Source organism: Notolepis coatsorum, assembly GCF_963971535.1.
Source record: "Notolepis coatsorum genome assembly, chromosome: 1".
NCBI lineage: Eukaryota > Metazoa > Chordata > Actinopteri > Aulopiformes > Paralepididae > Notolepis > Notolepis coatsorum.
Genome location: NC_140165.1, coordinates 315278622 through 315350710, shown reverse-complemented (window position 1 = coordinate 315350710; position 72089 = coordinate 315278622). Strand labels below are relative to the sequence as shown.

Here is a 72089-nt window from a genome sequence, read left to right as displayed (position 1 = left end):
GCGTGTTCTTTTAAGACGTCTGGTCTCTCCAGGACGGTCTCTCTGGTGGCCTTTCAGCCCAGACTGCTCCACTGTCTCACTGAAGACGACACAACACTGATCAGGAGACAGGTTTCTGGCAGAGCCTCTCCTGTCCTGACCCCCACCGTCCAGCAGACATTCAGAACCAAACTCCGCCACCGCAGAAGCGTATATTATACTGTATAGGGCCGGGGGGGTGATTCTTGCTCTTAATGTGAATCACGATTTTTCTCTCTCTTAGACGACTCTGATATCGCCGGCGCGATAGAATGACGTCGTTGTTTGACGTGATCTGCCTGGGAAATGTAGTCTATTTCCGTTTTTTTTTCGACGTAGCATTATGACGTGGCCTTGAAACTACACGCTACTTTTTATTTGGTGTTGATAAAACAATAAATAACTGAACCAGGATCATTTCAATTCGATGCTTCAATTCGATGCTAAATAAACCTTTACGCATGCGTAAAATGTGCCAGATTTAATTTGACAGGCGTTACATTTTTATCAATATCTTGGCCATTTGTTGTGCTAGAATCAAGCCGAAAAAAGTGAGAGGAAGTGCTGAAGGAGGCGGAAGTTGACTGCCAGAAAAGAACAGTAGAAGAAGAATGTAAGTGAGCGATCCGTTGTTTACAAGATCATTTCTGCAGAACACACGTTTTTCCAGCCAGCAAAACTTTAGCTTTAGTAGTTCGACTTATAACAGTAGTAGTAGTAGTAGTAGTAGTAGTAGTAGTAGTAGTAGTAGTAGTAGTAGTAGTAGTAGTAGTAGTAGTAGTAGTAGTAGAAGAATCTTCATCTTTTGTAGATGACAACAACACAAGGTAAAGGCACTTTGGAGATTTATTGCTTATGTTTAGTCAGTCACACTCTTACTGTACTTGTTGGGTTTGCAAAGAACACTCTTTGGATTGTAAATATGTGTATATGTGCTGTGCTGTGCTGTATAAGATAAGAGATTCCTTGTTGAATGTTGAAAATAATGTGCTTTTTATTTTCTACAGTGAGGAGCAAGGAGCAGATGACCTGCCTTCAACCAGTTCAGTGCAGGCGAGACATGGAAGGAGGGCTAACCAAGACAGGTGAGAGACTTATTATTAATATTAGTGCTTTTGTTTAGTTATAACTCTGTTCATAGACAGAAACTGTTTTACTGCGTGGCACAATTGAGCAGTGTCTCTCTCACACACACACACACACACACACACACACACACACACACGTACACATGAGTGTAGTGTATATATTTCTTTTGGATACACCTCAGGCATCCTGCACTCTATATGACTGCACTCTAGTCATATGTGTACTGTATATATGTATATTGAATATCCCACTTTACTGATTCTTTACTTTTTTACTGTAAAACTAATTTTTTTTAACTTTTTTTTGTAAAAAACTTACTTTTACTGACTTTTTGTAAAAAAAAAAGAAGCATGCTGGTGATTGAGAATCAAATTTTCGTCTGTGTTTATTACCTGTGTATGGAGAAAATAATTATTTGTAAATTGAATTCTGTTCTGTTCTCTTTTGTTTATGTAAATATGCTACCTAGGGTGCATTTCCACTGTTTTATATCCTTGATTTGATATGTTTGCATTGGTTCATAGTAAAAATAACACATTTTCTCAATCCGATTTTGTGTTTTGTGTTGTACATTATGCAGTATACAGTATATACAGTATTATACAATATGAAAACTAACTGTCAGGTCATATATGTGAGGCTGTGCTGAAAAAAAGGATACCAAACATACCATGGTAAAACATTTTAAAATGGGAATTATACAATTTAAATCAAAATTAGCTAAAACATTGAAAATATCCACCAACTCCGAAGAGATAACGATTCTCTGACACACGATTCTTATTTTTTCAATAAAATCATTTATTGCACTCTTTCTTAAACGGACAACATAACATATCAAGGTGCTTGACTTAAACTTAAAAGTCTCTTGTAACATAGAAAATAACTCAAGTCAGAATCGTCATCATTTAAAAAAGTTAAGTAAAGAGTAAAAAAAAAGGAAAGAAATCATCATAATTTAGAAATGAGATTGCATAGGTCTATGAATCGAGATCGCGATTTTATTTCGATTAATCGCCCAGCCCTAATAACTATATATATATATATATATATATATATATATATATGAATCTTATTTTTTCATCGGCTAAAAAGATAGCGACATTCCCTCTCCAGGCCAATATAAACCACCCCCCGCGTCGGCCACCAACTATATCTATATTCTATGTTATAGCTATGGAGACAATAATATAGTTATTTGACAGTGACTTTCTTCCGTGCAAGCTGCAAAAAAAGAGACATTTTTTTCATGCATACGTTCACGCGTTATCCCGTGGTGAATATAAGTATAATTTCAGTAGTGATCCGGGATAATTCCTGGGAAGCGAGTAATAGGGCGCAACGTGAATTCTACTATAAGCGTTGGCGGTTTCTTGCCTGGACACGCTACTATTTCCAAATCAAATGTATATAATAGGTATTATGTTTCATCATGAATGCATGAAAGGGGGGGGGGGTTAAGTGTCTTGCGCAAGGACACCTCCGACACGGGAGGAGCGGGAATCGAACCGGGAACCTCCGGATTACCAGACGACCGCTCTACCTATTCCAGCCAAATTAAGTCTGTGGATCCACAGCGATCCTCTGCTCTGTCCTCTTTACACGTTCACTCCATCTCTCCTCCCTCTGTCCTCTTTACACGTTCACTCCATCTCTCCTCCCTCTGTCCTCTTTACACGTTCACTCCATCTCTCCTCCCTCTGTCCTCTTTACACGTTCACTCCATCTCTCCTCCCTCTGTCCTCTTTACACGTTCACTCCATCTCTCCTCCCTCTGTCCTCTTTACACGTTCACTCCATCTCTCCTCCCTCTGTCCTCTTTACACGTTCACTCCATCTCTCCTCCCTCTGTCCTCTTTACACGTTCACTCCATCTCTCCTCCCTCTGTCCTCTTCACACGTTCACTCCATCTCTCCTCCCTCTGTCAGCTTTACACGTTCACTCCATCTCTCTGCGCTAAGTGGTGCTGGAGCCATTCGCTTGTTTCACACTCCATTTCTCCTCCGTGTGTGTGTGTGCGTGCATGCCTGTATGTGTGTGTGTGTGTGTGCGTGCATGCCTGTATGTGTGTGTGTGTGTGTGTGTGCGTGCATGCCTGTATGTGTGTGTGTGTGTGCGTGCATGCCTGTATGTGTGTGTGTGTGTGTGTGTGTGTGTGTGTGTGTGTGCGTGCGTGCCTGTATGTGTGTGTGTGTGCGTGCGTGCCTGTATGTGTGTGTGCACATAAAAGTGGAGCAGTCTAAAAGCGCCGTCTCACAGGCAGCAGTGAGTCTGACATGAGAGGGAAGTCAGTCAGCCTGCAGGAGAAACTCACTGCATCGTGTATTGATTGATTGGTTGGTTGATTGGATTGTGGATTAGAGACATCATCCAAGGGATAAAAACATGATAAAATGCAAGCACTTATGTCCATCATGGTCGCTCCCTGGTATTAAAAAACAGGACATACATGGGCGGCTAGGTGGTGTAGTGGGCAAGGCACTCGCCACCAGTGTGGAGACGCTAGGATTCGCGTGTTCGAATCCAGCTCTCCACATTGTTTTCAGTTTAGCTGGTCGTCCGCAGTAATACACATTGGCCGTATTACGGGGAGGGAAAACTGAAGGGTGGGGATCGAACGTTGTGAACAAGCGACTCCTACAAGTCGGTTGGTGCGCCTGCGCAGTAGAATCAGGAAGTGTCGGGGGCAGCGTGAGCCTCCCACGCGTTACTCCTCGACACTGAGAGATCGAGCTGCGCAGGTGAAAAGATGCGACTGCTGTTACCTCAAGTACCGGAGGGGACTTGTGCTATGTATGACTTAGTCCACATTGCAGCCGGCTTGTGGGAGGCAAGAAACAGCGTTCGTGACAGGGGAGGGTTGAATTGGATGATACGAAATTGGGATGGGAGAAAAATATAGAAAAATGGGAGAAAAAGTGGATAAAAAAAAAAAAAAAAAACAGGACATACATCAACATAAAACATTAAGATACAATATGGATATACAGTTGAAGATAAAAGAATAATAAATAAATATGCTTTCCTATGCCGATATAGCCATGATCGTACATACTTTTTGAAGCCAGTTAACCTGGGGGCCTGTTTAAGCTGCCTGCAGGAGAAACTCACTGCATCATGTAAGCTGCCTGCCGGGCGACATGAGAGGGGAGTCACTCAGCCTGCAGGAGAAACTCACTGCATCATGTAAGCTGCCTGCCGGGCGACATGAGAGGGAAGTCACTCAGCCTGCAGGAGGAACTCACTGCATCATGTGAGCTGCCTGCCGGCCGGGCGACATGAGAGGGGAGTCACTCAGCCTGCAGGAGGAACTCACTGCATCATGTAAGCTGCCTGCCGGCCGGGCGACATGAGAGGGGAGTCACTCAGCCTGCAGGAGGAACTCACTGCATCATGTAAAGCTGCCGGCCGGGCGACATGAGAGGGGAGTCACTCAGCCTGCAGGAGGAACTCACTGCATCATGTAAACTGCCTGCAGGAGGAACTCACTGCATCATGTAAGCTGCCTGCCGGGCGACATGAGAGGGGAGTCACTCAGCCTGCAGGAGGAACTCACTGCATCATGTAAGCTGCCGGCCCGGCGACATGAGAGGGAAGTCACTCAGCCTGCAGGAGGAACTCACTGCATCATGTAAGCTGCCTGCAGGAGGAACTCACTGCATCATGTAAGCTGCCTGCAGGAGGAACTCACTGCATCATGTAAGCTGCCTGCAGGAGGAACTCACTGCATCATGTAAGCTGCCGGCCCGGCGACATGAGAGGGGAGTCACTCAGCCTGCAGGAGGAACTCACTGCATCATGTAAGCTGCTGCCTGCAGGAGAAACTCACTGCAGTCATGTAAGCTGCCTGCCCGGCCGAGCGACCGACCGACCGACGCGCCGCCAAATCAGCTTAGCTAACCTCGCCGAGAGACCTCCCTCCTGCTGGGGGAGTAATCCCCATTAATGCACGGCGGTTCTGCTAATCTGAGCAGCTCTTTTTTGAGATCCTGATCCAGAACTGGCGCGCGGTTGACGTGGTGGCGCACTCGGTCCTGAGAGCTCTGTGGAGAGGAAGAGAGCTCTGAGGAGAGGAATGGTGCTCTGTGGAGAGGAATAGAGCTCTGAGGAGAGGAATAGAGCTCTGAGGAGCCCAAACTTTCGATCGTTACGTTGGCATTCGAATTCTAAATCAACATTAGATTTTTTTATTATTATTAAAAAAAAGATTTAATTATAATTTTTTATTTTATTTCTGATAATTCTATTTAAACCAATGGGGTTTTTTCACAGTTGCAGATAAAGATTAGGCTACACTAATATTATAGTATTAAAAGAAACTGATGAGTTATATTCATTAAAGAAAGTTGATTTAGGCGGTTAGGTGGCCGAGCGGAGATTGCGTTCGTCACCAACCCCGGAGCTGTGAGCTGGATGAATCCAGCTCACAGCTCCGGGGTTGTCACCAGCTTGGCTGGCCGTCTGCACTAATACAATTGGCTGTATTAGAGGGTGGGAGAAGCTGGCGGGGTGGGTCCGGGTCGTTGTAAACAGCGACTCCTACAGTTCGGTCGGGGCGCCTGCTAAGCACGGATAGGACCTGAGGGGGATAGTGTGGTCCTCCCACACGCTACGCCCTCTCGATGAGAATCCGCGCTGCCAGGTGAAAAGAAGCGGTGATTGGCTGGACGTGTGTCGGAGGAAGCACGTGGTAGCCTCCACTCTCCCAGATGATCTGACTGTGGGGGGTAAGTGCGCAGCGACCAGGAAGGGACTGGGAATTGGCATACGACTAACATTGGGATGGGAGAAAATTGGAGGAAAATGGAGGGGGAAAAAGATCAATAAAAAAAAAAAAAAAAAAAAAAGTGATTTAGTTGGGCTATTGGGATATAATAAAAGAAAAATACAAATTTAATCAGATTAATCACTTTATTCAAATTGAGGATTTAGGATTTAATTTTATAGGTTTGAACGTTCGTTCGAAAAACCCTGACGAAGTTCGAATCCCAAAAACAGGGTTCGGGGACAGCCTTAACAGCGATACAGGTGTAAAGATAGTATGGTAGTAGTCATACTGGCCAGCAGTGTAACTAGTAAGAGTAGGATATGTACAGATATAGATATAGTATCTACAGATATGTATTATTCTAACCAGCTTAGTTCTGTTGCATTTCCAATTTATTTATTTAAATTATAAATGTATCAGGGATCGATAAGGGAATCGATAAAAGAATCGGATCGATAAGCAGAATCGATAATGCAATCGTATCGATCAAATCTTATCAATTCCCATCCCTAGCTACGACGGTCATTTCATGTATGCACGAGGAGACATAATAATGATAATCTAGCGTTGATTTCAGGATGATTAGATAATCAGCCGAAAAATTACAACGTGATGACTGGATTTACAGTAAAATGCCTTTTTCTCATCTTTTTCCTGGAATTACTGAAAAGCACCCAAACTACACTCTATTCAAAACGGTATAAAACGGAAATGTACAGATGAAAAAACAATCTGTCTCGGGCATGTTGACTGGAAGCAACTCACTGAGACTTGACGGCGTTATTAGACCCATAGATAATATAATATAAGATATATTTTAAGCACTCGCAAATTTCGCAGTCTAAAACTATATCCATTGAATAAAGACCTGGCGATGAAGGGGAATCAGCGCCCCCTGCTGCTGGCGATCAATGTGTTAAAGGAACACGCCAACATTTTGGGAAATTTGCTTATCGCCATCTCCAGAGAGAAACAAGAAGATAAGATAGCTTTCTACTGAACGCACAGAGAGGAAACTGGTATCTATCTTCTTGTCTCTCTCTGGAGAAGACGGTAAGCTAAGATATTAGAACTACGTCAGAGGCTACGCTCTCGTTTTTCCTGGAGTGTTGATGTGAAGGACACAAGATGAAAGACGGTCCAAAGTGACCTTGTTTGAAGAAAGTAATTTTCTCCCGTCGTCCATGTTTGTTACCTCTCAGAGCACAGTCACGGTGCAGCTTTAAAAGGTTGAGTCTAAACGGTCCTGGCTTTGAAAGGCCGGCAAAGAGAACCATTTAGACTCAATCATTACATTATGTATTTATTTCACATTGAGTCTAAATGGCAAATGGTGCATTTATATAGCAGCTTTTATCCAAAGCACTTTACAATCTGTTCCTCACATTTTACCCGCTCACTCGCACGTTCACACACCGACGGCGGGGGCGGCCGTGCGAGGTGCCGACCTGCTCATCGGGAGCAGTTAGGGGGTTAAGTGTCTCTTGCTCAAGGACGCTTCGACACGCTGCCACAATGTCTGTGATAGCTGGACACTGTGCATCATTGTGGCTTAAGATTCGTCACTGGTTGTAAGCATCTTTTTTCTTTTCTTTTTTTAATTCACTTTTTCTCCCATCCCAATTTTCGTGTATCCAATTCTCCCCTCCCCTGTCTTGAACGTTGCTCGACTATGCCCCTCACTGGTCGGTTGTAGAGAGGATAGAAGCCTTGCATCACGTGTTCCCTCCGGCACACGAGGAGGCAGCCCGTCACATCTTTTCACCTGCCAGCGCGGACTCTCATTGGCGAGGTGTAACGCGTGGGAGGCTCACACTACCCTCGCCACTTCCTGTCTCTGCTGTGCAGGCGTCTCCCAACCGACCTGTAGGGGTCGCTGTCCACAACGTCCAATCCCCACCCATCGACTTCCACGGTCCGCTGACTCTGCCAAATGAGCCAGTACGACGGCCGGCCCAAGCCGAAGGCAATGCTGAGACTGGGATTCGATACCGGAGTCTCTTGCATTGGTGACGAGCGCAATCTCCGCTACGCCACCCAGCCGCCACTGGTTGTAAGCATCTTGCCCACGCAGGCCTATGTACTGGTCGAGTTTGGTCCCTTCTCACCTCCTTGGAAGCTATTCTGGCCTGCGCTCTCAAGCTACTCTGCACTTTACTGTTCCATGTGTTTACACTGGGGCTGACCTTCGATTATTTTTTTGGAATTCGAAGCTTCGGGGCAGAGATTCGATTTTAATTCGAAGCTTCGAGAGAGAAAAAAAATATATATTACTTTTGTTTTATTATTATTTAAAAATTAAAAATTATGTTGTGGGACTTGTACGGCACTTTGTTCAACTTTGTCAGTGCTGTAAAGTTTAAACCTTTTAAAATCTTAGACAAACTAAACACTTTGCTTCCATGAAATATTGTAAGCCGTCATTTGAGGCTTTATAAAAGCAGCACGATGAACACAAATCTGTCAGTGCCGAGTCCGACCTCATCTTAAATAACAAACAGCATTGCTTGTTGTAGTTAACAAAGAGAGGCAGAGTTGATTTTGCAAAAAAAGAAGAAAAATAATTCATATTTTTTTAATATTATTTTTTACATAATCAAATTTTATTTTCATATTCGAATCCCATGCCCATCGTACGAAGCTTCGAAGTATTTAAGACATCCCTAGTTTATACTGGGGGAAAGAGCTTTTTTTTTTTTTTTTACTTTTTTTTTTAGCGTTTATCGCTTTTCTGGTCAAGCATGACCGGCAGAAAAACAGGTTGAAATGGGATGTAGAGCAGGGGAAGACATTCTGAGAAATGACGGCGGGTCCGGGAATCGAACTCGTGTCCCCCAGATCCGTGACGAGCACGGTTTTCCCCGACGCAGAAATAGCGCCGAGATATGCGGTGAGCTACGGGAGCTCCCTGGGGGGAAAGAGCTTTAAAGGAACACGACAACATTTTGGGAAATTAGCTTACCGTCTTCTTCAGAGAGAGACAAGAAGATAGATACCAGTTTCCTCTCTGTGTGCGTTCAGTAGAAAGCTATCTGGCTGCATGTTAGCCTAGCTTAGCACAATGAATGGAAGCGGACATGACCGGGTAGCCTTCGGGAGAGGTGTTAGTTGGACAATGCCTAAGCTAACCGGTCATGTCCGCTTCCATTCATTGTGCTAAGCTAGGCTAACATGCAGCCAGATAGCTTTCTACTGAACGCACAGAGAGGAAAACTGGTATCTATCTTCTTGTCTCTCTCTGGAGAAGACTGTAAGCTAATTTCCCCAAATGTTGGCGTGTTCCTTTAAAATGTGCTCCCCACTCTACTGTTCCATGTGTTTACACTGGGGGAAAGAGCTTTAAAATGTGCTCCCCACTCTACTGTTCCATGCGTTTACACTGGGGGAAAGAGCTTTAAAATGTGCTGCCCCCCCCCCCCCATTGCTCGGAACACCCTCCAGAAAGATTTACATTTAGTCATTTAGCTGCAGACGCTTTTATCCAAAGCGACTTACAAGTTCTGTACGACAAATCATCAGGAAGGGCACAACAAGTGCATGACAGTAAGGTTAGTTAGGGTTAAACATTTTATTTAAAAATTTTTGTATAATTATTATTTCAGATAATGGTTGAAGAAGTGCGTCTTTACTCGACGGCGAAAGATTGGACGGGTTTCGGCTGTCCTAACTGGGGTGGGTAGTTCATTCCACCATTGTGGGGCAAGGACTGAGAATAGGCGGCTTCTCTTTGATGACCCTCCCGGAGCTTGGATAGGAGTGGGTCTGAGGCGGCCAGAAGATGCAGAGCGTAGGGGTCTTGAGGGTGTGTAGTTAGAGACCATTTAAAACCGCCTGATCTAATTTCTTATGGAGGACTTTGGTTGGACCATGAAGGATCTAGAACGTGAAACTATTGGACAGTGTTTATGTGTTTTGATTTGTTGTCTGTGTTTTCCCAATGTGTTCTTTATATGATGTGATATTTATCATGATTTTTTTAGGGATGTCCCGATCACATTTTTTTGCTCCCGATCCGATCCCGATCATGTGATTTTGAGTATCTACCGATACCGATCTTTCCCGATCCAATAATAAAAAAAAAAAAAAAATATTTTTTTTATCCCAATTTCTCACATTACATTCACCCTGAATGTTGACGTTATCCAGGTGAAAAGTTAACTTCATTCAAGCGAGGCATTGCAATCCTTGACATAAATCATTTGATGTATAATTAAATCAAAGGAAATGCGTTTGGGTCTGAGAGTGTGGCTGGTCTGCCGTTCTGCAGCTGGATACTATTGGTTTGTTTTGGCAAAATTCTTCTGCTCTGTGTGACAATAAATAAATTAATGATGATATGCAATTTAAAACCAAAACGAAGGCCTCAGTATGAGTTTAAGACGTGAACATGGTCATGTTTGTTGAATAAAAAAAAAAAAAAGGTTTAAAAAAAAATCACGTGATCGGATCGGGACATCCCTATCTTCTTTATATGATGTGATATTTATAATGTTCTCTTTATACAATGTGATATTTATCATGTTCTCTTTATACGATGTGATATTTATATGATGTGATATTTATCATGTGTTCTTTATACGATGTGATATTTATCATGTGTTCTTTATACAATGTGATATTTATCACGTGTTCTTTATACGATGTGATATTTATCACGCGTTCTTTATACGATGTGATATATTGTGTTCTTCTTGTCGCTGCTTTGTTCTTCTACACGTTGTTTTGTTTACTGGTTTGGTTTGTAATCCTGTGATTTAAATTGTGACGTTGTGAGCTGCTGGCTGCTTAGGCCTAACAAAAATAATGGTTGGTTTCAGGTTGCCGACCGACCCTGCCGATTTAGGTGCGACCCAATATATTTTATGAGTTTTTAAAAAAAAGTATATATTAAAAAAAAAAAAAAAAAAAAAACGATTTTTTTTTTTTTTTAGAATAAAGTTTCATATAAATCTTAGTCAAACCTTTAGTATTATGGATATTAAACATGCTGGCAGAGTACATGCATCCATGTTGTTGTGAACATTTTAATTAAATAAAGAAATTCCCTATCCATAGTCGCCGTGGGAAAGAATAAAATAAAAAAATAAAATAAAATAAATTCCCTACCTACCCATGGCCAAACTGACAACCAACCTGAAACCAACTATTATTTTTGTTAGGCCTTAGCCAGGTCACTCTTGTGAAAGAGATCCTTGATCTCAATGAGCTAAATACCCGGTTAAATTAAGGTTAAATCTAAATGTAAAGACCAGGATTAACACACATAAGGCACATGAAGTCGCTTCAGGCTGAACCGAGGCCTTACAGTAGGGCAGGTAGAGTACAGTAGGGCAGGTAGAGTACAGTAGGGCAGGTAGAGTACAGTAGGGGCAGGTAGAGTACAGTAGGGCAGGTAGAGAGCACTGGCTTCAGGTTAGCGTTCAAAGAGAGAAGGAGGGCGGAGCCGGAATTCCACCTGGTTTGTTTGTCGTGAAAAGGGGGCGGGGCATACGGCTCTCTCTCTCTGCTCCCAGCCTGACATGAGGGCGAGCTACGACCTGCTCTCCTCCCCCCCCCCCCCCCTAAGACACACACACACACAACCAGATAACCACCTCATGTGCCCGTGTGTGTCATGCTGTTCTCCCCCCGAGAGACAAGTTCCCACTGGCCCCCCCCTCCCCTGCCTGTGTCGGTGCCCAATAGCCTCACAGACAGCAACTCCGACATGGCTCTCGCCGTGGGACAAGCGGGCCCAGGAGGACGCATACATAATGAGCGGCGCGCTAGCTAAAGAGAGGGGTGACCTTGCCAGACGCGATAAGGAAGGTAGCCGCCCGGTAGCAGAGAAGAAACGCCTGCGTCAGAGGGATCGCGTTACGGTCCAAACCTTATCCAGTTCCTCCTCCATGGCCACTTTAACCTTTATCCTCTCTTGACACACACAGCAGGAATAACGGGGTCGAATGGGCTGTTCGACTGGACTAATGTGTGCGAGCAGCACACCTAGGCGACATTGGGGGGAGGGTGGAAGAGAAGGAAGCATTGGGAAATATTGGAACTGCAGCACCTCTCTCTGCGGGACTCCTGCCAGCAGGGGCGCCTGAAAGACCTGGCCGATCAATCAGCTAGTCGGGAGACTAATGCTTTGGTTTCAGATGTTTTCTGTTAATACCCTATATATAGCCTACTTTTAGACGGGGCTTTCTTTGGCATCGTGTGAGAAAACAAACTAGTGGAGAAGCCGGCTACAAAGTGACCTCGATCATCACGCCATCCGATCACTATGTGGCGTTTCCTTTGTTCGGAGTGAGGAGGACCACTGAGAGGAGAGATCACAGGCCCTCTCCCTCCTGCCACATCCTCCACCTCTCTCTCCTCCACCTCTCTCTCCTCCTCCACCTCTCTCTCCTGCCACCAGAACATCCTCCACCTCTCTCTCCTGCCACCTCCTCCACCTCTCTCTCCTGCTACCAGAACATCCTCCACCTCTCTCCTCCTACCACATCCTCCACCTCTCTCTCCTGCCTCCTCTCTCTCCTGCTACCAGAACATCCTCCACCTCTCTCTCCTGCTACCAGAACATCCTCCACCTCTCTCTCCTGCTACCAGAACATCCTCCACCTCTCTCTCCTGCTACCAGAACATCCTCCACCTCTCTCTCCTGCTACCAGAACATCCTCCACCTCTCTCTCCTCCACCTCTCTCTCCTCCACCTCTCTCTCCTGCCACCAGAACATCCTCCACCTCTCTCTCCTGCTACCAGAACATCCTCCACCTCTCTCTCCTCCACCTCTCTCTCCTCCACCCCTCTCTCCTGCCACCAGAACATCCTCCACCTCTCTCCTCCACCTCTCTCTCCTGCCACCAGAACATCCTCCACCTCTCTCCTCCACCTCTCTCTCCTGCTACCAGAACATCCTCCACCTCTCTCTCCTCCATCTCTCTCTCCTCCATCTCTCTCTCCTCCACCTCTCTCTCCTGCCACCAGAACATCCTCCACCTCTCTCTCCTGCTACCAGAACATCCTCCACCTCTCTCTCCTCCACCTCTCTCTCCTCCACCCCTCTCTCCTGCCACCAGAACATCCTCCACCTCTCTCCTCCACCTCTCTCTCCTCCACCTCTCTCTCCTGCCACCAGAACATCCTCCACCTCTCTCCTCCACCCCTCTCTCCTGCCACCAGAACATCCTCCACCTCTCTCTCCTCCACCCCTCTCTCCTGCCACCAGAACATCCTCCACCTCTCTCCTCCACCTCTCTCTCCTGCCACCAGAACATCCTCCTCCTCTCTCTCCTCCACCTCTCTCTCCTCCACCTCTCTCTCCTCCACCTCTCTCTCCTCCACCCCTCTCTCCTCCTCCTCTCTCTCCTCCACCCCTCTCTCCTCCTCCTCTCTCTCCTCCACCTCTCTCTCCTCCACCTCTCTCTCCTCCACCCCTCTCTCCTCCACCCCTCTCTCCTCCACCTCTCTCTCCTCCACCTCTCTCTCCTCCACCTCTCTCCTGCCACCTCTCTCTCCTGCCACCTCTCTCTCCTCCTCCTCTCTCTCCTCCACCTCTCTCTCCTCCACCTCTCTCTCCTGCCACATCCTCCACCTCTCTCTCCTCCTCCTCTCTCTCCTGCCTCCTCTCTCTCCTGCCACCTCTCTCTCCTCCTCCTCTCTCTCCTCCACCTCTCTCTCCTCCTCCTCTCTCTCCTGCCTCCTCTCTCTCCTGCCACCTCTCTCTCCTCCTCCTCTCTCTCCTCCACCTCTCTCTCCTCCACCTCTCTCTCCTGCCACCTCTCTCCTCCACCCCTCTCTCCTCCACCTCTCTCCTGCCACCTCTCTCCTGCCACCTCTCTCTCTCCTCCACCTCTCTCTCCTGCCACATCCTCCACCTCTCTCTCCTCCTCCTCCTCTCTCTCCTCCACCTCTCTCTCCTGCCTCATCCTCCTCCTCTCTCTCCTGCCTCCTCTCTCTCCTCCACCTCTCTCTCCTCCTCCTCTCTCTCCTCCTCTCTCTCCTCCTCCTCTCTCTCCTCCACCTCTCTCCTGCCACCTCTCTCTCCTCCACCTCTCTCCTCCACCTCTCTCTCCTCCACCCCTCTCTCCTCCACCCCTCTCTCCTCCACCTCTCTCTCCTCCACCTCTCTCTCCTCCACCTCTCTCTCCTCCACCTCTCTCTCCTCCACCTCTCTCTCCTGCCACCTCTCTCTCTCCTCCACCTCTCTCTCCTCCACCCCTCTCTCCTCCACCTCTCTCTCCTCCACCCCTCTCTCCTCCACCTCTCTCTCCTCCACCTCTCTCTCCTGCCACCTCTCTCTCCTCCACCTCTCTCTCCTCCACCTCTCTCTCCTCCACCTCTCTCTCCTCCAGCTCTCTCTCCTGCCACCCCTCTCTCCTCCACCTCTCTCTCCTCCACCTCTCTCTCCTGCCACCTCTCTCTCCTCCACCTCTCTCTCCTCCACCTCCACCTCTCTCTCCTCCACCTCTCTCTCCTGCCACCTCCTCCACCTCTCTCTCCTCCACCTCTCTCTCCTCCACCTCTCTCTCCTGCCTCCTCTCTCTCCTGCCTCCTCTCTCTCCTCCACCTCTCTCTCCTGCCTCCTCTCTCTCCTCCACCTCTCTCTCCTGCCTCCTCTCTCTCCTCCACCTCGCTCTCCTCCACCTCTCTCTCCTGCTACCAGAACATCCTCCACCTCTCTCTCCTGCCTCCTCTCTCTCCTGCCTCCTCTCTCCTCCACCTCTCTCTCCTGCCTCCTCTCTCTCCTCCACCTCTCTCTCCTGCCTCCTCTCTCTCCTCCACCTCTCTCTCCTCCACCTCTCTCTCCTCCACCTCTCTCTCCTGCTACCAGAACATCCTCCACCTCTCTCTCCTCCACCTCTCTCTCCTCCACCTCTCTCTCCTGCTACCAGAACATCCTCCACCTCTCTCTCCTCCACCTCTCTCTCCTGCCACCTCTCTCTCCTCCACCTCTCTCTCCTCCACCTCTCTCTCCTGCCACCTCTCTCTCCTCCACCTCTCTCTCCTCCACCTCTCTCTCCTGGGCAGCTCTCCTCCACCTCTCTCTCTCATGCCACCAGAACAGGGTCATGGGCAGCTCTCCTCCACCTCTCTCCTGCCCTCCCTCCCTCCCTCCCTCCCTCCCTCCTTCCCTCCCCCCATCCATCCCCAAGAGAGACAATCCATGTGCCAACAACTAGAGCACAGACACTTTCTGGGACAACGTTTTGGAGAGAGACGGGGAGACGGAGAGACAGAGAGAGAGAGAGAGAGAGAGAGAGAAATTGGAACAAGCAGAGAGGGACACGGAGAGAGAGAGACTGTGCTGTATATATGTATGTATGTGTGTGTGACGTGTGTGTGTGACGTGTGTGTGTGTGTCTAGAGAGAGACTATGTGGGTGAGAAGGACATACAGGAGTAGAACAGTACATACATTACGGACATCATATGCGAGTCATGATGACGGAGCACAGAGCCGTTAATTAGAGTGGAGCCCCCAGGGGCGAGCAGGGCCACACTCTACAGGAAGTGATGTCATCTGGGTCACTGGTAGTAATCTACCAACACAACCAATCAACAAGTAGTACCACTGGCTAGAACATGAAAAGAATATGCACAGCACAGGGATTGAGCCGGTCTGTTTTCAATCTTTGTAGACAGTGTTTTTTTTTTATCTACTTTTTCTCCCCATTTTTCTCCCTTCCCCAATTTCATATCGTCCAATTCTACCCTCCCCTGTCTCGAACGCTGTTAGGTCATGCCTCCCACAAGCCGGCTGCAATGTGGATGAAGCCTTGCATCACGTGTCCCCTCCGGTACTCGAGGAGGCAGCCGTCGCATCTTTTCACCGGCACAGCGCGATCTCTCAGCGTCGGGGGTCTGCGTGGGAGGGACACGCCGCCCCCGTCGCTTCCCGATTCTGCTGCGCAGGCGCACCAACCGACCTGTAGGAGTCGCTGTCCACAACGTCCGATCCCCACCCATCAGCTTTCCCACCCCCTAATACTGCCAATTGTATTAGTATGAACGACCAGCCAAGCTGGTAGGAATGCCGAGAGCTGGGCTCGAACCCAGCATCTCCTGCGTTGGTGGCGAGCACCTTGCCCACTGCGCCACCTAGCCGCCCTGTAGACAGAGTGTTGAGGGCTTCTGTATCCACAAGGACACAAGGGGGTCTGATCCAGGATCTGTTTGTCTTACCCTTTCAGACGTATATATATCTTTGTTGGAATACTTTGGACTTTTATGATTATTTTATGTTCCGTTCTCATGAATGGCTGCTGATCTCATACGTGAGATGGTACGTCTGAAAGGGTTAAATCACAAGGACGATGAGAACAAGTCAATAGTCAGTGATCATCACGGAGCTTTTATCCAAATTGCTTTACAATTTTGTTCCACACATTTTACCCGTTCACTCACACATTCACACAAGACGCAAGGGGCCGACCTGCTCATCGCAGCAGTTAGGGGTTAAGTGTCTTGCTCAAGGACGTGCTCAATTTCCCCCAAGGGGATCAATAAAGGAATATCTTATCTCATCTTACTTCGACACGCTGCCCTGGGAGGAGCGCCGGGAATCGAACCGGGAACCTCCGGTTTACCAGACGACTGCTCTACCTCACTGTCGCCCCAGATATATAACCCTATGATTTGATTTGATTTGAAGTCTTTATTTCGAACATGCAATGAATACAACAAACAATAACAAAAAAAGAAAAACAACTCAATCTGCATGTTCGAAAAGGAGTAGGAAGAAGTATACACTTATTTAATCCTACCCCTTTTCCACTACTCAAATGAGTGTACTATTTTAAACATAAAAAAAGAAAAAAAAATATATATATATATATATATGCAAAACAAAAACTATATATGTATAAAATAAAATAAAATAGAAAACAAAATAAAAATGTAAACACCCGTGAATATCAAGTCCCTTCCTCATCCCTGTACCTTGTGAACATAATTTCCTTATACATCAGTTTGAATTGTCTCATGATAGTCAATAGAAATGTTTGAAATGACCACGTTGGGCCTCTCAAGATTTCTAGCAATACGGTCTTCTCACATCGGTCTTGGGGGGTCGCCAGTGATTGGTTCCCGCCGTCTGCGCTGCCATTGAGTCATCACAGAGGCATGAGGAGGAGGGTGAAAGTGTACAAGGAGGAGGTATGTGCCGGTCGTTTGCAGGCGACGTGCGAGGACGTGCACACTCTCCGGCGCTGGGAGCACGTTTGAGCCTTACGAGAGAGAGGGGGAGAGAGAGAGAGAGAGAGAGAGAGAGAGAGAGAGAGAGAGAGAGAGAGAGAGAGAGAGGCATGTGCCTGTGTCTGGGCGACAGGCCCAGGGCCCCTTTGCCACCTGTCCCCTGCCACCTGTCCCCACTCCCCTGTCCCGCTGTCCCCATTGCCCAGCGCGGCCAGCCTCCCACCTGGCCTGGCGGAGAGGGAAAAGGACCTCTGTGACCCCGTGACCCCGGCCCGTCACTGGAGACACGCCGCCACAGGTGCCGTCTTTTAACAATGCGGTTCACACCAAACACATGTGGATGGAGCTCACAGACACTGAGCGGACATTACACACTGTTACACACTCTCATACACACTCTCATGGACACATTACACACTGTTACAACACACTGTTACACACTCTCATGGACACTGTTACTAGGGATGGGTATCGTTAGGATTTTATCGATACTACTACTCTTATCGATACTGCTTAACGGTTCGGTACTTTATCGATACTCTTATCGGTTCTTTTTGGTTCTTTTTTTGCAAGAAAAAAAGACAATTAATTAAGAACAGAATCAACATTGCTTTATTATTTATAAATACAACTTTATAAATAAGTATTATAAATAAATATAATTTCTTCAGCAACAGCAGCAGCAATGTTCTTTTATATAACTTTATAAATAAATATAATAAATGAATATAATTTCTTCAGCAACAGCAGCAACAATGTTTTAAATGTGTCTGACTCTGAATTATAGACTTTTTATAATAAACAACAAATGCAAAAGGCTAACAGAACTGTGACACTCGTTCACCCTATCCTCTGTCATCCTTCCTCTAGCTGCTAGGGAGAAAGGACTTTGGGTGGTGGAGGGAGGTAGAGGGAAGGATGTGTGGTGGCCCTGGGCTCACTGGCCTGGGACACATTGGTGGCTGACGCCTCAGCTTGACGATCTATAAAAAGTTTAGATTGTAGTATTTGTAGCTAAACAATTATTTTGTTTATTAGCCTATTTGTAATAATTCGTTATTAGCCTAGGAAACTCCGTATCTTGGCTTACCGGCGGCAGTGGACGTGGATGCAGATGGAACACTGCGCGCAAGGCAGTCGAATACGCGCATTTCTGCACACTAATATCATGTTTTGCCAACAGATGTTTTGATAAATTGCTCGTATTGCCACCCTTACTGGCAAATGTTTTGTTGCACTTGTGGCAACGTGCGTTGTATATCCATACTTTCTTTAGAACGCTTCGCTCTATCCGCCATCACGAGTCACGGTGCATGCAGACTCAGAGCTGTCTGTGTCTGTGTGCAGAGCGCTTCAGCACGGAGAACTTTCATTAAGGAGTACCCGTATGTAGCACTACTAGCGAGCGACTCGCGAGGAGTGTGTGTAATAATGACTCGCTGTGGCTCGCTTCTCGTGCAGAGACAGAGAGAGGATAGATCGTTTGCAACTTTTAAATAATAATAATAATAATAATAATAATAATAATAATAATAATAATAATAATAATAATAATAATAATAATAATTTCTCTAGAGTATCGATAGCAGTACCGAGGACGCCGGAGCTTATAAATACTCCGGTATTTTCTAATATAGTACCGGTTCCCGTTTAAAACCGGGGTCCGGGGGGCATCCCTAACTGTTACACACTCTCATAGACACTGTTATAATAACACTCTCATGGACACACTCGTTACACACTCTCAATAAACTAACCTACACTGTAGCACTCAACACTTTGATGAACATTGTTGCTCAGCTGATAGAGTTGTGCCCTTCCTGATGGCTTGTCGTACAGAACTTGTAAGTCGCTTTGGATAAAAGCGTCAGCTAAATGACTAAATGTAAATGTAAAAATGTCATGGACACACTGTTACACACTCTCATAGACACTGTTACACACTCTCATAGACACTGTTACACACTCTCATAGACACTGTTACACACTCTCATAGACACTGTTATAATAACACTCTCATGGACACACTGTTACACACTCTCATAGACACACTGTTATAACACACTCTCATAGACACACTGTTACACACTCTCATAAACACACGGTTACACACTCTCATAGACACACGGTTACACACTCTCATAGACACACTGTTATAACACACTCTCATAGACACACGGTTACACACTCTCATAGACACACTGTTATAACACACTCTCATAGACACACTGTTACACACTCTCATAGACACACTGTTACACACTCTCATAGACACACTGTTACACACTCTCATAGACACACTGTTACACACTCTCATGGACACACTGTTACACACTCTCGTAGACACACTGTTACACACTCTCATAGATACTGTTACACACTCTCGTAGACACACGGTTACACACTATCATAGACACACGGTTACACACTCTCATAGACACACAGTTACACACTCTCGTAGACACACGGTTACACACTCTCATAGACACACTGTTATAACACACTCTCATAGACACACTGTTACACACTCTCATAGACACACTGTTACACACTCTCATAGACACACTGTTACACACTCTCATAGACACACTGTTACACACTCTCATGGACACACTGTTACACACTCTCGTAGACACACTGTTACACACTCTCATAGATACTGTTACACACTCTCGTAGACACACGGTTACACACTATCATAGACACACGGTTACACACTCTCATAGACACACAGTTACACACTCTCGTAGACACACTGTTACACACTCTCATGGACATACTGTTACTCACTCTCATAGACACGGTTACACTCTCGTAGACACACTGTTACACACTCTCATAGACACGGTTACACTCTCGTAGACACACTGTTACACACTCTCGTAGACACTGTTACACACTCTCGTAGACACTGTTACACACTCTCGTAGACACTGTTACACACTCTCGTAGACACTGTTACACACTCTCGTAGACACTGTTACACACTCTCATAGACACTGTTACACACTCTCATAGACACACTGTTACACACTCTCATAGACACTGTTACACACTCTCGTAGACACTGTTACACACTCTCGTAGACACTGTTACACACTCTCGTAGACACTGTTACACACTCTCGTAGACACTGTTACACACTCTCATAGACACTGTTACACACTCTCATAGACACACTGTTACACACTCTCATAGACACTGTTACACACTCTCGTAGACACTGTTACACACTCTCATAAACACACTGTTACACACTCTCATAGACACACTGTTACACACTCTCATGGACACACTGTTACACACTCTCATAGACACACGGTTACACACTCTCATGGACACACTGTTACACACTCTCATAGACACACTGTTACACACTCTCATGGACACACTGTTACACACTCTCATGGACACACTGTTACACACTCTCATAAACACACTCTCGTAGACACTGTTACACACTCTCATAAACACACTGTTACACACTCTCATAGACACACTGTTACACACTCTCATAGACACACTGTTACACACTCTCATGGACACACTGTTACACACTCTCATAGACACTGTTACACACTCTCATAGACACTGTTACACACTCTCATAGACACACTGTTACACACTCTCATGGACACACTGTTACACACTCTCATGGACACACTAGTGTTGTCAAAAATATCGAAGTATCGATACATATCGATACTGAATATTTAAAAAGGCTTCGATACTCATTTCCCGAAGTACCGATACTTTCTGCAGTATCGGTACCACCAGCTGGCGAGTGTTCTACCGCAAGTTGTTGACGCGCTGTTCAGAGCGCTCAGCGTGCTTGCCCCCCCCGGCTCCTCCGAGTCCAGCCCTCCCCCTCACAGAGTCACAGAGAGCCGTCTTCTTCAGTTAGTAAACAAACATTTTAGCTGAAGATGGTAAATGCAGAGCCTCCGCAACTTGTGCTTGTGGATAAAGAAAGCAGCAGAAGTGCTGTTTGGAGGTACTTCGGGTTTCAAGTAAACAACGAAGGACAAGCTACAAATGCCCCAATGCTATTTGCAAGCGGTTATAGCAGTGCCAGCGCCGATCTCCATAAAGAAATGAAAGAGGTTCGTGACAGCTGCTCTTTCAACGTCACTGAAGCATTAAACCATTAACTCTAGTTTAATACATGATACGTTGTCTACTGATGGCGCATAATATCAACAGCTGCTTCGTTGTAACGTTACAGCTACCAGCTAAAGTTAGCTCCCTTAGCTTAGCTGGCCACAGTTATAAATACTGCATTGGAAACGGAGTAACGTTAACGTGTAAACGTTATGTCGAGGTCATACAATACTACAGTCGACATAAGGTTAACGTTACCCCGTTTCCACCAAGTGTTTAAATAGCAGCAATCTTGTTGAAAATGTAACATTACTAAAATGCTCCGAGCATAGCCTCTCTGTCTCTCTCTGTCTCTCTCCATCTACTGCTACCTCTCTCTCGCTCTCTCTCTCTCTACCGCTACCTCTCTCTCGCTCTCTCTCTCTCTCTCTCTATCTACCGCTACCTCTCTCTCTCTCTCTCGCTCTCTCTCTCTCTCTCTCTATCTACCGCTACCTCTCTCTCTCTCTCTCTCTCTATCTACCGATACCTCTCTCTCTCTCTCGCTTGCTCTCGTTATCTTTAAATAAAAACTGTTACTAACTGTTCAGTTTGTGAGGTACATGCAACACAGATTACAGTGTTTACATCTGTCTGCTTGAGAAAATACCATGTTCTGCATTTGCAATAAAAATGATTGAAGTGAGATGAACAGTTATTTTTAAATGTGTGATCTAAAGATAAACAAAGGGTTTTAAAAGTGTTATATTTATCTTCTCTTATAGTACCAGACTCGAAGCTGAGGAGAATCAACCAGCAACAAAAGATAAATTTGTTTAAAAAAAAAAAAAAAAAAAAAAAAATATATATATATATATATATATATATATATATATATATATATATATATATATATATATATATATATTTTTTTTTTTTGGTATCGAAATGGTATCGAAGTATCGATACTTTTCAAGGTATCGTATCGAAGTCGAAATTCCAGTATCGTGATAACACTAGGACACACTGTTACACACTCTCATGGACACACTGTTACACACTCTCATAGACACACTGTTACACACTCTCATAGACACACTGTTACACACTCTCATGGACACACTGTTACACACTCTCATGGACACACTGTTACACACTCTCATGGACACACTGTTACACACTCTCATAAACACACTGTTACACACTCTCATGGACACACTGTTACACACTCTCATGGACACACTGTTACACACTCTCATAGACACACTGTTACACACTCTCATAGACACACTGTTACACACTCTCATAGACACACTGTTACACACTCTCATGGACACACTGTTACACACTCTCATAGACACACTGTTACACACTCTCATAGACACACTGTTACACACTCTCATAGACACACTGTTACACATTCTCATGGACACACTGTTACACACTCTCATGGACAACACACTGTTAGTGTTACACACTCTCATGGACACACTGTTACACACTCTCATGGACACACTGTTACACACTCTCATGGACACACTGTTACACACTCTCATGAACACACTGTTACACACTATCATAGACACACTGTTACACACTCTCGTACACACACTGTTACACACTTCTGATAGACACACTGTTACACACTCTCACGGACACACTGTTACACACTCTCATGGACACACTGTTACACACTCTCATGGACACACTGTTACACACTCTCATGGACACACTGTTACACACTATCATAGACACACTGTTACACACTCTCATGGACACACTGTTATAACACACTCTCATGGACACACTGTTACACACTCTCATGGACACACTGTTACACACTCTCATGAACACACTGTTACACACTCTCATAGACACACTGTTACACACTCTCATAAACACACTGTTATAACACACTCTCATGGACACACTGTTACACACTCTCATAAACACACTGTTATAACACACTCTCATGGACACACTGTTACACACTCTCATAAACACACTGTTATAACACACTCTCATGGACACACTGTTACACACTCTCATAGACACACTGTTACACACTCTCATGGACACACAGTTACACACTCTCATGGACACACTGTTACACACTCTCGTAGACACTATTACACACTCTCGCCTGGCCCCGCCCCCCCGGTCATAAAATGCGTCTTTGGCTGCAGCTGACCCCCCCCTCCCCCCCCCCCCCCCCCCCTCCCAGTGACCAATGACCATGCGCGTGGCTTCCTCCCGGCCTTTAAAGAATTTAAGGGTTTCCCGTACAGAGAAAATGTCATGTGCTGCATATAGGTTACATGTGAGTCGGCTACGGACGTATATCCTGTGTGTGTGTGTGTGTGTGTGTGTGTGTGTGTGTGCCACCGATCCTGCAGCGCGCAGCCCCGGGACATGCTAACTGGCATGTTCAGAGAGTCCTGAGAGCATGTTGATAAGGCCCCCCCCCCCCCCCAGGCCAGTCCCTATTTTAGCGGCCACTGGGGTCTTCTTCTTATGTAATTGTAAGCTAGGCCAAGGTTTGAGCATGACACTTCTCTCCTCTCTCTCTTTCAGGACAGGATTTGGTGCTAATTGAGTGTGTGAAATCAGACCACACACACACACACACACACACACACACACACACACACAGTTTCATAAGGAGCTCTAATGGTGGTGTACTGGACAGAGTGCTGTAGCCTACTTCTAGCTGCTTTTCCCATAACCCCCCCCCCCCCCCCCCCCCCCCACACACACACACACTTTCCTATAAAAAGCAAGGGAGCGCACAGTTTGTTATCGTTCATCCATATTTTATCAGGCTCCTCCTATTTATAACTATATAGGTTGGAGTTGCAATGACAGAAGTGAGTCATGTGATTCTCTATGGCATAGTAGCCATGATAGAAGCCTGTGAACATGCACTCGTGTTACACAAGCAAACTGTTTGCGACAGGAAGAGAGAGAGGCCACATATGTGGACTAAATAATGAAAGAAAAATAATTGTGATCCAGTGGTGACCGAGGCAGGTGTGTGTGTTGTTGTTGTTCTTTTATGTGCATCCATCCACACACACAGGGTTGACAAATTGAGCAGAATCAATCCCTGTTGCCAATTGGCAGCGAGTCACATGATTTACAATAATCACGGAATCTTGATAGTAAACAAAACATTTATATATATATAAAAAAAAAGAGGAATTGACAGCAGGCTGGAGAGAAAAAACAACAACAACAACCATCGACCCAGATTATGCACGTCAGCGGCGGTGTCAAACAACTAAAGACGTGCGGTGTGATCCTCCACCTGTGCGAGTGATCCGCTCTAATTAACGTTGTTTGTTGACATCCTCAGATCATGTGGCCGTGAGTGAGTGAGTGAGTGAGTGACAGGGCTTCTTCTTCTGCCGGATCCTCATTCCTCACCTCACCTCACGCCGCGACCACAACACAGAGTAATGTAACGCTGCTGCACACAGGATGATGGAAATAGTACCATCATTGGAAATCCTAACGACTTCCACGAGTCAAAATACAAATTATTATAGTAAGTACACAAGCGGCTACTGTACACCGGATAAAATAGGTAGTCGGTAATGTTACTCCCCTCTTCGCTATGTATGTGCCGGTAGCCCCTGGGGGGGGGGGACCCTGATGTAAACAAGATGAAAGTCTTTCTCTGGTCTGCATCACCTTAACAATTGTGTGTATTGAGCCGTACTGTATTGTACCCATTCTGCAATCTGTTAAATAAAATGTTCACCAATCAATCAAACCCTGGTTTATTACAACCGTATCAAATGCAATATGGGGGGGGGGGGGGGGGGGGGGGGGGGGGTAAGAAAGTACCTTTTGATTGATTGATTGAAAATTGTATTAACAGATTGCAGAATGGGTACAATACAGTACAACGGCTCAATGCACACAATTGTTAAGGGGATGCAGACCAGAGAAATACTTTCGTCTTGTTTACATCAGGGTCCCCCATTTTCAATTCATCATAACATACATGACATATACAGATACAGTACTGCTACATCTAGACATTTATGACATACCAGATCTACAAATATACAGTAGTTTGTGATACAAAAAAGAGTCTATAGATATGTGGTGGTAGGTAGCCCCTGGTTTATTACAACTGTATCAAATGCAATATGGAAGAGGGGGGGGGGGGGTTTGATTGATAATTGTATTTAACAGATTGCAGAATGGGTACAACAATACAGTACAGCTCAATACACACAATTGTTAATAAGGGGGATGCAGACCAGAGAAAGACTTTCGTCTTGTTTACATCAGGCCCCCCCCCCCCCCATTTTCAATTCATCATAAGAAGAAAGTATCTAACGGTTGCTATAGCTATAGCTAGTTAGCTTTTAGTAGTCTGTTCCGAATCGGGTGGAAGTGGAACCTGTGTCGTTATTATTTTTGGTTTATTATGACGATGGATGGATGCCACACAGACTAGTATAGGCTTAGTAGTTTTTGGCCTTTCTAATAAAGAGCTAATAAAACGTGTGGAACAACAATAATCTTACCCGGAGTTCGTCCCTCTCCGCCTCCCATCTGTACTTCTCGGCTTGGAAGCGGCCCCACTCGTACTGGATGAAGTGCAGGATCCCGGGCAGCGACAGGCCCGCGTCCGTCCCCCCGTCCTGAGGCGCTGCTTCCCCCCGGCAGGGCTGCTGCTGCTGCTGCTGCTGCTGCGAGGAGGACGACGACCCTCCTCCTGCCGCCGCCTGACCGGGCGCTGGCCTCGGCCCTCCTCCTCCTCCTCCTGGGTTCTGCTGGTTCGTTCCTCCGGTTCCTCCAGAGCCACTTCTGTCCGCCGCCGCCTCCATTTGCTTTTTAACGTTTTTCTTCAAGCTTTAAGCCGGACAAGGAGGTGGGCGAGAGAGAATAATAATAATAATAATAATAACCCCCGTCCCTTCCTTCCTTCCTTCCTTCAGACCCAGCAGCACTTCTTCTTCTTCCAGTCCTCCACTCTCTCTCTCTCTCTCTAACCTACCCCCCTCTCTTTCTTCTTCTTCTTCTTCTTCGTCTTTCTTCTTCTTCTTCTTTGGAGTTAATGGCGTGTCGCGACCACAGAAAGGCGCATACCGCCACCTACTGTAGGTTTCTTTTGGGGCCTAAAAACATTTCTTTTTAAAAAGGCTTTTGCCTGAATTATTCTTTTACTTTATTTAAATTTTAATTTTTTACTTCTATTATTTTTATTTTTTTTATGTTCTTCCATTTCATTGGTTTTTTTTATTCATTTTAATTGTTTTATTCATTTAACTTTTTATCTTTATCTCCTGTAGCACTTTGAGATTTTCACAAATATAAAGTGCGGTACAAATTGAATTTTTTGGGGGTTTACATATGGCGTTTCAGTATTTTTCGCCACATTTCCCACATGTGGATCCCTGTTTCCTGGGTCCAGTGGATGTAGTCCGATTGAGTTCGGAATTTTTTGTATCCCAGTAATGGAATGTATTCTATATTGTTACTTATGGCGTCATTTAAGCTGTTTATGTTGATTAAGAAGGATTCCTTTAAGCGGTTGCTGGCGTCTATGCATGCCATGTGTACGGCCGCCTTGTTCAGTGCTTTTAGGTTCCTAACTGCCATATATCCATTGCAGGTTTGTTTGTCATTGATTGGTACGTTGGGTTATGTTCTGGCTTGTGTGTCTCACAGATGGTGTTCGTAGTATATTTTTATTGACTAAAGTAAAAACTTTTTGTTTTAATCTTATTGTGTGGTGTCTGGTTAGTTTCCCCTTAGTGTGTAGTCAAAATTATTTTTTTTAATTTTTAGTATGTCCAAAATTACATTTTTGTGACTTTTTAGTCATTTTACCCAGAATGCACTTATGGTTTATGCAGATTTTGTGCAAATCCGGTTTTTCTCGGCCAACCATATGAGAGGCCCCGTGCAGTCGAATTTGCATGGAGCCTCCCCCGATAGTTCTGTGGATTTTGAGTTCATTATGAAGGGAAGGGGTTAGTCTTCTGTAGTGCAGTGGTGAAAGGGTTAACCTACACCAAACTGGGTCACACGCCGCAGGTAAAAGGGCCACCCCACCCCATATTGGGTCACATGTGTTACACCAAGTTACAATACATCACACCAAGCTACATGACATCAATCTAACTCAGTATACCACGCTGCCAATCAGCACACCAGCCACCCGTCCACTGTCTGCAGTGTAGTAGTGGGAGGGGCTACCACCTGCAGCCTGGCAGTTAGAGGTCAACCCTCCGTTGTGTGATAGTGAGTTACACGATATCAATACAGTTTAGTATATCCTGCTGCTGTTTAGCACCCCAGTCACATTATTATTATTATTTATTATTAAAACCCAGCAACTGGAGCGCATAAGGCAAGAACCCGGCAAAGAAAAGAAAACAATAATGAAGAAAAACCAACAAACCTGATTGATTGATTGATTGATTGATTGATTGATTGATTGATTGATTGATTGATTGATTGAAAACTTTATTAACAGATTGCAGAATGGGTACAGTACAGTACAGCTCAATACACACAATTGTTAAGGGGATGCAGACCAGAGAAAGACTTTCGTCTTGTTTACATCAGGGTCCCCCATTTTCAATTCATCATATTAACATCACCACCCTATACAAACCTAATAAAAATAAAAATAAAACCTAAACACAAACAAAAGAAATTAAAACCCAAAATCGCTATTCCAGTTGGTAATGTACTACACTTCCGTTTCCCATCCTTCAAAGTAAAAGCGCTGGCGATATACACGTATTGATATAGCACTGATTTGTTGTGTTACAATATAGTGGTGATTTATACTTGGGGGGCGGGGTGGCTTACACACATAATAATATCAAATAAAGGTTATTATCATATTATTATCATGTAAAGCTATACATTATTATCACCAGTATTGGAATGCCGATATTTAGCTGAATGATGAATTGAAATTGAAATTGAAATTGAATTATGATGAATTGAAAGTGGGGAACCCTGATGTAAACAAGACGAAAGTCTTTCTCTGGTCTGCATCCGCTTAACAATTATGGTTTGTATTGAGCTGTACTGTATTGTACCTATTTTGCAATCTGTTAATAAAGTTTTCAATCAATCAATCAGCTGGGGCTCTTATTTTAAAGATCACTACTGTTTCCTTTCCGGTGTGGCTGTTTTGCTGGAAAATGCAAGTCCCTTACTGTAAATTGTAGCTAAATTGTACCTCATCCCATTTCTGCATTGTATATTGTATATATCTGCATTATTGTATTGTAACTCAGTTACTTTTCTACTCTGCATTGTATATTTTATATGTATATTGAACACTTTTGTCTACGTACTTGACTTCTATTTTATACTTATTATACTTATTTTATACTTATCTATTTTTATCTAGCACAATCTCTGGAGCAAAACAGAAAGAAGCATTTTATATAAAAGTATTCTGTACTTTTGTATGACAACTAATAAAGAAACTTGAAACTTGAAAAAATATATTTGAGATCTTTCTAAGATATATAGATCTTTCTTTTTTGCAACATTAGTCACTTAAATTACTCACTTTTATTAGCATTCCTTTGTGATGCTCGTCTTTAACTTTGAAAAACCCAGACCGGAAGTTTGTACGTTTGTTTCCTGCTGGTTTTTAAAGCCGTACGTTTACGTTCCTACTAGATATCAGAGCTGCGATTGATGCGCTGTGATTTATGAAAAGATAGCTAACATCATGGAAGTATGAATTATGTATGGGCTGATTTCAGGCAGGTCTTGTGTAGATAATATAGGATCACTCCCCTGTAACCAGAGCAGCTGATGGACGTGCGAATCAACACAACATTCGATTTCTACCTCGAGCGTTATTACCCATTATAGCCTGAAATATTGATGATATGACTATGTATAATAATGCACTGGGCAGGGCGACTATTATGGCTAGTATTGTGAAGAAAAATCAGGTGAGTTCTGGCCATGCATGTTAAATGTTGGTGTGTAGATTATTAGTATGCTTACTTAGTATAGTAGTCTATTAGCCAATGTTGACGTTACATGGATATGCATGTTTGGGTTGACGGTCGGTAGCCTATACTGTCGTTTTGACGAGAAATACTTGCTCTACTCTTTTGAATACATTTAAATAGTCTTAGCTGTGACATACAGGCCATCCCCAGTGCTTATATATATATATATAGCTATACAATATCACACGACAGCAGGCCTTTGTGTCATTTAGCTGTGTGGTGTAGATTGTCATGGTAAATGCATCTGCATAAGCATAACCAACTGCATTTAGCATTTGTTGTGTTTACGGTTTGTGCCTTTTTAGGCCTCTGTGTTAGGATCTATGGGTAACAGTACTGTATCTTTGCATATCGAATTTGTCACACATGTAATACATGTATGTCATGTATATATCCCTATGCCATAAAGGTCATGATGTCATGTATGTTGTGTATGTCATAAATGTCCTGATGAATTGAAAATGGGGGGACCCTGATGTAAACAAGACGAAAGTCTTTCTCTGGTCTGCATCCCCTTATTAACAATTGTGTGTATTGAGCCGTACTGTATTGTACCCATTCTGCAATCTGTTAAATAAAGTTTTCATTCATTCATGCATGCATGCATCGATGAAAACTAATTTGTATAACTAGGTTACAGAGACTCATCCGTCCCTGTTTTTCCTCTCCTCCATAGCTTGCACTAAATACCCAAGAGAGACTCTCTCCTCTCCTGCACGTCACCGATGGGGACTCGAATAGCAGCTTCCTACACTTCAACTAGAGAGAGAGAGCCCTCCCCCTCCTCCTCCTCCCCCTCCTCCTCCTCCTCCTCCTCCTCCTCCTCCTCCTCCCCCTCCTCCTCCTCCTCCTCCTCCTCCTCCTCCTCCTCCTCCTCCTCCTCCTCCTGCTACTACTGACGGAGAGGAAGCCACCCTCCAGGTACCAATGCGGAAATCAGGCAGAAAGGGGAGAAGGTGATCGGTGACCCCTCTCACCCCCCGCTTACTACTTTTTTAACCCCCTTCCCTCTGGCAGAAGACTAGTCCAAAGTCTCAGGTGTAGGACATCTCGTTTAAAAAAAAAACACATATCCCAAGGTTGTCCGTCACCTGATCTCAAGTCCTCCTAATGCACCGGCACTTTGTACCATAAGGGCTATAGCACCAGCCGACAGGCACTTTAAGGCAATAATGCACTTTAAACTGGAACACTGAGCTATTTTAGGTACTGTAGCATTTTTTTTTTATTGTTTGTGTAATACTTTTATTGTGGGGATTGCATCGCATGTATTCTTGTGTGTTTTTATATTGTATGTTTTTATACTGTATGTACTGTATGTTTGGCACCAAGACAAATCCCAAATCAACCAATGTACAGTTTCTACATCAAATGTATATACTCTCTTTTCTGGACTCTTTTTGTATCACAAAAAGTACTGTATTAGCAAATCTGGTATGTCATAAATGTATAGATGTAGCAGTACTGACTATCTGTATGTCATGTGTGTCATATATGTTATGATGAATTGAAAATGGGGGACCCTGATGTAAACAAGACGAAAGTCTTTCTCTGGTCTGCATCCCCTTAACAATTGTGTGTATTGAGCTGTACTGTACCTATTCTGCAATCTGTTAATAAAGTTTTCAATCAATTCAATCAAAAAACCATGTGTTGAAATGGCAATAAAGTTTTCTATCCATCTCTCTCTCTCTCTCTCTCTCTCTCTCTCTCTCTCTCTCTCTCTCTCTCTCTCTCTCTCTCTCTCTCTCTCTCTCTCCAGGTGCCATGCGGGTGAGTTTCTGCCAGGGGCTGCTGACGCTCGCCATCGTGGTCAACCTGCTCATCCTCTACTACGTGTCGCGCGCCCAGCAGCAGATGATGGAGAAGCGGCGGGACCCCGGCAGCAGGGGCTCCGGCAGGAGAGCCGTCCCGCCCGCCTCGGGCCTGCTGGGGGGAGGCGTCGGGGGGCTGCTGGGGGGAGGCGCCGGGGGCGGCCTGGCCGGACCCGGAGGAGGAGGAGGAGCGGCGGGGGGCGGCGAGGGCAACAACAACAACGGCCGGGCGGGACCCCGCGTCACCGTCCTCCTCCGGGAGTTCGAAGACTTCGAGAACTACGTGGGCGACGTGGCGCGCTCCTTCCTCCGCCAGCGGCCCGAGCTGCCCTTCCTGACCGTGGCGGACGCCGCCCCTTACCCGCCGCTGTCCCTCCCCGAGGGGGCCCGCCTCCTGGTGCTGGCCCCTCGCCCCGACCAGCCCCCGCAGGCCCACCGGCCGGAGTTCCACGTGCAGACGGAGTTCGTGCTGCTGGTGCCCGACGGCGTGGAGCTGGACCAAGGGGGCCGCGCCGTGGAGCGGCTGATCCGCGAGCTGGAGGGCGAGGGCGGCGGCCCCGTGAGGCTGGTGGCGGCCCCCGTGCTGGCGCGCTCCGCCGTCCAGTGCCTCCACCTGCGCGTCAGCCTGCGCGAGTGGACGGCCACCTACACGCCGGCGGCGTCGGGCACCGGCGGCGGCAGCGTGTGCACGGCGCTGCGCGGCGACGCGGCGGTCCTGGTGCGCGCCGAGGACCTGTTCAACCTCTCGGTGCCGCTGGCGCGCCCGCTGTTCGCCTCGCTCTTCGTGCAGACCTCGCTGCGCGGCTGGAAGGTCAAGCTGCTGGAGAGCCCCTGCTTCTCCGCGGGACACCGGCCCCTGTTCGGCTCGGCGCACAGCCAGTGGAAGGCCGACACGCGGCTGAAGGAGGCCACGGCGCGGCTGATGCGCAGCTTCGGCCTGCGGCGCCTCCTGCTGGCCGACGGCAAGGAGCAGTGGCACGGCTGCGGCAAGGACACGGCGCGCTGCTTCGGCACGGTGCGCGACGACACGCCGGACTACCTGTACCGCGAGCGCTGGACGCCGCCGTGCTGCCTGCGGGCGCTGCGCGAGACGGCCAAGTACGTGGTGGACATCCTGGAGAGCAGCGGCGTGCGCTACTGGCTGGAGGGGGGCTCGCTGCTGGGCGCCGCCCGCCACCAGGACATCATCCCGTGGGACTACGACGTGGACCTGGGCATCTACCTGGAGGACGTGCCCAACTGCGACCACCTGAAGAACCTGGACTCGGGCTCCCTGGTGGACGCCAACGGGTACGTGTGGGAGCGCGCGGTGGAGGGCGACTTCTACCGCGTGCAGTACAGCGAGGCCAACCACCTGCACGTGGACCTGTGGCCCTTCTACCCGCGCGGCGGCGTCATGACCAAGGACACGTGGACGGAGCACAAGCAGGACGTGGAGTTCCCCGAGCACTTCCTGCAGCCGCTGGTGCCCATGCCGTTCGCGGGCATCACCGCCTACGGGCCCAATAACCACCGGGCGTTCCTGGAGCTCAAGTTCGGGGAGGGGGTGATCGAGAACCCGCAGTACCCCAACCCGGCCAAGAAGAGGCTGGACCGGAGCCGGCTATGAGGAGGAGGAGGAGAGAGGAGGACGGATCGAGAGACTCGTTGGGCTTTTTTTTTTATTAATTCTTTTGATCTATTGTGTTGTTTACATTTGACCCTAGAAGGAAACGATTGTGAATCGGAATATCGTGCCAAAATGATGAACCCGATGGAAGATTTACGTTTGTTCTCTGATGAAACACAACCTACGTCGTTTCACACGGCGATGATGACGTCACACACTTGATTGGCTGATTGAAAACTTTATTAACTGATTGCAGAATGGGTACAATACAGTACGCCTGGTTATATTTATCACCCAAAATGATGAACCGATGACGGATTATGTTTGTTCTCGGATGAAACACAACACGTACGTAGTTTCAGACAGCGATCACACACACGTGGTTATATTTATCGTCCGAATTTTGGGGATGTATGTATATGACACTGCATTGCTTGGTTTACTGTCCTACAAAGTGACACATGTTACGTGTAAAGTGGCATGGGTGTTTGTTTGTGAGAAAACGTCATCTAGATTCTACTGAACTGTCATTCGTGTTATACTTGAGAGACTTATCGCACTCCTGACAAACTCAATTAATCAGGTTATGACACTTCCTGTGTGTGTGCGTGTGTGTGTGCAAGCGAGAGTGTGTTGTACATTATGAAAAGATGACAAATGAATTTCTGTAAACAAAATAAACACAGATTCTATATATAACTAAAGTATACACATTCATCTCATTGAAAGCTACAACGTGCAGTGTCCTGTTCAGCAATATCTACAATAAGGTACACACACAAGTCACCTATGTTAAAGGAACGGCGAAACAATGTTTTTTAATGAAGTATTATACGTGTGTGTTTGTGTTGTATATTGCACTGATTCACTTTCTTATTTCAGATTTGCACAATAATTTGTGTCGTGTGAACGTTGTACATTAGGCTGTTTGCTTGGTTGTTGACGACTGTATTTGTTGTCGAGACAGGTTTTCATTGTTACATGAGCAGCAATGCCTCTTGTTCAGAGTTAAAACAGCTGGCGTTGCTGGTGGTGATGAGAGAGCATGGACTGTGCCACTGTCAGGCCTTAGTGTTGAATTATACAGTATTCTATTGAATATAAACCCACTGCCCTGTTGTGTGTTTATCCTGTGTGAGTTGTGCTACTGAGTATGAGTCCTTTAGGCATAACAAAAAATATTGTTTGTTTCCGGTTGCCGACCGACCCTGCCGATTTAGGTGCGACCCAATATATTTTATGAGTTTAAAAAAAAATTTATAAAAAAAGGCAGATTTTTTTTGTTTTTTGTTTTGTTTTTTTAGAATAAAGTTTCATAGAAATCTTAGTCAAACCTTTAGTATTGTGGATATTAAACATGCTGGCAGAGTACATGCATCCATGTTGTTGTGAACATTTTAATTAAATAAAGAAATCCCCTATCCATAGTCGCCGTGGGAAAGAATAAAATAAAAAAATTAAATAAAATAAATTCCCTACCCATGCCTTAACTGACAACCAACAGGAAACAAACAATATTTTTTTTTATGCCTTATTGGCTGAAATGCACATTTCTGAATGTGGATTCTATCATGAGGATTATATATAGAAGAAAACAAGATTCAAGGGTTTTATTTGTCACATGCAGACACGACGAGACATGCAGTGAAGTGTAGGTGGCCATGCCCGCCCTCGATTGTGCAAAAATAAAGAATTATAAAATTTGTAAACACTAATTAGGAGAGATTCTACACCAGCACCTCTGGGAAGAACATGGCTTCATAAAGTGTTGTTTTATGCCTGTGAATGATTTGATGTGTGTGTCACTACATTTCAAACAATTGGGAGAATAAAGTTAATTCAAAGTGTCACTTTGTTCGTTTTTTAATCCTCGTTTTTACGATAGGCTTACCGTATATAACTGTTGTTACATTTACAGTGGCTCAGGAGGTAGAGCGGTCGTCTGGTAATCTCAAGGTTCCCGATTCGATTCTTTGATTGATTGATTGAAAACTTTATTAACAGATTGCAGAATGGGTACAATACAGTACACTCACACTCCTTGAGCAAGACACTTAACCCCTAACTGCTCCCGATGAGCAGGTTGGCACCTTGCATGGTCACCGTCTGCTGTCGGTGTGAGTGAATGGGTGAATGTGAGGCATAAATTGTAAAGCGCTTTGGATAAAAGCTGCTATATAATAATGCAGTCCATATCATTTTATGTCAAGAAAGAGGCCACACTTTGCAGTGTAGCCACACCGCTTGGCCAGCAGGGGGCAGAATACACCTGAATAAATCCACCGTTGCTTTTAGTGATTGATTGATTGATTGATTGAAAACTTTATTAACAGATTGCAGAATGGGTACAGCACAGTACAGCTCAATACATACAATTGTTAAGGGGATGCAGACCAGAGAAAGACTTTCGTCTTGTTTACATCAGGGTCCCCCCCATTTTCAATTCATCATAACATATATGACATACACGACATACAGATAGACAGTACTGCTACATCTATACATTTATGACATACCAGATTTGCAAATACAGTAGGCTTGGGCGGTATAATTTTTTTCATACCGTCATACCTAGTGGCAGTGCTGGCACCAGTCCCAGGACATTGTATGACAGGAGACGTCGGAATGTCACATCAATGGAACAAGAACAGAGAGACTACGGCTCAATTTATTCCCCCGGGCCATCAGAACATTGAACACTGAACTCTCCACACACAAGTACACATGAGCACACACATGCACACACAACACACATGCTGCATTCGCTCACACACAAACGGTCCCTTTATACAAAATGGAAAGGACACTTTAAAGGAACAAGGGAAATAAAGGTCACTTTAAGGAAAGAACTGATGAGGTTCTTGTATAGTATGGTTTAGCATATAGCAAGTATAGCATTGGGATATAGAGTAAAAACTGTATATTGTATAGTAGTACTAGTGTAGGCCTACATATGACCCAGTGCCTTAAATCCATAGCTACCAGTGTATTGCACTATCTCAGGACTTTAGCGTGTCTATTTTATCATGCCTTTTTATGTCAATTTTATTACCTGTTTATTATGTCTATTTTATTATTAGTATTATTGCACAATCAAAGCGGGCATGGCCACCCGCATTTCACTGTATGCCCTGGTATGTAGTATGTGACAAATAAACCTCTTGAATCTTGAAAATGGAATACATTTTCCACGTAACATAATTGACCCTAAGAATGACCTCACAGCTCACTTGTGTACCTGTTGATTGTTGGTTTACATACCGTTCCTTCCTGTAATGGTTTGCGTCCGTTCCTCTAAATCACAGTTGATGTGGTGATAATATTCGTGGTGGCAGGTGACGCAATCCCGTCACGGACGCTATGAACTAATAATCAGATGCCATTGAGGGTCCAGAAGGGTAATGTGTATGTTTCACATCGGTTATTTGTAGGGATGCTTGATATTGGCTTTTTTACCGATACCGATATTGTCCAACTCTTAATTTCCGATACCGATTTCAACCGATATCAACCGATACCGATATATGCAGGGCTTCCCCCCCTCATTTCAGGTAATTAACATTACATATCTCTTGTTGTGGAATTAACACAACATTATGCATACTTTTGACAATAAATCAAATCAGAATTTGTTCTTACTTGCTTGCCTGGGTAAATAAAGGTTATAGATTTTTATTCTTTTTAAACCGATATTTTCCGATATCACATTTTAATGCCAATATCGGCCGATAATATCGGTAGGCCGATAATATCGGACATCCCTAGTTATTTGTGATGGTGGCGGCAAGCCGGAGCGAGCGATATACACAGTGGAGCGGTAGAAAAGGACTGTGTACGTTTAGATTTAGATTAAAATGTCTTGTCATCATACAGTACAACCAAAATAAGTTTGGCATCCAACCAGAGTGCAAATGTAGCAGTAAAGTGCAACAGCAACATGTACAATGTACAGGTGATTAAACTGGGTACAGCATATACAAATGAGTACTACTGAGTGTTGTGCTAATCAGATGTATGTACAGAGTTGTAGTATAATATGTACAGTGATTCTATATGAATTGAAAATGGGGGACCCTGATGGAAACAAGACAAATGTCTTTCTCAGGTCTGCATCCCCTTAACAATTGTGTGTATTGAGCCGTACTGTATGGTACCCATTCTGCAATCTGTTAAATAAAGTTTTCATTCATTCATTCAGGTATAAAGACAGTATGGTAGTAGTAGTCAGCAGCGTAACTAGTAAGAGTATAGCATATGTACAGAATATACATATAGTATCTACAGATATGTAAAAGGACTATGTGCAGATATGTACAGACAGGTGTGGATTCCGTTGCCAAGGGAACAGCCCTACAGCCGTTCCATTTCCTGCAACAGGAACAGGAAATACAAAGGGGCCTGTTCAGAATGTGTATGTCGTCTATACGGAGAACACGTGTGCGTGTGTTGATACAAGCGAATGACTCAGTGCATGTGGAACTAACCGGGTGCAACAGTTTGTGGTTAAAGGGCAAGTTCACAATTTTAGACCCCTAGAACAATGCTTTTCTTTCCTTTCTTACCAAGGAAAGGAGTCCTTTCTTAAGTGTAATGCATGATTATCTCCATACTGGATACCCACAGTCCTGGCTAGTTAGCCACAACAACTAATGCAAAGTCACTCTCAAGTCTCTCAAGTTGAAAAAAAAAAAAACTAACCTTACTGTCATGCACAAGTCCTAATATACTAACCTACACTGTAGCACTCAACACTTTGATGAACATCAGCTGATAAGAGTTGTGCCCTTCCTGATGACTTGTCTTACAGAACTTGTAATTGGATAAAAGCGTCAGCTAAATGTAAATGTAAGTCTGTACAAGCCCTGGAATAAATGCCCAAATCTGTTATTTCTTACGATAGTTCAATCAATACTTGTGTGAACATGAGCTACTCTCTCTCCCAAAGCCAGAAACCAGAGAAGTACGTTTCTAACCTGCGATGTGATCAGGTATATAGTCTGGAGCTGCTCCATTGATAATGAATGGGAGACTGATTTTGTGGACCGAATGAATGTTTCAGTTTTATGACCAAATGAGCTTTATTCTATTGTAGCGTTCGCAGTGCAACGTATCATCATTCTAACATATTTCTTAATTCTATGGAGCAGCTTCAGACTTTATACTCGATGACATGACAAATTTGAGTTCAAGCATTCTTGTTTTTTTTTTAGATTTGGGAGGATTATTCATGTTCATGGCCTGTATGAATTCTTAAATTGGGCGTAGTCCCCCTTTAATTAATTGCTATGCATGACCTAATCACAACCAATTTGCAAGCATTCACAGTAGTAAGCATTGTTTATATATCACACACACACACTGAAGGGAAGCAATAATAAAAAAAAAACCCAAATAATAAAAAAGAAGGCTTTTATTTTCTAAACCTAAAAAGAGTACATTCAGAACCGGTAGAATGCATCCAGAATACCTCCCAGTACAGCTTTCAGAATAAGACAGTTTCTTTGTAATACAAATGCCACTGTGAAAAGAAATCATTCGCCGTCACCAGAAATGCATACTAGACGAGACACGCCCACTCTCTTTTCATACACACACATACATACACCAGTTGGTGAAGAGTTCTGAGGCTCTATGGAATGATAAGCATTTACAGCCATGTACCAACACATACACACACACACACACACACATACATCACAGGAAATAAGTTGTGTAACAAAAAGCTGAAGCAAGGCTCATCGTCTGCCTCGTGTAACATCCCCCTAAAAGATTGTAGAAATGCTAAGATTCCAGACCTGCGGCGTTCGGTTAATCGATTATTCGACAACGGGAAAAACGATATTTTCCACAATACATCACAGTGTATATTGTGCCGAACGATACACCGGCCACCAGACTGTCATCTGTCGAAAACAGGAGTCGTACTGAATAGAAAAAAAGGGTTCATGGAATTGATATAGGCTACATATTCTGTATTGTATGAAATAGATAAGTTCATTTGGTATACCTTTAAAGTGTAGTTCATTTGGTATACCTTTAAAGAAATATATTATGTACAGTCGAAAAGAGGATGTGGGTTGAACAGGTGACGTGAGATTAACAAACATATATATTACAGAGTGTAATATATATTACAGAGTTTAACATATCTTGTAATATATATATATTGTAACATATATTTTGTGTTGAAGAAGTCTAGAACTTGAGATTGATGTCGTCATTTAGTGCATTTGAAAATATATCCTTCTAGGGTTCTAGTCATCTGATGACACATTTTCAGAAATTCATGAAATACACATGTGACACTGCAAGACACACACACACACACTAAACAAGACAGAATCACAACCAACTGATGATTAAAACAAAAATTTGTTTGCTTTTAAAACATTTCAAAAGCATAAAAGAACAAAAAAAAAATGTTTGTTTGTTGATTTGTACAGTCTTTGAAGGACATTTTGGTATTTTGGTAAAGAGGCTCCTATTTGGAGATCGGATCAAATCACCGGACAAAATCTGCTTTTGGACTGATTATAGCAATAAATACAAATAAAACAATAACAAATGATTACACATAATTACAAATAAGTAAATGTAACATAAACCAAGGAAGTGTTGCAATAAAAATGTACCGTTTTTTGTATGTAGCCATTTTCCATAGGCAAACACAAATATTACTGTTTTTGTATGGAGCCATTTTCTTTTTTTAAAGTCAAATCACACTTTTCACCCGGAGATTGAGATATCGCCCAGATATCCTCAAGACCCCTGCAGCGATGATGTGGGAGAAGAATATACAGGTGGCATTACAGTGGAGAAAATAGCTTCTCACACGCCGTATGTATATATATACACATATAAACACACGCTTGCTTCCGAAGCAAAACGTTATTTTCATTCTCGTTAATTAACAGACTGTGCTTTTAAACCCTCGACTGCTCACTAGGACGCAGGGACGTACACACAGCAGCAACAACAACTTTGGGAAAACTGATAGTACAACGACCTTTGGTAGGTGTGGTAAGTTACTTGAATGTTCAACATCCTATTTGCTGGCTGTGCAAGTGTTTTTATTTATTTTTTTGGTCTCAGGAGGTTAGGAAAGAGATGTGCAACTAACGTCCAATAAAGCAGCACTTTAACCCGAGGTCACGCAGCCTCCGCACAGCGAAGAGGTCCATCTGAAGAGGCAGACGTTTCCCCCGGGTCTTAATCAGTCTGTATGTCCCTCACCTGTGTGTCGAGTGAAACTTGAGGGAAATAATGTCTTTTGCTCAGCTTACCAAGGACTAAACTTAATTTGGTGTGTTGTACAAAATATAATATCGCAAACTAGGGCCGTAGTGTATGTACGTATGTAGAAAATGTCGCGGTTTCCCCATTTTTAGACGCTACAATAATGGAGTCCAACGCTGCCGTTTGAAAGCACTTTGTGTGTGTGCGGTGAAAACTCGCCGCTCGCCAATCACCCGTTGTTTGTGTGCGAGTGACTGAGTGAGTGAGTGTCTCGGAGGCTGCGCCACTGCTAACATGGCAGAGGAGGGAACAAGACGTCCCAGCCTTATATAAGCCTTAAATTGACAGCGTTGGGAGCATTTTGGATATCTAAAAATAAATGACATGGGGGGGGGGGGGGGGGGGTTGTTGACGACGGATATATCCAAATTTGAAAAACATGCCGACGAAATGTCCAACGCATCGATGTATCTTTGAGATCACCATTGGACTGTTTGCCCAAGAAGTCAAGGTAAAAAAAAAAAAAAAAAAGCTAGCTAACGTTAACGTAATGTTACTAAGCCGGGCCAGAACGGTTACAGTGGTTCATAGTGGAGCGGTTCCTCCGTGCGTTTATTTTAGTTCTCATTCAAGTTGATTTTGTTTGCGGGATGACATTAGGCGAAAGGGATCAGGCTCAGACTCGTTATCTCTCTCCATCTCTCTGTACATTCTGTAAATTCCCATTATGAACAAATGTTGACTATGAAGAAAACGGGATAGTTGATTATGATAACGAATAAGTTCAGTTCATTAGCTATATTAGAAATATTCTAAAGTCTGCTAATAGGCCACTCTGTGTGTGTGTGTGTGTGTGTGTGTGTGTGTGTGAGTCTGCCATAGGCCATTCCTTTTGACATTGATTATCTGTAACGATCCTGATGCAGAAAAAGAGAGGTCCTGTGGTATTAGACACAATATGACGTAACACACTGATAATTGCCTTCACGGCCGTTTGACAGGAGGGGGATTAAAGAGTTCATAAATGGTCTGCTGTTCTGAAACGACGACTAACGACAAAAAATAAAATAAAAAATGAAATAAAATAAATAGACCTGCTAAAATGCTAAAACAACATTTGGAGGCAAAGAGAGATCTGGTCTAGAAAAATACTGTCACTTAAAAACAACAACAACAACAACACGAATCTGAACCCATGTGGACATTTAACCCCTTCCCGTATTCCTTTATCTCCACCCCCCCCTCCCCACCCCCACCCCCCAGAGGGAAAAAAGAGACACGATGAGGTGAGATGGATGCTCTTTTGAATCGTTAAAGTCTGTCTCTGCCTCTCGCCTCCCACCTTTCTTCAGGGCAGAATAGGGGTCGTAGGGGGACGTTAAGGTGTCAAGACTGGCAGGGTGGAACTGGCGAGGGGGGTGGGGGGGGTCAGTGGTCGGGAATCGAACCGGGAACCTTGTGGTGGTGGTGGTCGTCGACGTTCTCTCTCTCTCTCTTACATGACGGACTCTTTCTCGCAGGAGCGCGGGGCGGCGACTCCTTCCTCCGCGTCGCCGGCGCCGCCCCCTCCTCCTCCGCGCTTCTTCTCGATGAGCGGCGAGTGCTCGGGCGCGGCGGACATGGGCTGCTCCTCCTCCAGACGCACCTCGCTCAGCTCCGCCCCCTCGCCGCCGCCCGCCTTCGCCGTGCGGTCCACGAAGTGCTGCAGGAGCCCGGCCCCGAAGGCGTCGCCCTCCACGTTCAGCACCGTGCAGGTGCGGTCGCTGTCGGGAGAGAGAGAGAGAGAGCGGGTTATTTTGATGTCGCGTGGCGTAACTGTACATTAATGGTGCATTTATGGAGCAGCTTTTACCCCAAAGCGCTTTACAATTTCTTCCTCACATTCATTCACACACCGACGGCGGAGGCGACCTGCTCGCCTGTTATTTTTCTACAACGGAGTTCGGCGATTTGCGAATCTGATTGGCCAGTGTCATTTCTGGTCATGTGACATGTACGCCCCAATCGCGGGACGGCAAGTTTCTACACTGGTTAGGCGTAGGCGCTCGTTCGAAGTCGGTTAAGGTTAGAGTTTGAGTAGAGTAGAACGCCAGGTGCTTTGCAGGCTGTTCGACGCGGGAAATGGGCAAAGACACAGCTCGTCACGCTATTGGGCGCACATGTCACGTGACCAGAAATGACACTGGCCAATCAGATTCGCAAATCGCCGAACTCCGTTGTAGAAAGATAGGACGCGACCTGCTCATCGGGAGCAGTTAGGGGGTTAAGTGTCTCTTGCTCAAGGACACTTCGACAGACACGCTGTCGAACCGGGAACCTTTCAGATCACCAGACGACCAGCGCCTGCCTACCTCCTGAGCCACTGTCACCCCCCAGTCAGTAATATATTAAGAAATATATCAGTAATATATTGAGTGTAGTAGCACTCGAGTTCAGTTAGCAGCACGGTAACAGGAAGTGTGATAAAAGTATCAAACTAAAACTTAGAATTGTCCATTAACGTTTTTAAAATATTTTTAAAAAAATCACTTTGTGAGAAATCCTACTTTTTAATCATGAATTTAGACAACAAACAATCGAGTTACAATATAATATATATATTTTTTAAATATGTCACGACTCACGATACAATAACACAGACAATAAACAATACATTATCTGCATATTGCCCAGCCCTAGTCTAGAGGTCTGTACATGTAAGATAAAATAAGATAATCCTTTATTGATCCCCTAGGGGGGGGGGGTACAGGGGGGGGGATGCATAGCTTCACAGTACAAATGCAATATAGTCATATAAAATATAAGAATAAAGTAATATAAAAAGTAATATAAAATAGTAACATGTACTTACACAAGCCAGTCAACGGCCAGGATGAGGGAGATGTCGTTGGTTGGAAGACCCACCGCCTCCAGGATGATGGCCAGAGTCAGCACTCCTCCCGCGGGGATACCTGCTGCTCCCACACTGGACGCCGTGGCTGTCACTCTAAAACAGAGGGCGGGATGAAGCCAGAGTTAGCCACTCGCACTCAACACTCGTGACGTGAGATTCGGAGAGGATTTCTATAAAGAGTTCGCGAAGCACTGAAGAACCGTGTATGATGCTGGAACTGTCAGGTGCCGAACGGGAGTTCATGCGAGTACGTAATTTTTTTTAAACCGGTGTGCGTATACAGAAAGAAAATATATTCTTCTCCCCAGCTCGATATTTGCGAGTCGCAGCGGGGCTAACGATATTTCCAGGAACAAAAGCATTAATTCCGAAAGTTACATTGTTGATGCTTGAAATGTCTGGGCTTCCGCGTTAACCGAGGAGAGCGTGACAAACTCGCAGCGAAAATCTCTCTTTAGAATTTTATGTCAATCAGTGAATTTCTATGGTGATTTATATATTTTCGATAGTCACATAGTAGGTATTCTGGATGTATAAAGGGGTGGGTGTGGTGGGTTATTTAAATGGGTATTTAGGTTCAACAAATAAACATAAAGCACCTGAAACTGTTTTGATTATGATAATTTCCTGGAGGTTTAAACTGCTGGGGTCAAAATGATAAAGGGTGTAAAATAAATTTGAGCACAACAGGAGTGGTTAATCTTTCCGTTCCGTTCTCCCAGCTGTTAACAGACTGTTATGCTACCTGGCTAGCTAGCTACCTGTACCCAGCATGCCGTTCAGCGGTGTAACAGTTAATAGGCTCCCCTCTCAATACCACTACACAGTGCAGGTTCCGGGTTAAAACAAGGTGGAAATATATTTTTTTGGAGACAAAACGATATTCACATAAACAAAATATATATATTTTATTTTTATTTTATTTAACGACTTCGGATATTCGAAAACCTATGCCCACCCCTAACGTATACACGGCAGTAGTGTGTGTGTGACTTCATTATGAATTGAAAATGGGTGGGACCCTGATGTAAACAAGACGAAAGTCTTACTCTGGTCTGCATCCCCTTAACAAGTGTGTGTATTGCGCCGTACTGTATTGTACCCATTCTGCAATCTGTTAATAAAGTGTTCAATCAATCAATCAATCAATCAATCAAACTTACAGGATGGTGATGATGGCGACGAAGCTCAGGTCGATGTTGTTGAGCTGGGCGATGAAGACGGCCGCCACGCACTGGAAGAGGGCGGCTCCGTCCATGTTGACCGTGGCCCCGATGGGCAGGATGAAGCGGCTGATGTGCTTCGACACGCCGTTGTTCTCCTCCACGCACTTCATCATCAGCGGCAGCGTGGCGGAGCTGCAGGGGGGAGGGGGGGAGAGGAGGCGTGAGCGTGGTGGTACAGAGAGGAGGTGTATATGATATAGGGAGGAGAGAGGAGGTGTGAGTGTATGTATGGTGCAGGGAGGAGAGGGGAGGTGTGAGTGTGTGTATGGTGCAGGGAGGAGAGGGGAGGTGTGAGTGTGTGTATGGTGCAGGGAGGAGAGAGGAGGTGTGAGTGTGTGTATGGTGCAGGGAGGAGAGATGAGGTGTGAGTGTGTGTATGGGTGCAGGGAGGAGAGAGGAGGTGTGAGTGTGTGTATGGTGCAGGAAGGAGAGAGGAGCTGTGAGTGTATGTATGGTGCAGGGAGGAGAGAGGAGGTGTGAGTGTGTGTATGGTGCAGGGAGGAGAGAGGAGCTGTGAGTGTATGTATGGTGCAGGGAGGAGAGAGGAGGTGTGAGTGTGTGTATGGTGCAGGGAGGAGAGAGGAGGTGTGAGTGTGTGTATGGTGCAGGGAGGAGAGAGGAGGTGTGAGCATAGATATCTATAGAACACTAGATAGCTTAAGGCGGAGTCACCAGCGTCACTGAACCACCGCCATCTTGCTCCAGTTAGCCTTGAGTGAGAGTGAGTGAGCTGCACAGACAAAAATACTCATAACTCGCTGAAATATTGACGGATTTACAAACGGGTTGGTTTGCTATAAACATCAAAGATGTAGTTATGATACTGCATACTTATAAAAAAAATCTTTTAAAGATGTTTTTTTTTACAAACCACTTGAATCATAGCCACATTAATAATGCTTGTAATAAACCAAACCGTTTGTAAATCCGTCAATAATTCAGCGAGTTATGAGTATTTTTGTCTGTGCAGCTCACTCACTCTCACTCAAGGCTAACTGGAGCAAGATGGCGGCGGTTCAGTGACGTCGCTCTCCATTGGCCGGCAGCGCGGGCAAGCTATCTAGTGTTCTATATATATCTATGGGTGTGAGTGTGTGTATGGGTGCAGGGAGGAGAGAGGAGGTGTGAGTGTGTGTATGGTGCAGGGAGGAGAGAGGAGGTGTGAGTGTGTGTATGGTGCAGGGAGGAGAGAGGAGGTGTGAGTGTGTGTATGGTACAGGGAGGAGAGAGGAGGTGTGAGTGTGTGTATGGTACAGGGAGGAGAGAGGAGGTGTGAGTGTGTGTATGGTGCAGGGAGGAGAGAGGAGGTGTGAGTGTGTGTATGGTGCAGGGAGGAGAGAGGAGGTGTGAGCGTGTGTATGGTGCAGGGAGGAGAGAGGAGGTGTGAGTGTATGTATGGTGCAGGGAGGAGAGAGGAGGTGTGAGTGTGTGTATGGGTGCAGGGAGGAGAGAGGAGGTGTGAGCGTGTGTATGGTGCAGGGAGGAGAGAGGAGGTGTGAGTGTGTGTATGTATGGTGCAGGGAGGAGAGAGGAGGTGTGAGTGTGTGTATGGTGCAGGGAGGAGAGAGGAGGTGTGAGAGTGTGTGTATGGGTGCAGGGAGGAGAGAGGAGGTGTGAGAGTGTGTGTATGGTGCAGGGAGGAGAGAGGAGGTGTGAGTGTGTGTATGGTACAGGGAGGAGGTGTGAGTGTGGTACAGGGAGGAGGTGTATGTATGGGTGCAGGGAGGAGGAAGGAGGAGTGGGGCTCTGCTCAATTGAGGAGAAAGGAGTTGACTAATAGTCATTGGACTAAACGACTAAGTTGATTCAATCGACAAATCTGGTAAAATGGTGTTCCCCACATGCAACCATGCAGAAGGGACCTCTTTAAATATAGTGCTTACCAGAGATGCGATTATCATATTTCAGGAAAATAACCGATTCAGCATGAAAGAAAAACATTTGAGGAAAACATGACTAACATTAGGCTCGTTTTGAGATGAGTCAGAGCTGCGCAGTTTAGTCCACGGCCTTGCTAAACACATTGCACGGTGGTTAGAATTTTGTCCAACTTGCTCTGGAGACCCTTCTCCCTCTCCCTCCTCTCCCGACTGCACGAGCCGTGGAGATATCATGCGACAGACGCATGTGCGGTTTGGAGGGCTAGACACGGCAGTTACTTTTTTTTTTACCAACTGCAGAACCTCATTAATGACGGGACTAGCTAGAGTTAAGTGCTAATTGGCTCGGAAAGGCTTTAGGTCTAACCTTGCACGGCAGCTGACTTCACAAGATCACAAGATCATCCATCTGGTCAGGCGTCAAATTATGCGCTTGTGCCTGAACCACAGTGGTTTGGACCAATCGGCGTCCTTTGAGGAAGTACTGGCAGCTGCTAGCGTGGTTTAGGTGGCAACGACAGTTTAGTCGTTAGAGGTACAGTTTAGTAGAACTAAACTAGACAGTTTATCGTTAGAGGTACAGTTTAGTAGAACTAAACTAGACAGTTTGTCGTTTTTGTAAAGCGCTGGCCCTATTGCAACAAGGAAATTAAGAGACTTCAATCTTAAGTCTGCATCGTTGTAAACAAATAAAGAAAACTTGGAATAAACTGTCAGGAAGACACCAAGTAGCCTACCGACATTCACAATCGAATGCCATAGATTGAAAACACATTCTTCAAAAATGCCGTTTTCTGCCGCGGCGTATCTACATCGAAATAATGTGTTTCACCTCTATCGCTAGCCGGTCCGTATCCGCCTCCATTCATTTATGCTAGGCTAACGTGCAGCCGGATATCTTTCTACTGAACGCAAAGAGAGGAAACTGGTATCTATCTTCTTGTCTGACTCTGGAGAAGACGGTAAGCACATTTCCCAAAATGTTGGCGTGTTCCTTTAAGCATGCTTAGCATGATAAGGCTAACAAAACAAAATAATTGTATGCTCTTTTACTAGTTTTAGCCCTTCACATTTCATGTTTTTTCTACTCGTTTACTAGTTTTAGCCCTACTTATTTTATGCTCCTTTTACTCGTTTACTAGTTTTAGCCCTTCTTATTTTATGTTCTTTTACCCTCTTACTAGTTTTAGCCCTACTTATTTTATGTTCTTTTACTCTCTTACTAGTTTTAGCCCTACTTATTTTATGTTCTTTTACCCTCTTACTAGTTTTAGCCCTACTTATTTTATGTTCTTTTACCCTCTTACTAGTTTTAGCCCTTCTTATTTTATGTTCTTTTACACTCTTACTAGTTTTAGCCCTTCTTATTTTATGTTCTTTTACCCTCTTACTAGTTTTAGCCCTTCTTATTTTATGTTCTTTTACCCTCTTACTAGTTTTAGCCCTTCTTATTTTATGTTCTTTTACCCTCTTACTAGTTTTAGCCCTACTTATTTTATGTTCTTTTACCCGCTTACTAGTTTTAGCCCTACTTATTTTATGTTCTTTTACCCGCTTACTAGTTTTAGCCCTTCACATTTCATGTTTTTTCTACTCTTTTACTAGTTTTAGCCCTTCTTATTTTATGTTCTTTTACACTCTTACTAGTTTTAGCCCTTCACATTTCATGTTTTTTCTACTCTTTTACTAGTTTTAGCCCTTCTTATTTTATGTTCTTTTACACTCTTACTAGTTTTAGCCCTACTTATTTTATGTTCTTTTTACTCTCTTACATCGTTTTTATGTTCTTCTACACAGTAGCGCCTTGAGATTTGTTCCACAAATATAAAGCGCCCCTACAAATTGAATATATTATTATTATTAACAGTGGCCCTCCTCACCTGGAGCAGGTCCCGAAGGCGGTGGCCAGGGCGGTGAAGATGCCCCACAGGAAGGTGTAGGGGTTCTTCCTGGTGATGACGAAGTAGATGGCGGGCAGCACCAGCAGGCCGTGGATGGCGTGGCCGATGACGCAGCAGGCGATGTACTTCCCCAGGCTGGCGAACAGCGTGGCCACGTCCTCCATCTCCACGATCTTACCGGCCACCAGGAACATGATACCCACGGGGGCATACCTGGAGGGAGAGGGGGGGGGGGGGGGGGGGGGGGGGGGGGCAGAGAGAGAGAGGGGGGGAGAGAGAGGGATAAGGAAAGAGGGAGAAAGAGGGAGGGATAAGGAAAGAGGGAGATAATAAGGAAAGAGAGAGAGGAGAGAGGGAGGGAGAAAGAGGGATAAGGAAAGAGGGAGAGAGAGGGAGGGATAAGGAAAGAGGGATAAAGGGGGAGGGATAAGGAAAGAGGGAGAGGGGGATAATAAGGAAAGAGAGAGAGAAGGAGAGAGGGGGGGAGAAAGAGGGATAAGGAAAGAGGGAGAGAGAGGGAGGGATAAGGAAAGAGGGAGAGAGAGGGAGGGATAAGGAAAGAGGGAGAGGGGGATAATAAGGAAAGAGAGAGAGAAGGAGAGAGGGAGGGAGAAAGAGGGATAAGGAAAGAGGGATAAGGAAAGAAGGATAAAGAGGGAGGGATAAGGAAAGAGGGAGAGAGAGGGAGGGATAAGGAAAGAGGGAGAGGGGGATAATAAGGAAAGAGAGAGAAGGAGAGAGAGGGAGGGAGAAAGAGGGATAAGGAAAGAGGGAGAGAGAGGGAGGGATAAGGAAAGAGGGAGAGGGGGATAATAAGGAAAGAGAGGGAGAGAGAGAAGGAGAGATATGGAGGGAGAGAGAGGGGGATAAGGAAAGAGAGGGAGATGGGGAGAGAGAGGGAGAGCAAGAGAACAGGAGAGAGAAAGAGAGGATAGAAGTGTTAATATCATTATGATTTTCTCGGAGCTGAGGTCCAAATGTGTTTGTTAACCATATACACGTGGAGTGTATTCACATGGATTTTTAAGATAGAAAATGCACTTGTTGGTACTTTCGTAACTCATTATAAGATCAGAATATACATGTTTTTATAAACATAACCAGGTCAGGGCTTGACAATCAGCAGCGTATTCCACGGACCAGTTACCCTTCAAATGCACTGTCCCAACCATTAAAGACACATTGGTTATTTCTAGGGCTGACCCCTATTAGTCGACTAATCGGTATAAAGGAGCCGTAGTCGACTGCCAACCTCTTAGTCGAATACAAAAAAAAGTTTTAATAAATAAAATTTAAAAATTATATATATATATATTTTTTTATCATTCTTTCCAAAAGAAAAGAGGCCTAGAAGCGTGGCTAACGCTAATGGAACGCATACCAGAGGCTAACTGCCTACGAAAACAGGCACAGAGGCACTGAAAGAGGATTTCACCCATTTAATGAACACTAGACTAGACAAATATCAAGATCAGTGGACCAATTGCATGCTTTTGCAGAGGACAAGAAGCCTTCAGTCGACTCCTTCAGACATTAAGCACCCCCCCCCCCCCACAGCCCAAATGGAATGATAAAAAAAAATATATATATATATATATATATAATACTTTTTTAAATAAATTATTTTTAGTCAACCAATAGTCGACTAACGGCAAATTTTGGCCAATCATAGTCGACTATCCAAATCCTTAGTCGGGGACAGCCCTAGTTATTTCACAGGGTTGTAAACAGCACTCACAGGCCCAAGTTTGGTTCTCAAAAATAGAATGTTGTGAATGTTTGTTTATCGTCCATCAACATTATAAATACATTCAGTGCCCTCGAGTGCTTTTGTTCACGGGATATTGGCATCATAGGTTATAAAATGATTTCCACCCAATATCCCAAGACAAAAACTAAATCCACTGCACTTTGTCACTTCGATAGATCGGTGCTCAAAACCGCCAACACAAAATCAACTTCACCGCACGCACTCTTCTTCGGTGAGTCTCCATTCCTACTTCTTTCTATTCTGGGTGGGTGGGGGATTACGTTTGGGTCACGGATCGGACCTTTACATTCATACCACCTCTGGGCAACACAATTGGGATAAGCCCAGAGTTCCCAGTGAGCAGCATTCCTGTCCACTTATCACAGCTGGGCTGTATATCAACCAGGCTATTCAGGGTCCAACTGAAGGTTTCAACTTTAGGACCTTTTTTTTAAAAAAGGAACACGCATATCTTACCACATGATCCAGGAGACCAGCACCATGGTGGCCTCGTTGAAGGAGTTGAAGAACTTGATGAGGATCTCGCCCTCCTCGCCCAGCTTCCTCAGGGCGATGCCGAACACGATGGCAAACACCACCAGGCCCAGGATGTTCATGCCGTCCTGGTCCACACCGAAGGGCACCTGCACACACCAAGACGTACGGGTACACATTAAAAACACACACGTCTTCAGACACACGTCTAGACACTAGGGCTGAGCCCAAACGTTCGTTACGTTGGCATTCGAATTCTAAATCAACATTCAAATTTTTTATTTAATTTTTGTAATATTTTTTTCTATTAATTCTGTTTAAACCAATGGGGTTTTTCTTCACAGTCGCAGATAAAGATTAGGCTACACTAATATTATAGTATTAAAAGAAACCGATAGGGGCGGTGAGGTGGCGTAGCGGAGATTGTGCTCGTCACCAATGCAAAAGGCTGTGGTCTCGACTCCTGATCGCTGATCGCTATACTAACTCGTTTGGCTGAGTTAGGGGGAGGGGAGCCGTGGGTGGGTCCTGGGCGTTGTGGACAGCGACCCTTACAGTTCGGTCGGGGCGCCTGCTCAGCAAGGGTAGGATCTGGAGAGAGGTAGTGCGACCTTCCACACGTTACACTCTCCCGGTGAGAATCTGAGCGGCCAGGCTGGCTGCCGGCTGGCTGCACATGCGTCGGAGGAAAGCATGTGACAGTCTCCGGCCTCTCGGACCAACAGTAGGGGAAAGTGCGCAACAACCAGGAAGGGGTTGGGAATTGGTTGGGAATTGGCATAACGACTAACAGTGGGATGGGAGAAAAATCGGAAAAAGAAGGAGGGGGGAAAAGATAATAAAAAAATAAATAAATAAAAAAAATGATGAGTTATATTCATTAAAGAAAGTTGATTTAGTTGGGCTGGGGCTTCTCCCTGGGCTGGGTCTGGGGCTGCAAAGTTGATTTAATAAAAAAAAAAACGCATTTAATCAGATTAATCACTTTATTCAAATCGAGGATTTAGTTTGAGGATAGTAAAACAAAACAAAAATAATAATATATATATATATTTTTTTTTAATTAAAAACGAAGGTTCGAACGTTCGTTCGAAAAACCCTGACGAAGTTCGAATCCCAAAAACAGGGTTCGGGGACAGCGAAAGCATGCAATTGGTCCACTGATGGATACATGGATCTTGATATGTCTAGTGTGTGGAATCCTCTTTCAGTGCCTCTGTGCTTGTTTTCTTAGGCAGTTAGCCTCGCTGGTATGTGCGCCGTTAGCATTAGCCACGCTTCTAGGCCTCTTTGCTTTTGGAAAGAATGATATTAAATTAAATTATATTTTTCTTTGCATTTTTGCATTCAACTAACAGGTTTTGGCAGTCGACCACGGCTCCTTTCCATCGATCGGTCAGGTCAGCCCTACTCTGACGTACAAAATAAAAGAACAGATTTACATTTACATTACATTTTGTCGTTTAGCGGACACTTTTATCCAAAGCGTCTTACGAGTATGAAGTATGAAGGTTAGTGTTGGTGTTTTTTTTTGGGGGGGAGGGGGTCTCTCCTTATTATTGATTGTATATTGATTGAAGACGTGTCTTTTAGTCCCTAATCATTTTGCATAAGATATTGACGGCTAAGTGCATTTGTTTGGCTATTGTGTCACAAAGTAAATAAACTCCCTTTGAAACGGTGACCGCTGTGTCGGTTATGTTTAATGTAGACCTTCTTTTATTTGTACGTCAGCTCTTTGACTGCCAGAGTGGAGTGGACTCAACCTTGATGACTTTGACTCGGACTAGAGGGTAATGGGGACTCGACTCTGGCTCTTCTTTGGTTACTCGGACTCGAACACTGGGGACTCGAGATTTAGTGACTCGACTACAACACTGGTCCTAACGGTGGTGGGGAGCTGGTTCCACCGGTGTGGAGCGAGGACACAGAGTGAAGGGAGATCTTTCAGGCCGCTACGGTGTGGACAGTAGGGGGCAGTAGAGGCCAGTAGAGGCCGTGGGCGTTCACTCTCCGCTTACCTTCTCCACCGTGATGTTGGGCAGTCCGTCTGTGCCGTTCCTGGTGACCAGCTTGTAGCTGGTGGCGTACTGCAGAGGGAAGGAGGAAACAACGTTTAGTTCACTCACATTTCAATAAGTTAAAAAGGAACACGCCAAACATTTGGGGAAATTAACTTACAGTCTTCTCCAGAGAGAGACAAGAAGATAGATACGAGTTTCCTCTCTGTGTGCGTTCAGTAGAAAGCTATCTGGCTGCACGTTAGCCTAGCTTAGCACAATGAATGGAAGCGGCATTGTCCAACTAGCACCTCTCCCGAAGGCTAACTGGCACTGTCCGCTTCCATTCATTGTGCTAAGCTAGGCTAACATGCAGCCATTGATTAATCAATCGTCCATCTTTTATTCTGCCTATTTTTATGCACTTCCTGTCAAATTCATGTGTCAGTTCTTCTATGCTAATCCTATCTTGCTACACCTCTTATGCACTGTGCTGCCTAGACTCATTACATCAACACTGATTATTGAATTGTAAATGAGAGCTATTTCATTGATTTGTTGTACTGTAAATGAGAATTTTGACTGCGCTGCGCTATTGCAGCATTTTACTGTCTATTCTATTTGACTAACTATTGTATTGCACTGCACTATTTTACTCCGTCTATTCTATTTTACTACGGTCTATTATAAAACTGCCATAGAATCAAACCGTAACCAAAGAGGCCTATTAAGATGCTAGATCCTAATGTGAAAAACTTGTCTTACCTGGACCACGTCTATTTTGCTGTCGTCTATTTTATGCTCGTTTTATATGTCTGCACTTTATGCATCGATCTGCCAATTTTGTGCAAATGTTATGCCTATCTTTTTACTGCTGTGAAGCACTTTGAGCTGCGATTCAAACAGCGGGTAAGCAGGGCAGGCGACTCACCGACTGGAAGGCGGCCGACACCAGGTTGGAGGGGAAGAGGTTTCTGCGGAGCGGGAAGAAGAGACATCGTTATTCAAACGGTTTAGTCCAAGTTTCACGTTTTCAAGTTAAAAGTATAAAGTACATTACAGTGAAATGCTTGGTTCTGTATGAGCCGCCTGAGAATGTGCAGATATACAAAATATACAATATATATATATATATATAACTAAAGTACAACCTAAAGTACAAAATGCAAACAATTAGGTACAAAAATGAAAAAAAAAAGAAAAAAAGGACGTATTTATTTTTGTAATAAATAGATAAAATATGGTGTTGTGTTAAAAAAAAAAGTGTCTAAAGTGAGCGTTAAGGTGAGTGTGTGTGCAATGAATGTAGATGGGTGTGTTAGTGTTGCATAGAGTCATTGAGCATCCTGATGGCCTGGGGAATGGGGATAGAAGAAGCTCCTTCTGAGTCTCTCTGTGCTGGCCATGAGACTCCGGTAGCGCTCGTCTGACCTTTCCACAAACTAAAACCCCCCATGATCAGAGCAGGCCTCCTCTGTGGTAAAAAGTCCTGCTTCCTAGCCAAAAGGCACCAGGGCTTCACGTTAATGCAACAGACAAAAGGGGTCGCGGCTCACGAGGAGGACCACCACGGGGTTTCTCATGTGGAAATAGCTGAGAGAATTTCACTATTAATCCCCCCTCTCAAGACTCTTACTGCCCCCTCAGTACTGCTGGCCGGGATTAAGGTCCTTAAAGAACTGCCACCTAAACACACACACACACACTAGTAATCTCACTGATTACTAGATTACAGTTGTGTTGTACAACTGCACACACACACACACACCAATCCAATACCCTCACTGATTACAGTTAACTGCACACACACACACACTATAGGTGCAGGCTCAGAGCTCACACCCTCCCCAGAACTCCACGACCCCTTGGACCACCTCTCTCTCTCTCTCTCTCTCCGTAATGGATTTAGATTACAGAGGCACGTTAATAAGGGATTAACTTCGGCAGCTGCTTAAATTCATCCATCCATCCGTTCCTTTTACCTCCTCCTATATAATTTACCTACACATGTCTCCCATTGAGGTTAAGTTAAGTGTCGAGACAAACCCCCCGCCCGCCCGCTAATGGTCCATGGAAAGCATGGCGTGCAGCGAGGATTAAACGCCATGTGATGAAGACGACAGGAAGACGAGGATCTAACTCTGAGTACTCAGCGCAGGACGTCGTGATGTTAGAACGAGACAAACCAGTCCGATGTTAACACGGCGCGACTCGTCTGGAAAATATTAGCGTTTTATTTACATTTAAAAAAAGATTTACACGGATATATCATCCCGATTGTTTAATCATCAAGGCCTTAGCCTGGCTGGGACACTCGAGTGTATGCCTAATATACACAAACCTGGCTGTTATTTGGGAGCAAACACAAAAGCCATCGCATTACACACCACCACCACCCCGATTAGATTAACCCTTTCGCTACCACACTACAGAAGGTTAACCCTTTCACTACCACACTACAGACGGGCAAAAAGGTTAACCTTCTGTAGTAGTGTGGTTGTGAAAGGGTTAACCCTTTGCCGTGTGGCAGTGAAAGGGTTCATTCCAGATTTACACAAGGCCACCCTCAGTGCCAGCCACACTCGTAATCTCCATACTGTGCCTTTCACCTTCACCCACATCCACGTCGTCTCTTTCCATTTCCCTGGCAAGTGCACTGCTTGGTACAGCCATAACAATCTAAAGTTTCTAAACGGTACATCAAAAGAACATTCGGCAATGTAATAATACTACCACTGGAGAAAAAGACAAACAGACCCACTAGTATCGTCATATAACTCTGTATGATAGCATCATGTACAATAATGCTGTATATACCATATTATATATTTATTCTCACCGCTATCCACACCTGCACATAGTCCTTTACTACATCTATACCTACTCTTACTAGTTATGCTACTGGTCAGTATGACTACTACCCAGTATGACTACTACTACTACCATACTGTCTTTACACCTGTATCACTGTACATATTATACTACAACTCTGTACATACATCAGACTGTACATACCGTAATTCCTCTAATAGTAACCCCGGCTTGTATTTGTTTCAATTGTAGCGGATACCAGGCTTGTATTAGGAGGAGGCCTGTATAAGAGGGAGGCCTATATTTCAAATTATCAAACGGATCATAATGAATAAATCAACATTTTGTTTCAGTTTGAACCCAGTAAAATGTACTGGGTTCATTTATTGAAACCAAGTACTGTATGAAATAGTAAACAGTGCAATTACAGGTGGTCACTGGTCATTTCAACGTTTTCAAAGTGAAATCAAGTAACTAGCTCAGTATGCAGCTCAGTATATTAGTAACCCGGCTTGTATTAGGAGGCCGGCTTATAATTGCTTAGCTCAAGAGCGCACCCGGCCATTAATAGAGACCCGGCTTGTATTTGAATACCGGTTACTATTAGAGGAATTACGGTACACACAAAATATAGTGCCGGTAGGCCTAACATTCCACGTACAAGCCCCGACAGAGGGTATCGCGTGGGGATCTCAGTGCAGTGCACATCCTTGGCTGCAGCGCTACATTTTTTTTTTTTTAAACTTTATTTTTTTTTAGCGTTTATCGCTTTTCTGGTCAAGCATGACCGACAGATACAGGGTGAAACGGGATATAGATCAGGGGAAGACATTCTGGTAAATGACGGCGGGTCCGGGAATCGAACTCGGAGTCCACCAGATCCGTGACGCAGCACGGTTTTTTTCCCCGACGCAGAAATAGCGCCGAGATATGCGGTGAGCTACTGGAGCTCCCCTGCGCTACATATCTTAACATCAAAACACAGGAAACTCCACACATAATGCTGCTTTTGAACACATTCTAGTGATTGAAAGTTTAAGTGGCTCATATCCAAAAAGTAGTAGGTAGATAAATAGGTCATACATGTAGGTATGCATTATTTGGTTATGTGGGTGGGTAGGTTTGTAGGCAGGTGGTTATGTATTATTATGTACGCAGTATATGCATGTATGTACTGTGCGTATGTATGTTTGTATTAACACATATCTTTTGAATGTATTACTGGTATTTTTTTTTATAATATGTATATTTTTGTATGTTTGATTTTACAAAACAGGGGAAGTTCGCGATAAGCCTTCTAGGCTTCTAAACTTCTCCTACACAATATGGTTATTATGTATTTTTTTTTTGTGTGACGCATCAAAATATGTAGTATGACGTGAAAACCACCCCCACCCCCCCATGGGCGTCGTTCCCTGGGTACACACACACGCGACATGTGAGAGAGCATGAGGTGGGCGTGTTCTGTTTACACCGAGCTGTAGAAGAGGGCGTGTCTTTAATGTATCAATTTACAGTACATCCAGGAGGTTTGACCGGATCTGTACGGGAAGTACAGTAGTCGGGAACTAGCCCTGTTGTCGTCACAATGCTCCTGCACGTCACGCGTTCGCCGTGTTGAGGAAACTACTCTAAAACTCTAAAAAAAAAAGTAGTTAATAACTACTCTAAAGCTCTAGTACTCTAAACTACTAGCGACTTCACATAGACTACTGTGTAAATCTCAACTACTCTCAATAAAAATGTGTCAAACTAAAAATACAATTACAATGGAGTCATTTAGCTGAGGCTTTTATCCAAAGCAACTTACTGTACAGATTGTGAACAATAGCAGGAGGGGTATCTAAGGTTCAGTGGTATTGTTCATCGAATAGTATCAGGCTTGAGTGTTACACTCTGAGTGCATAGTAGTATAGACATACTAGCAAGATAGGCAGTAGTAGCATAGTATTAGGGTACATAATAGTAAAAAGGACATATGTAAGAGGGTTCGTTTTTTGTGTTTGAAGTTTTTTTTTTTTTTTAGTTCAACTATATGATCACAATCTGAGTCTAGAATCTCATATATTTACACATGGAGCAACAACAGGTGTAGGTGTGTTTGATTTAGGGACCAGGGCAAGCGAAATCTCACCTGAGCCCGAGGGTGTGTTTTAAGGAGAGGACAGTTATTGAACGACTGAAAAAGCTACTCAGATCTGAAAGTAATTAAAACCACGACGAAAACTACTGCAAATTGTAGTGAAACTAGCAGTTGAATTGAACTACACAGAGTTAGTAACTAGCCCCCCCCCCCCCGCGCGACACTGCATATTATTTGCATGAGTATAGGTCTCCCGCAAATCCACATGGAAAAAGAGAGAATGCTCCCTTGATTTGAAGCTCATTTTAAATGGTGACCGCCCCGGAATTGATAGCTTTCCCCTTGTATTATAATAACAAAAGAGAATGAATGAATGTACTGCATCTACCCTGAAACTGTCTTTTCACTTCCAGTTGCCACCAGAGAGAGAGAAACTGTAAGTAAGGCTCTACAGAGATTAGTGTGCGCTCAGCAGAGGGTATCGCACTACCACCCCTACAGCACTCCAGGCCACCAGAACACTGATCTCTCCACACACAAGCACACATGAACACACACACACACTACAAAAAAGGTCACTTTAAAAACACAACTGTATATTTAGTATATTACTGTATATAGTACTCATTACCTTTATTTCTTAAGCTTAGCATTGTATTTTATTCTTATTACTTTTTATCATGTCTATTTTCTTATCTATTCTATTTTATTTTATTATCCCTATTTTATTATTTGTATTTTTGCACAATCAAGGCGGGCATGGCCACCTTCATTTCATTTCACACCATGTCTTGTGTATAATATGTATGTGACAAATAAAACTCTTGAATCTTGAAAAGTAGAGAGAGGTTTGGCTGATGCAACATACCCAGTACCTTGCCTCGTCTTTCAGGCTGCCGCCTAGTACCTAGCTGCTATTAGACCATAATCCTTTGTCCAACGCCACTCGCAGGGTGTTGTTTAAGAGCCCCGGGACAAAAGACGACCGTCCTACCTACTCAGCCGTTTTAGGAAAGCAAGTTGGGTTTAAATTCCTCACGTGGACGTCTTCACTTTACTACTTCTCAAGAGCCTCAGGACCGTCTGAGAGACTCAACATAACACCACCTTGCAGTTCACAGGGGAGAAATGCCTATTCGCTTGGTGTTTACCAGGACACTGGTCATCTATTCTATTCCACTGTATTTCTATTCTAATTTAGTGTATATAGTTACTCGACTACATCCTGCATACTTGTACAGCCCTGTCCTATATTATATTGTACTTTTATTTAAAATGTAGTTTATATATTCCATTTTATTCTACCTTGATCGTCTGTTAATGTTGACGCACCAAATGACCAAAACGAATTCCTTGTGTGTGCAAACTTAGATGGCAATAAAGACCTTTTCGGATTCTGATTCTGATAATACACAATAGTAAACATACACAAATACTGTAGTATTGGCCTTCTCTCATCTGGTACACGTCACCAATGCACAGGGATCGACACGTAAGGGGGTAACCGTCTGTAGTGTGATAGTAAAGGGTTCTCCTTCTGTAGTGTGGCAGTGAAAGGGTTAACCTGATGTCGTGTGCCAGTGAAAGGGGTTAACCGTTTGGTAGTGTGGCAGTGAAAGGGTTAAACGCTTGGGACAATATATTATAGACACGTGAGACTACAGGCTACAGCGCTTGGGCCGGTGAAGACAGCGCTGGCTGCTGCCGCTAGCTAGCCGCCCGCGGCCCGTCACAACAACACAGGCGGCGTGGAGGGAGGGAGGGACAGGGGTGAGAAAGTGGACATAAGGCCGGCAGCGGCAGATAAGAAAGGTAAACTAGGATGTGTGTGTGGGGGAGGGGGAGGGGGGGGGCTCCCGGGAGATACGGTGCCGCACAGGTGTCGCGCCGTGTCCCTCTCCGACAGGCCCGCGGCACAAACACGCACGGCACAGACACGGTGAAAGCGGAATGCCACGTGTTTCGGTGTGTTTGAGCGATTTGGTTTTTCAACCATTCGTTAGGGAAACCTGCCACACGTGTTTGACTGTGTCGTGACCTGGGAGTTGTGTTTATGTACAGTCTACAGTGTAGCAGTCTTTACAGTGTATACATACTGAGAAGAAAGTGTGTGTTAGAAGGGGGGATGGGGTGACTTGACTGACAAGGCAGAGGGGGAGAGAGAGAGAGAGAGTGTGTGTGTGTGTTAGAAGGGGGAATGGGGTGACAAGGCAGATAAAGACAAGGGGGAGAGGAAGTGTGTGTGTGTGTGTGTGTGTGTGTGTGTGTGTGTGTGTGTGTGTGTGTGTGTGTGTGTGTGTGTGTGCGCGAGTGTGTGTGCCAGGATGCCTGCTGATAGGGGTCACTGTAATGAGACACACGAGTCACAGACACTGCCCAATTACCCACCAGACGTATTAGGAGAAGGGGTGTGTGTGTGTGTGGGGGGGGGGGGAGCGGGGGCAAGCGTCCTGCATGGTAGCAGCATAACTGTTCTAACCGGCTTCGCGCAGCACGGCAGCCAGCCACACGCATGCTGCCAAGGACAGGCCGGCGGTGAGTCGACAGTCATGAGATCTGGTATAAAACGAGCACCATTCAAGGCTGGTTAAGGGCTTCTCGAAATAGACCATCATCGGCCTCACTAGAGACCATCAGTAGGGCACAAGTATCACTATCGTGTGTAATAGGCCCGGTTAAGAACTTTTATGAGAGTTGTTCTTTGATTATATTTTTCCACAAGAAACCGTTTTCATCGCAGGCATTTAGGAGTCAACATTCCCCTCCACTGAAAAATGAAATGCCTCAATTTTTCTTTTTTTGGAAATCTACAGTCTAGGGGGCGTGACTTTGACTGTACACACTGTTAACTTGTCATCAGAGTGCCCTTTACTACATTCTTCCACTGGAGGGAGGGGGCGTCGCCTCCGTGCTTCCTCAAAATCTGTATGATGCAACACACGTTCTGAGAGCCACAAATCATGGTCGCTGTTGCTCATTGGCCCAACCGGTCACACTGTCCTCCTCCAGTAAATGCTAAACTGCAATTACGAAATGCTTAATGTGAAATGCTGACGTGAACTCATATAAACTTGTATTATAAGCGTATTCACCTTCATTCATCTATGTACAAAAACACATTTTCCCCCACCAGCGAATCTCTTAGTTATAACAAGTAAGGTTGGGGCAACGTCTATTAAATCGGCATATGACGTCGTTGTCCATATAATATCGTCCTACCTCATTAAGCAGAGCAACGGATTATAAAATAGATAGGAGTTGTGCCCTTCCTGATGACTTGTTGTCGTACAGAACTTGTAAGTCGCTTTGGGTAAAAGCGTCAGCTAAATGACTAAAATGTAAATAAAATACATATTAAATACTAGTCATAGTGATGTAACTGCAGAATATACCAGTGAATAAATGTGTTTTTAAAATCACGATGTTGGGCTCAGTGCTGGTCGCGTGTCCATCGGACCCTAATAACAAGACTGTGTGAGCTTTTTAAGAAGTGTTGTATTTGGGTGAAACACACTTTTGGTGAACCGTTTAGGTAGAAAAAGAGAAAATTAACCGGCTTGGGGGGAATGTGTTCTCAACGAGGGCACAGGTGTGTGGGGATACTAGGGACACTGCTAAGCCATTTTCAGCCGTTTATTAATTTAAACATAATTTGGTTGGAAAAACCATACCAAACAAAAAAAAAATTAAGCCATGAGGCTGAGTTCAGCCTCACTCACTGGCCCGATGTCTCCCCCAGGCTCTGAGCCGTCGTCTGGAGGGTGCATTCAGGAAAAAGAGTAGGACTGGGATACGTTGGCTTAAGCCGGGGTGGCGGAGAAGTGTGACTATGAGTCAAACAATCACACAAGTCACAGGGAAATAATGCAGGCCGCTGTGAACAAGCGTCCCCTGTATGACTGGTCTGGGCTCCGGGAGAGAGAGACCCACGCACGACACCGCATGACCACATCATGAGAGAACAGACCGGAATAGAACGTCTCTCCAAACAGGAGGTAGGCTGTATATTATACCTACTGTACTTCTCTCTAGAAGCGAGGTGATGAAATAGCCTCAGCGTGTTGTGAAGAAAATCAAGAGGCTATCGGCGGAATAATATCAATTCAGAATAGGCTTTTCTTTTTTCGTCTGACATATAATTTTTTCTTTTTTTATTATAAAATGTGTCAATTTTTACAGACTAGGATTTGGTTTAAAAAAACGAACCTAATGGGTTCAGGGGGGGGGGGGGGTGATCTTGGGGAGTGGGGGGACTTGGGGGGGGGGGGTTGATTGGGAGGGCTGTGTTTATTGTATTTTTATTCATCATTTATTTAATGATTGTATCTGTATGCACCTTAAAGATGCGAGTTACATTTATTTTAAAGTCTCATGTTTGTTTATATTTTTGTAATCCGTCACAGAGAAGTAAGCCTTGGGCCCTCTACATAGAACATTTGCCTATTTGTGTCGCTTTTATTTTTTAGTACTATTATTATCATTATTATTTTAATCTCAATTTTTAAATTTCAATTACCTTTTTGTGTGTAAAAAATGGAAAATGTTAATAAAAATATCTTTAAAATGGCTGCTTTTTAAAAAAACAAAGAAACGAACCTAATATACTAATATGTCTACTGCTCTATGTACTCAACACTGCAGCTCCCAAGTTTCAACACTGTTTGATGAACAGTGTTACTCGGCTGATAGAGTTGTACCCTTCCTTCCTGCTGACTTGTCGTACAGAACTCGTAAATCGCTTTGGATAAAAGCGTTCAGCTAAATGACTAAATGTAAATGTATCTATTAGGTTAATCTAAAGACAAACGAGTGGCTGATTAGGTTGGGGGCTAAAAGTGTGAAAAGGAGAAGAGGTAGGAGGACGAGCTCTCATCAGTCTTCACACCTGCGAGTTTATTGTGACGCGAGTGCATCAGAGGTTTTGAGTACACAGTATTATGTAATCATTAAAAACAGTTTGAGCAGTTACCAGGGAAACAGAGGGGCGTGATAGTGAGGTGAGATAGGCCTCGTTTACAACATCCATCATCATCATCATCTGCTAGGCGTAGGTTTCTATTTGTGAACTGTATTATTATTAGTCCCAGAGATACCGGGGTTGGTTATCCGTTATCTATAAATGTTTTCATGCAGTCACTCACTGATGGTGTTGTTTGACGGTCGGTTCCTAACAAAAAGACAACCGTTTGCTCTGGTCTCTGAGCCCCGAAAAAACGAACAGAGAAACTCTACTCTTCACCATTCAACTGCTACCTGCTGGCATTATTGTGAAAATCACGTTTTTGAGAGAATGAGTATTATTAACATGTGGCAAGATAAACCTATTGTCTTGGCGGAGAGTTTAGCGTGTGTCAAACCCACAACAACCGTCTTGGAATGTTTCATCGTGGCTGTGACAGTTGTTCAAATGTCATAAAAAAAAGAGAACCTGGCAGCGATTATTACCACCGTAAAATGAATCCCGACTCGGAAAACGAACAGAATGTCCTGATATTTTCGTCCTCATCCTCTCTCTCTCTCCCCGCCTGTAAATACGCACCAGGGCCAGGGGGCTGTCCTGGCAAGGAGGCGCCCCCCCCCCCCCCCCCCGCCCCCCTACATCACACCCGCCCATATTGCAATGTGTCTGGTTTAAAGGGGCAGTTCACCCAAAAATTCTCAAAAGATCACATTTCCTCCCCTATACACTCAAGATTGCCATCTATCCATCCAGATCATTCCTGTTGCCTATAGTTGTCACTCCAATACAATGGCGCTGAACGGCACTTGGTAGTAGTGTGTGACACTCAAAGCACTCAGAATAATCCACACGGACCTTTGTTTGTTAATTATTATTATTATTATGGAAGGTGTACTTCGGTAGAAAATAGTTCCTATACGTGAAACTGCTCACAAGGTCTGTGAATGATCTTCTTGAGTAACAGCTGATCCCTGGAAAGAGACACAATGTTTTTGAGTCTGTTGTTGGTGCTTTTATCGCCCTTCAGCTCCATTGTATTGTATGGCATTGGCAGATATCCATCTCCAAAACTAGGCGGCCTTTATAATTAAAAAACTATTGGCACATATATAACACAAAGTAGCCTAAGGAGGCTGATGTAAGAGTTACTTCAAATAACAGAACTAAATCCAGGCTTGCTAGTCGGGAGGATGAGATGCCATTACAACATCTATACATATACATTACTATATATACCTGTATGTCATGTATGTCCCTATGCCATAAATGTCATGATGTCATGTATGTTGTGTATGTCATAAATGTCACCATGAATAAAAAATGGGGGACCCTGATCCCTGATGTAAACAAGACAAACGGCTTTCTCTGGTCCACACATCCCCTTATTAACAATTGTGTGTGTAGTATTGAGCCGTACTGTATTATTGTACCCATTCTGCAATCTGTTAATAAAGTTTTCAATCAATCAATCAATTGCTAGTCGGAGGGGGAGGGGGGTGTCATTACAACTGAACTGACACGTCTGTCTCAGCTCTCTACACCCGCCCAACCGACAGACACATGGCCCCCAGCTGATGCAGCTGATGCAACTGTGTGTCATCGTTACACCATGTGCTGCACAGCGCAGTGAGCTGAGCTGCGGAATCTAGGAAATACCTCCAAGCCGCCGCCCATCAATCTCCCCCTGCAGGGTCCGAGCAGGCAGGGGGGTTAAAACACGAGATGTCACTACTCGTCACACACACACTATACATTGGGGTACGGCACATGCGCAGTTTAAGAGTTTGGCTACTGGATATACACCCCTCCTATGTTGTCCGAATGTGACTTAGATTGATTGATTGTAAACTTTATTAACAGATTGCAAAATGGGTACAACTAACAATACAGTACGGCTCAATACACACAATTGTTAATAAGGGGATGCAGACCAGAGAGAGACTTTCGTCTTGTTTTACATCAGGGTCCCCCCCCATTTTCAATTCATCTGTGGCCCATTCCACATGAAGGGAACAACACAGTATTGTGTCATTTTCGGCGCTGAACACACACCGGGCAAGGAGTGCCTAAAAAAGGGTCGTTGTGACTTTAATCATACAATTTGGCAACTGGAGGCAGGTTTGTCATCCAAGTCTCTCTCGGGGTTTAGTGACTGACACCCAGCGTGACGGTGTGTGACTTAGAATAAAAAGACAGCAGGCAAAGGGTACAGAAGTCAAAGTGCAATTAATAAAGTTCATGTGTGCTTCACAGAAAGCAACCTTTTTTCAATAGTGGGACATTCATCCCACTTGCACTCCCTGACATTAGACTACTGGGTTTCCAGGGGGTGGGGGGGATCTGCCACGTGTTATTAGAAATGGAATCATATTCATCATAAAAAAATTAGAGAGAGGGAGGGAGGGGGGTCATGATGACTCATGCGGACTGGTGGTAACACTTCATCCACAATACACGACACCAGCTAACATATTTTAGGTGGTCTGTCTTTCTATAGGTTTTGGGGTCATCATCACCATCACCAGCCTCCTATATCTTCCCTCTTCTCTCAGTCCTCCTCAGAATAAACTGAGCAGCATTAGATGATGATGCAAGTGGCAACTGTGGGGACTGGGTTTCGTCATTGAGCGTGTATCCTCCTTATCATTAGGGCACAAGTATCTTGTATTTTTATTATAATAACACCAATACGTGTCTGGGGAGCACTGCCTCACTGGTAGTGATGTAATAACCTCCACTGGTCTGGGGGGGGGGGGTCGGGGGTCATACACACACACACACACTGGACTCACCTGATCAAATCCAAAAAGGAGTCTATCACCTCCTTGGGCTGCGGCAGGTCCTCGTCGAAGCCCGACACCTTGGGCTTCGACCCCACGACGGTACCGGGCGAGATGATGAAGGCCATCACCACCCCGATGGCCGAGGCGATCAGCGTGGTGACGAGGAAGAAGAGCATCGCCCAGCCGCCCAGCTTGCCCAGGGCCTTGGGGTCGATGCTGGCGGCGCCCGACACCAGGCTGCACACCACCAGCGGGATGATGATCATCTTCAGCAGGCGGATCAGCAGCTCGCCGGGGAACCCGACGTAGAGCACCTGCGTGCGGCTCAGCGTCATGTGGCGCACCGCCATGCCGATCAGCACGCCGATCAGGACCCCCGTCACCGTGAGGATCACCAGCAGGTTGGCCCTGACGATCCGCTTGACGCGCTGCCCGGAACACCCGCTGAAAGGCGCCGGGCACCACCCGGTCTTCTTCGTCTTGTTGTGGTGGCCGCCGCCGCCGCTGACCCCGTTGATGCCCTGCGCCGGGTCGTCGAGGTGTCCGTTCATCGATCCCTTCTCCATATCGATCATCTTCTCCTCAGCCATTACGCGCGCCGCTGCGCCGAGAGAGAGAGAGAGAGGAACCCTGCGTAAAAATAATTATAATAATAATAAATAAACACAAGCTTTGTCCCCTTGAAACTTTACTTTTCTAGTTCTATTCTAGAGCGACTATTAGTTGGACAAAACGCGTAAAGTAAAACGGTATAGTATGATGCTCCAGTTCCGCGCAACTCGAACTGTCACTGTCGCCGCACCTCTCGGTAATCTGCTGCCGCTCCTCTGCCGCGGCTCTCTGCCTGGAAAAGGCAAGAGGCAACCACGCCCCCTTCCTACGTCACGCGGGGAGGGAGGGGCCTGTGACGCAAGGAGAATAATCGAGTAATCCCTATTCTCGAAGTCAACTTCCTGTCTTTTTAACTTTCTGGTCTAAATGCATGTCTATGGCTTGGGGGGGAAACATGCACTTAGAATCGCCAGAAAGGCTTTCGAAACAAATAGTGGAATGCCATGTTGGCCTCAATATTTTCAAAACAAATTATATGAAAAGGTTATGAAATGAACAAGAATGTGCAGTAATAAAAACGGAGCTCAACGCATACATTTTTGATCGTAGAAATCCGTTTGTTTACCCAATACCAAGATGGCGGCGTTCTCGTGACGTCAGAGTGTCTTCGAGGATTAGTCTCGATGCAAACCAATAGATCATGTATTTTGCATAGTAGCAAATAATTATGCAGGTTTCGGTGGACGTTTCGGTAGGGCTGTATATTTGCATATCATATATGTCACAAATGTAACACTACTATATCCCTGTATGTCATGTATAATGTCCCTATGCGATGTCATGTATGTTGTGTATGTCATAAATGTCACTATGAATTGAAAATGGGGGACCCTGATGTAAACAAGACAAACGTCTTTCTCTGGTCTGCATCCCCTTAACAATTGTGTGTATTGAGCCTTACTGTATTGTACCCATTCTGCAATCTGTTAAATAAAGTTTTCATTCATTCAGTACTCAAACCATTCATCAGTACGACTATACCGTGTTTCTCATCATAGTGTGGTGTGTGTGTGAATAGACAACCAACCTAGTAGCAACAATCAATAGGAAGACAGATAATAGGAGACAGAGTGTTACTAATCACTCAGCCCACGGTAAACCACTCAACTGTGGCCACAAGGCCTATACAAGGAAATACCGAATTTCCCCCAAGGGGATCAATAAAGGAACATCTTATTTTTATCTTATATTATACTAGGTCATTATTGATAAGCTACCTCCTTATACTAGGTCATTATTGATAAGATACCTCCTTATACTACATCATTATTGGTAAGCTATCTTGACATTTCTACACTGCCTATACTTGCCCATATGCATAAGTTAATTATATTGTTTACACTGTCTATTTGTATATATTTTTTTTATTTTTACTTGACCTGTATCATGTCTTCTACTACCTGTAGCCCCCCCCCCCATGCTGCTATGATGCCTGAATTTCCCCCAAGGGGATCAATAAAGGAATATCTCATTATCGGTAAGATACCTCCGTATACCACATCATTATCGGTAAGATACCTCCTTATACTACATCATTATTGGTAAGCTACCTCCTTATACTACATCATTATTGATAAGCTACCTCCTTATACTACATCAGTATTGGTAAGATACCTCCTTATACTACATCATTATTGGTAAGCTACCTCCTTATACTACATCATTATTGGTAAGATACCTCCTTATACTACATCAGTATTGGTAAGATACCTCCTTATACTACATTATTATTGGTAAGCTACCTCCTTATACTACATCATTATTGGTAAGATACCTCCTTATACTACATTATTATTGGTAAGATACCAATAGCTATCTTTTACAAAAAGATTTGCACTACATCCCTACCTAATTTTAGTATTTTATATTGTATATTTTGTATAGTGTTTGGACTTTATTGTTTAACTTTTTTACTGTATGAAGCACATTATCAGGGGACTCATACAGAACTAAGCATTTCACTGTAATGTACATGTTCCTTATATGTGACAAATAAAAACAAAACTTGAAACATGAAACTTGAACGATACTACATCATTATTGGAATGGACATTTTGAAACCTATGGAACCCGTTCTAGTGACTGGCTGGTCCTTAAGGTCCAGTTTGCTCTGAACAGGGTAAATCAGCATGTTGCTACGATGCCCCTCTAGCTTATGGAATGAACTCCAACAGTCCTTAAAGCTTGAGATTCTCCTCTCTCTGTTGCAGAGTTTACAACCTTGATTTCCAACCTTTGTCAATCAAGTTGTACGTGTTTTAATTGATCGTTATCCTTACTTTTGTCGCCTTGTTGTCTCATTGTTATGATTTTATATGCCGTGTCATTTTGATATGCCTTTTTTATTGTGCTAATTTCTGTATACACTCGACGTGACTGTAAATGAGGGAAACCTCAGTTCATTTATTTATTTTACCTTTATTTTACCAGGAAGATTAATTGAGAACAGCTTCTCATTTACAATGATGACCTGGCAAGAGGCCCCAGCAGAAGTGTAAAAAAAAAATAAAAAAAAATAAAACCAGTACGCATTAATCCAAGACACACATCCAATGAGGTAGAGACAATGAAGTTAAAAACAGCCTAAATAACTACTAGCGATATATAGGGAGAGAAGAGAAGGGGAATCGACATGTACAACAGTCAGCTATAGGGGCTGTTGCAGTTTCTGCTTAAACACATGGAATGATGTAAGAGCTGAACGTCTAAGGGAGATTTGGAGAGTGTTCCGATTGATTGATTGATTGATTTTATTTATCGATCCAAAGACACAACAAATCCAAGGGATGACATGCAAAAGTGACAACATCTTACTGGAGCAAAGTTCCATTTGCTCCAGTAAAACGAAAGGAATTCCGTCCAAAGGACAGTGCGGGCCTTGATAATAGATCGAGTGATTAGATCACTGGCCCTCAGGTCGTAGTTCTTATGGGAAAGGTTATGGAAAGTTGCCTTTCGAGTTTAAATAAAGGTTTGGAAAACATCACATTACCTACAAAGAAGAAATAGCCTGTCTCACAGAAAAATACTAAATATATAATTTACATACACAGGAACTACTCCACGTACACAGTATAATTGGCAGCTATAGATAAGTATACAAAGATCAAGACTTGGCGACAAACTTGCCTCCAAGGTCAGCAAGGCAGAGGACGAGACAGTAGAGGGGGTTACACAAAGCGTAGAGAGACACCTCTTCATTGAGACCCTCTGGACGAGACAGTAGAGGGGGTTACACACAGCGTAGAGAGACAACTCTTCATTGAGACCCTCTGGAGGAGACAGTAGAGGGGGTTACACAAAGCTTAGAGAGACACCTCTTCATTGAGACCCTCTGGAGGAGACAGTAGAGGGGGTTACACAAAGCTTAGAGAGACACCTCTTCATTGAGACCCTCTGGAGGAGACAGTAGAGGGGGGTTACACAAAGCTTAGAGAGACACCTCTTCATCGAGACCCTCTGGAGGAGACAGTAGAGGGGGTTACACACAGCGTAGAGAGACACCTCTTCATCGAGACCCTCTGGAGGAGACAGTAGAGGGGGGTTACACAAAGCTTAGAGAGACACCTCTTCATTGAGACCCTCTGGAGGAGACAGTAGAGGGGGGTTACACAAAGCTTAGAGAGACAACTCTTCATTGAGACCCTCTGGAGGAGACAGTAGAGGGGGGTTACACAAAGCTTAGAGAGACAACTCTTCATTGAGACCCTCTGGAGGAGACAGTAGAGGGGGTTACACAAAGCTTAGAGAGACACCTCTTCATTGAGACCCTCTGGAGGAGACAGTAGAGGGGGGTTACACAAAGCTTAGAGAGACAACTCTTCATTGAGACCCTCTGGAGGAGACAGTAGAGGGGGTTACACAAAGCTTAGAGAGACAACTCTTCATTGAGACCCTCTGGAGGAGACAGTAGAGGGGGGTTACACACAACTTAGAGAGACACCTCTTCATCGAGACCCTCTGGAGGAGACAGTAGAGGGGGGTTACACAAAGCTTAGAGAGACACCTCTTCATCGAGACCCTCTGGAGGAGACAGTAGAGGGGGGTTACACACAGCTTAGAGAGACAACTCTTCATTGAGACCCTCTGGAGGAGACAGTAGAGGGGGGTTACACACAGCTTAGAGAGACAACTCTTCATTGAGACCCTCTGGAGGAGACAATAGAGGGGGGTTACACACAGCTTAGAGAGACACCTCTTCATTGAGACCCTCTGGAGGAGACAGTAGAGGAGGGTTACACACAGCTTAGAGAGACACCTCTTCATTGAGACCCTCTGGAGGAGACAGTAGAGGAGGGTTACACACAGCTTAGAGAGACACCTCTTCATTGAGACCCTCTGGACGAGACAGTAGAGGGGGTTACACAAAGCTTAGAGAGACAACTCTTCATTGAGACCCTCTGGAGGAGACAGTAGAGGGGGTTACACAAAGCTTAGAGAGACACCTCTTCATCGAGACCCTCTGGACGAGACAGTAGAGGGGGGTTACACAAAGCTTAGAGAGACACCTCTTCATTGAGACCCTCTGATCTTCTATCCCCATCAGGATGCTCAATGACTCTATGTAACAACCCATCATCTACACACTCATTGCACACACATCCACATACACACACTCACTTTTAAACAAACACTCACCTTACTAACACTCACTTTAGACACTTTAACACATACATTATATTGACCTATTTATTAAATTTGCACCTTACCTTAAAGTTTGGTACCTCTACGAATTCCAATCTGGCTTCAGAACATCCCACTCCACTGACACATGCCTTCTCTATTTGAACGTCCACATCAAGCAAGAGGTGGACGTGGGAAAATACTGCGGCATGGTCATGCTGGACCTACAAAAGGCCTTCGACACTGTCAATCACTCCATTCTGATTGACAAGCTAAAAGCAATTGGTTTTGATAGTCTATCAGTGAGCTGGATGCAATCCTACCTGGAGGGGAGAGAACAGATGGTGGAGGTAAACGGTACACTACCCCCCCCCCCCCCCCTCCCAATGAGCTGTGGTGTTCCACAAGGAAGCATACTAGGACCGCTACTGTTCCTAATTTATGCAAATTACATGTCGTCAGCTTGTGACTGCAACTTGAACGCGGACAACTCAGCCCTGCTGGTCTCTGACAAGAACAAGTTACAGGTTGAAAAAACCCTCAGCTCGGAACTCGGCAAAATCTGCACCTGGCTAGCTGATAACAAACTATCATTACACATGGGCAAAACAGAGTCCATTCTCTTCGGTTCAAATAACAAACTCAGCAAGACCGACGGTTTCTCAGTTACAGTGGGTGACAATATTGTCACAAGGAAAGATGAAATTACATACCTAGGTTCCATCCTAGAGGCAAATCTTTCCTGTGACAAAATGGCACCCAATGTAATAAAAAAAAGTCAACCAACGAACTAGATTCTTGTACCGGATCTGATCTCTGGTAAACAAGAATACCCTAAAGACTCTGGCAGGAGCACTCATTCAAGGGTACTACGACTATGTTTGCACCTCATGGTACCAAAGCACCTCAAAGGCGCTTAAAACAAAATTACAAACATCACAAAACAAACTGGTCAGACTACTGCCCACCTCACCCCTGCCCACTTTGACAACCTAGGATGGCTTAGAGTAGACGACAGAGTACAGCAACTTGCAATGGGCCTGGTCTACAAGATACACTACACGACTAAGGTACCCATGTACATGGCAAAATAATTCCCAAAGGTCAGTGAATACCACGACCACAACACCAGAGGGAGCTCCACAAATCATGTTAAACCCAGATTCGGCTCAAACAAGGGACTAAACACGTTTCGCAATTATGCCACATCAATGTGGAACGCCCTACCCACAGCTGTAAAGGAATGTGAATCACTACCCACTTTCAAAACCACTCTCAAAGAGCACCTACGGGAGACTGCAATTCGAAACTGGCCCCTGTAAATGTCCTATAATAACCCAACCCCCTCCAATGTACAGTAAACGTCCTAACCCAATAATACACAAGACCCTCTTCTTGGGACCAAGTGAGGTTTCGTCGATAATCCAATGTACAGTTACCCCCCCCCTCCCCCCACACCGCCTGTATTTGTATATTGTATTGTATATTGTATATTCCTCTTTTACTTACTTTTTTACTTACTTTTTCACTGTATGAAGCACACTCTGGGGCTCATACAGAACCAAGCATTTCATCGTAAAGTACATGTATTTTATTGTGACAACTAATAAATAAAAACTTGAACTTGAAACTTGGAGACAGTAGAGGGGGTTACACAACGCTTAGAGAGACAACTCTTCATCGAGACAACTCTTCATCGAGACCCTCTCAATGTAGTGTCTTCATATAGAGAAGCCATTTACACTCAGATCTAAGTCATCTCTGAAGAAACACCATGCCCCCCCGACATGTTTCAGAAGCCTGTTGAATGTTGAGACCGGCTGACTGGCTTCGTGACAACGTCCTAACAACGGATGATTTAACATCAGTTCTACACATGGCACCTTTGCGTTCTATGACACGTGTCTTTACAGAGACGGGGGCGAGACAGTGGCTCAGGAGGTATACGAGCGCTCGTCTGGTAATAGGAAGGTTCCAGGTTCGAGTACCGCTCCTCTAGGCAGCGTGTCGAAGCGAACCGCTCCAGATGAACGGAGTGGCACCTTGCATCCGCTGTCGGCGTGTGACACACACACACACACACACACACACACACACACACACACACACACACACACACACACACACACACACACACACACACACACACACACACACACACACCACACATCCTCACTTACACTCTCTCACACACAAATACACTACAAAAAGGTCACTTTAAAAACAGAACTATATTATTGTATACTCATTGCCTTATTTCTTAA

At 44.6% G+C, this 72089-nt stretch overlaps 3 protein-coding genes across 3 annotated transcripts in view; 1 reads left to right on the top strand and 2 right to left on the bottom strand.

Annotated features, from left to right (window-relative positions):
• Positions 1-26130, bottom strand: part of strn4 (striatin, calmodulin binding protein 4) — a 53746-nt gene extending 27616 nt beyond the window's left edge. The window contains 1 exon segment of the mRNA XM_084311677.1: positions 25676-26130. Coding sequence (XP_084167803.1) covers positions 25676-25978 — 303 coding nt within the window. The 5' untranslated portion in view covers positions 25979-26130.
• Positions 26131-29949: 3819 nt separating this feature from the next.
• fkrp (fukutin related protein) lies at positions 29950-32572 on the top strand (the record flags this gene model as incomplete). Its single annotated transcript, XM_084315907.1, has 2 exons — positions 29950-30070; positions 30912-32572. Exon 2 carries the CDS (start codon positions 30917-30919, stop codon positions 32570-32572), a length of 1656 nt encoding a protein of 551 aa, XP_084172033.1. The 5' UTR covers positions 29950-30070; positions 30912-30916.
• Positions 32573-41173: 8601 nt separating this feature from the next.
• slc1a5 (solute carrier family 1 member 5) lies at positions 41174-65369 on the bottom strand. The gene is made up of 8 exons (XM_084328718.1): positions 64600-65369; positions 52885-52927; positions 51975-52043; positions 49936-50102; positions 47688-47921; positions 43865-44059; positions 42660-42794; positions 41174-41571 (listed from the first exon to the last, which is right to left on the bottom strand). Exons 1-8 carry the CDS (start codon positions 65178-65180, stop codon positions 41304-41306), a joined length of 1692 nt encoding a protein of 563 aa, XP_084184844.1. The 5' UTR covers positions 65181-65369; the 3' UTR covers positions 41174-41303.
• Positions 65370-72089: the final 6720 nt, after the last annotated feature.

What these genes read in the sequence shown, in the direction of transcription:
- slc1a5 (XM_084328718.1), bottom strand. Translation starts at nt 65,180, where the DNA reads ATGGCTGAGGAGAAGATGATCGATATGGAGAAGGGATCGATGAACGGA. An exon ending in CTGGTCTCCTGGATCATGTG is followed by an intron (nt 47,922 to 49,935) that starts GTAAGATATGCG and finishes CTCTCCCTCCAG; the next exon opens with GTATGCCCCCGTGGGTATCA. An exon ending in GTCGCCATCATCACCATCCT is followed by an intron (nt 42,795 to 43,864) that starts GTAAGTTTGATT and finishes CCTCTGTTTTAG; the next exon opens with AGTGACAGCCACGGCGTCCA.